Genomic DNA, 71,895 nt, shown 5'->3' with positions numbered 1-71,895 from the left:
TCAAACAGAGAGTCCTGTAGGGTCACATCTGGCCTCTAAGCCTGAGGTTCCCTGCCCATGATTTAGGAATAACAGCTTTTTAAAAAATCACTGACTAAAAGTAGGAGGGAATATCCCTATGAGCCAAACAGCAAAGTGTAGTCAGCAAGTAGACACAAGCACTCTAGGGCGAAAGGCTTTTCAGGGATGAAGATTGGGAATGTATATCTGTTCTTGAGCTAAACGATTCCCATGCAGAAGTGTGAAGCTACTTCGCTTGTGCTGCAAGCTCCCCCAAGTAAATGTTTTTGGTCCTCTAACATCCTTTAGCTCTGAAATTTAAAGCCTTAAAACTCGCATGCAAAGCGGATGAGGATTTAGGTAAGAGTGCGGAAACGTACTTACCTAAGTGCCTGCCGTTAACAGAAGGATTCTTCGTGTTACAAAATAGGCTTTGTACATGTGAAATTCCCTCTAGACATCCTTTGAAACTAACTCTTTTGTGTCGCAGAATGAATGAGCATGTGAGAGAGAAAGAGACAGAGACAGAGAGACAATCCCAGATGAATTTTGGGCATATTGCCATTAGATTCCACTGTTTACAACTTTTCTTTTCTTTTCCCAGTTTTAAGGGCTTTCCATGTTCCCTGAAGCTCCAAAATGCTGGGAAATTCCAGCTGTTATTGGCACCACAATTAACAGCCATGTTATTTAGGGAATATTGATATGGTGTGGCTTCCTAAACTTTTATTACCTTGCAGCTGGATGGCTGACAGTGGCAGAACAATAGATCTAGGTCCCAGCTTTCTCTCTTCACTGGAATAGATACACGAAGCTGTATCCAACAAAGAGGAGCAAGAATTCACATGCAACTTATGCCTATTAAGCAGCTAAATTCATCAAGTGAAATAAGATTAGAAGATAAGGTTGCCAACTTTTTTCCTAACCAGGCTCCTATGCCTTTAATGGAGTTGCCAGTTGTTGTTCCTCCTCTGCTTGTAGCCACTGGTTCACTGGATGACATTAACAGGGTGCCTAACAATTAGCCCAACTGATTTCTGCACATTTTTTTTATTTTGATGGCAGAGGAGCAAGCCCAGATGGGCTTTTTCAGGGCATTTGGCAAGCCTATCCTGTAAAGCTTGTAATTGAAAGAGGAAATTATGAACAGATAAAACAGCCACAGTTGTCCCCTAAATCTTTCTCCTCCCTCTTTCTTTGAAGGCTCTCTAGTGCCATCAAAAGCTGCCCATCTTGCAAATGTACTACAGAGATATCTTTTGTTAATGTCTGATAACATCCTGTAAAACTGGACTGCTACCCAAAAATGACTGTCAGCATTCATTTGTATATGTCCAAAGAAATGGGGAAAGGTGCAAAGTCACAGCTTCATCTGGAATTGTCAATGTAAGTGCAATATTAAAATATAATCTGTCTATCTCCCACTTACACACACACTCATACTTGTAAAGAATAGTAAGGAAAACTGTGCACTTTTTGGAAGATTTAAATTAAGTACAAAAAGCTCAGTGGATTATTCAGCCTCTCAAAAGGCTTTTGATTTAAAAAAAAAATCCTTGCAAGAAGCTCTCGGGAAACTTAGATACCAGAATGCAAGAGCAAAAAGCCCTGTCATGGATTTAAAAAGAGGTTAAGAGGCACGAAACCAACTGGAAACAAATGGGCAATTTTCAGTATGGAAAAAGGTTAATAGTGAAGTGCCCCAGAGACCAGGACCAGGTCTGGCATTTTTCAATGTATTCATTAACCATCTGAAAGGGATGGTGAAAAGGAAGAAGACAAAATTATTTAGGTCAGCCAAGGCTAAGGAAGAATACGGACCCCAGGTATGGATCTAATGCTATTCGGTGCTTTCGTATTTATCAGAGTTAAATCTAAGATAACACACTTGAGAAATCACTATTTAATTACAAACTTGAATTATCTGTAACCTTACGATGCAACTGCAGGAAGAAGCATATTGCTCTGCAGACGCTCTCCCTCACTCTCCCCCTGCTGTAGTCCTTCTAATTCAGCGCTGGGGAAGCTCTGTCCCTCTAGATGCTGTTGGACTACAACTCCCATCAATCCTGACCATGGCTATGCTGGTGGAAGAGATCCAGCAACATCTAGGGGGCCACAGGTTCCCCATTCTACTCTAGCTGCTTTTCAAGTTCTGACTACTTGAAGCTACCTGGGCTTTCAGGGAAACATGCGGTTGAGGTGGCTGGCTGGATCCAGGATGTGGTGATGAGATATTTTCCATCTCTTTCTCTCCCTCCCTCTTCATTCAGCCTGTGAGAGGTGCTTTGGAAGATCTAGATTTTTGATACCTTGTGCCTTCATTTGGCTAAATGGCACCTAATCTTTTTTTCCTCTAGGTGACTCAGGTCCTCCTGTGTCTTGCCATGACTGGGAAATGGAAGAGGATAAACTGGGTGAAATGAAATCCTGACAAGACTAAAATGATGGTGACTGGCAGACCTAATATCCCTGTGCACATATGAGCCCCTTTCCATTAAAGCGCTCAACAACTAGCCTTAAAGACTGTTCCTGGATGTGTTTGCTGCAGTGGTGGCTAGGAATCCTTTGAAAGATCTCTGCTTCTTGATGCAGTTGTGGCAATTTCATTCTTATTTGGACCTAGCTTCCTTGGCCCACACTGTTTTAACCTCCAGCTACAACTTCCCTCAGTCAGCCATATCACTCCCTTCCTGCTGGCCTAGTTGAGTTAAATGTCATGGAACAACTGTAGTCGGAGAGTTTTGGAAATGTATTGTTACAAGATTCTGTCTTGCCCCAGCCCATTCAATGATATCACTTAGATTTCAAGTGTTCAGCCACATTTACCTTTTGCCCCATACTTTCTAGGCACAGGTCCTCACTTTAACACTCTGAGCGTTGTTGGTTTTTTGAGCTTTCCTGGCAAAAACCTGCTCTTTAATGCTGAATCAGAGCAAATGGCAATTCAGGTTTTCTGTGGATTGCCATTTCCTCCAATTAAGTGGTAAAGAGTGGGTTTTCACAGGGGAAACTCTTGGTAAAAAAAAAAAAAGGCAGCAGCCTAGAAACATGGCACAAAAGTCTGGATGAGCCCCCTGCCTTCTTAGCATAACAAAGAAATAGCAGAAGTGGTCTGTCTGCAAAGAAGTAATAATAATAATAATAATTATTATTATTATTTATATCCCGCCCTCCCCAGCCGAAGCTGGGCTCAGGGCGGCTAACAACAATCAAAATAATCCAGCATTCTAAAAACATTCATTATAAAATTAATTAAAATCAAATTGATGGCAACCATTAAGCAAAATTCTGTGCAGATTGCCAGAGGAGGGGGTCAAAGGCCTGGTGGAACAGCTCTGTCTTGCAGGCCCTGCGGAAAGATGTCAGGTCCCGCAGGGCCCTAGTCTCTTGTCACAGAGCATTCCACCAGATTGGAGCCGTGGCCGAGAAAGCCCTGGCTCTAATTGAGGCCAGCCTAACCTCTCTGTGGCCTGGGATCTTCAGGATGTTTTCATTTGCAGACCATAAATTTCTCTGTGGGACATACCAGGAGAGGTGGTCCCGTAGGTATGAGGGTCCTAGGCCGTATAGGGCTTTAAAGGTTAAAACCAGCACCTTAAACCTGATCCTGTACTCCACCAGGAGCCAGTGCAGCTGGTATAGTACCAGATGAATAGGATATCGTAGCGAAGACCCCATAAGGAGTCTTGCCGCGGCATTCTGCACCCGCTGAAGTTTCTGGGTCAGTCTCAAGGGCAGCCCCACATAGAGCGAGTTACAATAATCCAATCTGGAGGTGACTGTCGCGTGGATCACAGTGGCTAGGTCAGGGTGAGAGAGATAAGGAGCCAACTGCTTAGCTTGGCGGAGATGAAAAAATGCCGCCTTTGTTATAGCTGTAATCTGCGCCTCCATAGAGAGGGAGGTATCAAAGATTACACCCAAACTCTTAACGGACAATGCTGGCACTAATTGCACCCCCGCAAGAGATGGGAGTTGACCCCTCAATCCCATATCGCCTCATCCCAGCCAGAGGACCTCTGTCTTCGAAGGATTTAACTTCAACCTGCTCTCACGTAACCATCCAGCCACAGCTTCCAGACATCTGGTCAGTGTGTCTGGGGCCGAGTCAGGATGGCCATCCATCAACAGATAGAGTTGGGTGTCATCGGCATACTGATGGCAACCCAGCCCAAAACTCCGGACAAGCTAGGCGAGGGGGCGCATAAAGATGTTAAAAAGCATCGGGGAAAGAATCACACCCTGAGGCACTCCACACACCAAGGAGTGGCGCCATGACAATTCCCCCCCAAGCGCCACCCTCTGTCCCCGACCAGAGAGAAACGAGCGCAGCCATTGAAGGACTGTGCCCTGGATCCCAACGTCGGCAAGGCGGTGGTCCAGGAGTTCGTGATCGACCATGTCGGAGGCTGCTGACAGGTCTAGCTGCCTCGATCCAGCTGCCTGCGGAGATCATCTGTTAGGGCGACCAGAGCCGTCTCGGTCTCATGACCAGCGCGGAAGCCGGACTGGAATGGATCGAGAGCCGATGTTTCATCCAGAAACCTACCAAGCTGTCCAGCAACCGCTCTCTCAATCACCTTACCCAGGAATGGAAGATTTGAAACCAGGCGATAATTGGATAGATCTAAGGGATCTAATGATGTTTTCTTTAAGAGCGGACTCACCACTGCCTCCTTCAGTTCCCCTGGGAATATCCCGGTGCCAAGGGACAAATTGATGATATCACACAGGGGGGTCTGCACCTCATCTGGACACGCTCTAATCAGCCAAGACGGGCACGGGTCAAGAGGACAGGTGGTGGGCTTTCCAGCTCAGAGGAGTCTGTCCACATCGGCTGGGGGTATCCGGTCAAAGTGGTCCAATACTGGACCCGAGGGCAGTCGAGGGGCCTCCAGTTCCTTTATTGTATCCAAATTGGCAGGGAGGTCATGGCGGAGCAACAGGACCTTCTCCGCAAAAAAGCTCGCAAATGCCTCACAGCTGTGTGTCAAATTGTTATTTAAATTTGGCTGTCCTTCAAGGGACGTTAAAGACCTAATTATACTAAATAATTGCGCCGGGCGAGAGCAATGAAGGCCGAGAAGTAGGACTTCTTAACGGCCTTCACTGCCATCTCGTAGGTTTTCATAAAAACCCTATAAGATGTTCTTGAGGCTCCATCACGGGCACCCCGCCATACTCGCTCTAGCCGTCTGAGGTCCCGCTTCATTTTCCGAAGCTCCTCGGTAAACCAGGGATGTCTGGGTCAGCTGAGACTTTGAAAAGAAGACCTTTTTGCTTTCCAGCTCCCTTGTGCAACATTCAGAGGGCTTTGTCTTGGGCAGCTCTCGCCTAGGTAACTAGCACTTGGCAGCATTCAAGGATTGTCTTGTATCACTCACTTCCATTAAGCTGTATCACTACAGCAAAATAAAGCCATAAAGCTCCTGCAGAGGCGAAGGAAGTTCAAGGAGAGTCAGATGATAAAAGATAGACTGTGGTTCAGGAAAAGATCTCTTGCTTTTCCTATGGAGTTCACAACAATTCGGCTCACCGGTAAAAATGCAATGTTAAAAGATAACAGCTCCATAGCAATAGGGGCTCCCATCATATACATGCAAACAATACACACATACACTGTTGAGTAGCTGGCACTAAGGGAATGCCTGTAAATTGAAATTTTCCAAACATAAATAATGCAGCTGAGGAACAAATTGACAAATACACTGAGGCTTGTATCCAGTGCAGTGCTAAGTAAGCATCCCATCAGTGCCAGGATAAAAACAGCCCTGCTGGATTTAGACTAATGGCCCATCTTGTCCAGTAATCTATTCACACAGTGTTCAACCAGATGCCTGTAGGAAGTCTGAAAGCTGGAAATGAACAAAACATCACCCTGCCCACCTGTTATTCCCAGCGACTACTTTTCAGAGGCATTCTGCCTCTGACATATTAAGCAATGGGACTCTTCCCCCCTCTCCTTCTCAAACCTCCCCCAAATCTGCTCAGGTGTAGACTAGAGTGAGCTAGATAGACCAGTGGTTTGAATCTGTTTAAGGAGCTGTTGCTATCTGTCATTGCTGCAGGCAGAAGCACTCCAAAAGCAGGTATCCAGTAAACAGAGTTTCTGTGTCAAAGGTGGAGAATCTCTGGTTCATGGGCCCACCTTAGCCCTCCATACCTAAACATGTGACATTTCTAGAAGGCAGCATTAAACACTTAGATATGTATTCCTGTCATTTTTCAGTTTTTCTGAAGGAAAGAGAAGACTCTAAGGGAGTCTCGGAATGATAGGAATTTTATGAAATGTGACAGGACGCAAGACTTGCTGCACTCTAGCATTGGATTTTTAGGGTACAGGAGAAATGATAGGGTTCCACCCCACTTTGCTTTAGCAACCACTCTCTCCCGTTAAGTTTCACACAGCCTAGTTGAATGCCCACTTCAGCACCACAAAGCAGTATTCAAAACTGGAAGACGATTACGCATCATTCCCCCATCACCCACCCACGCTTGCTGGCATTGCTAACATTAGGATGGCCCATTTCCTACAACAAAGGATGAATCATTGTTGTTGAAATTACAGTGAACAGTTGCCTCAGTGTGAATACTGAAGGACATTTTGGAACAGCAAACGCTCTCTGATCCTCCTCCCAAAACAAAAAAAAAATGAGAATGCAAGCATGCAAGAAAATCAATGTTTTGGAACTGTGTATCAGTCAGTATTCCAAATGCTTAAATAGCCCGGGAGATTAACCCTCTGGCCTTGTTAACAGTCCTTGACTGATTGCTGCATCAGCCGGTTAGAATATTATTACATTTCTTGACAGTTTCTGATCAGCATATTGAGGTAATGTCAGCCTAAACACATTCTGAAGGCTGCTTAGTAGTATTTCCCTGTGTGTACCTACATGCTATATTGGGAGAACCAGGTATGATAAGGAACTGAGCAAGCAGAGTAGAAAATTATTTACGATCTGTTAGTGGCAGCAGAAAGGCATTTTTTAAGCTCTGTATTTCAATGCCATCACATGTTTATCTCCCCCCCCCCCCATTTGACCTAGTACCCAAAGGGATGCCTTACTAAGAAACAGACATCAGGTTTCAGTAGGAGGATATGGGAAGACTGTAGGTCAAGATTCACAATACAGTTAGAAGCACATTCTTTGATATATTTAATATTAAGTTGCAGAAACCCTATCATACACCGTAAATAGCAACATCTATGCAAAACAGCAGGTTAGCTAATTTGGATTATTACCTTTGTAAAAAGGGAGAGGAATACAGGGAAAGTGACAATGTGTTTGCTTTTCTAATGCCCCTGTATTTCATCATGGCATCATTGGGAACTAGGCCTGCCTGCCTGCCTTTAGCAAGCGCAGCTGAAACTCCCATTCTGGCAGCTTGATCTTGGACAACTGCTGCTAGACTGGATTGCTTAGGTGTTAGATACAGTTAAAAGTGTGCCGCTGGGGTCTGCTTCAGCTGTTAACACTGACCGGCTTTTTGATGACTTTGAGGCCCCTGCCCTCACCCCTGCCCCACAGCTGTTCAGAATGGGCTCTGTATTTATGAGCCAAGCTGGCCTTTTTCTGAAAGTTTGGTGTATGCCTGTTAATTGAGCCACACCCATCCCCCTTTTTCATACAGATCCCTGCAAACTGCACTGTTCAGATTCCTCCCTGAGCCACTATACCTGGGGGAAAGTCAGGGTTTAAAATCCAGATGGGAGACAGCGATCCTTGGATGGTTCTACTACTGGATATGAGCTGGATAGTTAAACAGAGCCTCCAAGCCTGGAGACAATCTACCACTGATTAGCTGGTGCTGCAGGCAGACTTCCTCCAATGTGAGCTGCTGACCAATTTCCTGGCACCCATTGTTGGAGGCAGACCTCCAGCCCAAGGAAATTTACAAAAATGCATAAATCTGAGGGAAAGTGTGCATAAAAATGAATATCTTAGTGAAAATAACATCCAAAACTGCATTATATTAGAAGACATTACTTGCAAATCTGCATACAAGCATGTCCTGGGGGGGGGGAGAATTGCATCAAAATTCTAAAGAAATTTCATCAGGATTTTAAAAAAGAAATTTCCCAAATTGCTGCAGAAATGTGAAGAACCGAATTTAAGATTGGAAAAATGGGAAACTGAGAGAACCAAAACTGACACCGAAGACAGTGGGTGAGAATGTGAAATTCTGTCCATATTGAAAGATGGGAAAGGGCATCTTATCCTTGCTGTAGATGAGGAGGGATATTTCGCTAGCTATATTAGATATGCAAATGCACTTCTGCATGTAATTTGTGCAGGCAGTTGTAGCTACAATTCCCTGTGTACATCAGAGCTCCCACACGCATCAGGTGCAAAACATTTTCTCCAGGACTGAATGTCTGGGCTTGTAGCTGCTTCCTTAAACCTGCTCAGAACCCAACCTAGTCACAAACAAACCTCACAGTTCCACATCTACAGGTATAAACTGGAAACTATAATGATTATCTCACAAATTTGTTTTTTAAATAAAGGCAGTATGGGCTACAAAGAAGGTTGTGTGCTGGGGACATGGCTGCTATTTATTTTGAGCATTTTTAAGCTCCTTGTCCAGACCAAGTCCTCTCAAGGTAGCATACAGTATGAACCACAAAACTGAAACAGAAGATTAACTTCTAAAGTGACAAAGGGAAAGATAAACAACATGCTAAAATATATATTAAAAACCCAGCATAATATAATTTTAGCAAACCATAGCAATAAAGCAGTTAAGTCAGCAGCATATCCAATAAAACTGTATTAGAAAAAAAGCCAGTTGGAACAGACAGGCCTTCAAAGCCTTTTTGAACATCAGGACTGAGGGGCTAAATGAGTACCTCAGAGAAGGCTTTCCACAAAGTAATTTCAAATTCATGGAAGCGTTCGGTTATATAATTCTTTTGTTACTTATTTATTTATGAAGGGTGTGGTTACGGCATTATCTCCCCTCTGAGAACCACCATTCCTTATGTCAAGAACCACGATACACTGGATGTTGTTTCCTTTCCCTGCAGTTTTCCTTCCCAAAATGAAAAAATATATTCCCTCTGACAGCTCAAATTAGAGCGTAGGAAGCCCCATCTAGTGTTGTTCATATTTATTCTGAATTCAACATCAGCAGGGTGAGCAAGTTTAGAATAATTGCTTTAAAATGTCATCCATTTTTAATGTCAGGCATAGTAATCAGATTTTTCACCTGACTGTGTCATATGACAGCTGAGACACACTATCCTCTTGTGAATGAACATCCTTAAATCAAAAGCGAATTGAACTGTGAAAATGTATCAGGGCAAACCACCCACCCCACATACATGATCACATTTTATTACTACTTCTTAATGTTGATTTAGTACCAACAGGCTAGTTGTCACTGTATTATAGGCATTGCCAGATTTTTGTCTATTCATTTAGGTAAATGGGTTAGCTTTTTTTTTAACACAAAACTAGAAAACCACAGTGTGCTGATTCGAGGTGAGTTGATGCAATGCTAGATAGTGCATGAAGCCTATATCTAAGAGCACTCTACAATCTAAATAGCAAAGCTACCAATTGCACAGAAAATAAGTCCTCAAAAGGGAAGGTTCAAGGAGAGTTCACAACTTTGTAAAAATAAGAAACAATTCTTGACCAGGTCACCGTAGCCTCACAGATGAAATCTAAAAGGTATCAATTCATCATGTTCAGTGACAGGCTAGAATAAAACCTCTGTTCCTTGGGAAAATGAAAGTTTAAGTGTTTAGGGTACTCTCTGTTTGGGCAGCCGGTTCTTGATGCCTTGGGCCAAATTCTAGTTAATCCAATATTGTTGTCTATTTTTAAAATTATTTATAATGGAACAGTACCAGTACTATGCACTGAACAAGCTTTGCATCCAGAAAGCTTATCATTCTTCATTTAAATAATTTACAGGCTGATCCTTTGGTCCTCCTGTGCCATTGGCAAGCCAGAACACAAGGGCTAAAGCAGCTTAGTTGTGGCCCTAGGCTTAACTAGCAGCATAATCAAAATGGCACAAGAGCTAACAATATCTAACATAGCAACATTGAGGAGCTTTCACATCATCTGTGGGAACTCTACTACCAGCAACCAAGAGCCATGTTTTCATGGGAAATTGTAGTGAAGTGTCATCAATATGCCGGTGGCAACCTGTTCAGTTTCTCTTGTACATCTGATTCAGGCAAGGTGGCAGAAGCATTGCACCAGTACTTGGATCTATGCACGGTCAAGCTGAGGACCAATAAACTGAAGCTCAATCCAGACAAGACAGGGATGCTGCTGGTGGGTGATTCATATGCCTAGACTGGTGTTCCTCAACCTGTTCTGGACAGGATTGAAATCCCCTTTAAAAGGATCAGATCCACAGTCTGGTGATGTTCTAGATGCAGCTTTTATCATGGGAAGTACAAGTGGCAACATGTGCCTATTCCAGATCTTATACTTGCGTGCCAGCTTCAGTTATGTACATCATCTGTGACCGGCAGTTATGCCACTATCTGGAGTAGATCAAGTCCAGAGTGAATATAGCCGTGTTAGGGAGCATGTGTTATTGCAGTCCATATGTTATTGGACTACAACTCACGTTAACCCAAGCCAGCATGGCCAATAGGAATGATAGGATCTATAGGTTTGGATGTAAGAAGGCAGCAATTTCTGGCCCAACCTGCATTTTTCATAAGCAGTGCTGTTTCCATTTCACTGCGATTCAGTTTCCACCCAGTTCTTCATTGTCTGCTATGGATGAATGTTACTGTTGTTGCTATTATGTGATTCCACACCATGTATGCAATCCTGCTTGGTTCAGGAACATGAGGTCAGGCGCTTGTATCTAAAACCTGCAGAAATCAAAATTGAACTCCCTGCACATCGACTGATTTTGAAGTTAGGGAGTTCAGTGCTGCTCAGTCACTGTGATTTCCCCAGAAAACCCAGTTCAGCATCTCTGTATTCCAGGACAGAGAACTGTTGGATCTCATCTCTCTCATTTCTTATGACCTTTTATACTTCACAGATCTGCTCACCTACAGCTCTTGCAAGATCTAGACTATTTCTATTTGCATATATGAACTTTTCACTGTCATGGTTATCTCCATACAGTTCTGCAGGGTTTCTAAACATCCACCTCCAACTGCCACACAAGGGAATTCCCTGCTATCTCCATAATTATGCTTTTGGTCCAGGCAAAGTGAATTGGAGGTGACCTATGTTTTGCCTTGTACTGAACTAACCACCTTTTCCATTCTGTAGCACTTCATTATGGGTGCTTCCAAGCCACAAAAGCTATTTTACTCACTATCAGGTATTCTGTGTAAGTAAGTATTCTAACCATAACAACTAGTTTGACTCTTGCTTGTTCCTCTGCACAAGCAAGATACCGTATTGGCCTGAACATAAGTCAAACCTTTAAAATTGGAGGGGGGGGGGGAACCTGAATATAAGCCGCTCCCTTCCTCGCTGCTGCTGGCTGCATATTGGGGGGGTGCTGTTTTGCCAACGGTCAGAATTTGGGGGGAAAGTGAGGCTTATATTCAGGCCAATACGGTAACAGTGGCACCTATTAATTTTCCCTAATTTCCCTAAAATTAATCAAGGCAAATATTAGCATTTATGGAACAATCACATTGCAATAACTTGCATTTCAGTCCAAACACAAACTGAGAATCAGGTAGAGGAGGAAGAAGACAGTTGCCAGCTGCTAAAAAGGAACAGGAGAAGGAATACCGGTACTTAACAGATGTAATGGCAGAGGTACAAACCACCAATGCAGGTTAAAATCCCACTCAGCAGCTGTTTATATTCAGTATTGCTCCCAAAGAGAATTTTAACCTTTCTGAAAGGGGCCAGGTTATCTATGGTAGTGTGACTCGGCTATGCAAGACTGACAACTGCCTCACTGATCTGTGTTTTTTAATTTAAAAATACAAAGCGGCAAATGTTTGAGCATTTTATCCTTTTATAAAATTTATAAAATATCAAGCACACATAAAAGAAAAGCCAGTCAAAAAAAAAAATTCAGCACAAACGCAGTCTTAAACAAAGCTGGGAGGATGACAAGGGAAACCTTGAGATGCAGTGGAATGGCAGCGACATCTTATGGCTCTCCTGGAAAATATGAGCAAATGCATGATACATGCTGGAGGAAATAGCTAATGTGAAAGAGATCTCTCCTCTAAGCATGCATTTTCTCAATTAGCATCTCCTTCCTTTTTTTTTGCATTAGCTTTTCTCCTAGTCAAATGCTGTTATGGTCATAGCAAATGAAGACCTCACACTTTAATTCAGAAATACTTGATCTTACCTATAGCACACACAGAAGGACCGCATTTGGGGCACAAACAGTCCTATGCTGACATCGTGTGGCAAAACACATCTTTGCATGCATGTGGTTTGTGATGCTCTCTCTAGAATGCTGGTATGCAGCACCCTCTTGTGGAAGCACAGCAGACATGCTGGCCAGCAAATACTTTCAAAGTAAAGGAGTGCTTATAAAAATTATTACCAATCCAAAAAAAGGATATAAGAAAAATTAGGCTAGAGAGAACTGAGTTTGTTAACAAATAAGACTTACAGGTGTAGTACTGATTCAATGAAGTCAGTGCTAGTGCCAGGTTATTTTGCACCCTAGACAAGGCTAACGACTTGTACCTGCCCCCAAAAATTGCTAACTTCAATTTTCAAAAGCAGATGTCTTGTAGAAATGATATAGTTCTTCCAAGTATAAAATAAAAGTAAAATGTTATCAGAAATTTATAAGAAATAGCAAAGACTAATCTGTATAAAACTGTTTCTCTCAAAAGTCAGCACTGCACCCCTTGAGGTCTGCAGTATATATCTGTAGGGGGGACAAATACCAGAAAATAATCACATAACATCTGATGAGTGCACTGAAATTCCAGAATTCATCTATTTTTGTATCATAGAATAATAATAAAAATGTGCATCAAGTGCTTTCTCAGTATGACACTTTATAGGTAAAGGTAAAGGGACCCCTGACCATTAGGTCCAGTCGTGGCTGACTCTGGGGTTGCAGCGCTCATCTCCCTTTATTGGCCAAGGGAGCTGGTGTACAGCTTCTGGGTCATGTGGCCAGCATGACTAAGCCGCTTCTGGTGAACCAGAGCAGCGCACAGAAACACCGTTTACCTTCCCGCCAGAGCGGTACCTATTTATCTACTTGCACTTTGACGTGCTTTCGAACTGCTAGGTTGGCAGGAGCAGAGACCGAGCAACGGGAGCTCACCCCGTCACAGTGATTCGAACTGCCGACCTTCTGATCTGCAAGTCCTAGGCTCTGTAGTTTAACCCACAGCGCCAGTTAGCTCCTATTATTTCTATATGGGAGGCTCATTTGGTTTTAAACATTCAATATTTTAGGCACACATACACACAAACTTTTCCCAGCTCTGCAATATTTATAGGTAAATTTCACCCTGCTTCTTGGTTTTGCTTATGTCTATGTTGTGCCTGAGCTTTGAAACCTGTCCAGGCACCACAGAGACTTTCCCCCCATCTGTATAGTGTCTGTGTTGTGCTTTACTTATTATGCCAGAAAGACAGGCACCTATATCTTGTCCAGCATTTTACAAATAAATCAGTATAAAATTTAAGACCATCTGGTAAACAAGAAAGCTTAAAAGAAGATGGCTCACACTTGCATTCAAGAATATGTAATGCAATGAATATCCTGTAAGGTTTCTGTGTGCTTGTAGGAAAAGACAGCTTTTATGGGGAAACTGCTAGAGTAGATGAATGAGGTCTCAGACTGAAGCACGGAATAAATTTTGGGAGGAAAGATTTGTCAGTATGAACCCCCCCCCCCACAAAAAAACCCTGAGTTTGGTGGGGACAGGGGTAAAGACTTGAGTCCTTGCTGTTCTTGGATGCGACTTTTACCCCTCACTTTTTTTAAAAAAAAAAGTCTCTTCAACCATTAGCTGGAGGTCACACATATCTCTTTAAGGCAGGTTTCCCCGACAGTTTGCCATCTAGATGTTTTGGAATTTGACTCCAATTATCACTGACTTGCTGAGGTAGCTGATGGGAGATGGAATCCAAATTACCCAGATTGGGGAAGGCTGAATTAGCAGCATAGTCATTGCCACAGTGTGCTTCCCTGTACTTAGCATGATAAATCTGATACCTACACTTCTAACAATGCTTGGACCACCTTTGCTTTTAGAGGGGTTTGCCCAGATTTGGTGATGATCATTAATTGACCATCAGTAAGTATTCAAGCAGCTAGAGAGGTGGTTACAGAGTTTGGAATTGCACCAGCACTCACACTGTCAGCATTAACTGTTTTGTGGCAATTTAGCTGATCTTAATAAAAGATTATTACTCAACTGTGGCTTTTGGATTTATTTATGTTTTAATTGACTACCATGACAACAGTAGTTTCCAGGTTATTATGACTGAAGACAGATGTCTTATCCAACAGTCAGATTATTGACTGGGATTCCATTCAAAACTCACATAACCCATTTTAAAACACCTGCCCTAGTTGCCAGTTCATTTCCAGGCCTAATTAAAGGTGCCCATGCTAATGTTTAAAGCATTAAATGACTTTGGCTGCAAATACCCCAGACCACCTTCTTGCCTAAAGACCCTCAAGGGTGTTAACATCAGCAGAGAGGGGACCTCTTTGTAGTTGCACCATGTAGTTGCTACATGCCCTGGGGAGGGCATTCTCTGTGGGTGTAGCAGAATGAGAGACTGCATTTGAGGAACTCCATGGAGGTAAGAGGAGAAGGGAGATAGATTATAGTGTCAGGGACTGGCAGGACGCTGACAAGTGTGCACTGGGGAAGAAGGGCTGGAGTCTTGACTCTGGAGAGCGAGTCAGTGATTTGTGGGGAACTGTACTAGCCAGGAGGCATGAACCAAAGGCAGGGGACGCTTCAAAGGTGGAGGGTGGAGCACAGAATGGGTCAGAAGAAAAGGAAGAGCCAAATTACGGTAGCGAAGGGCCATGTGCTTCCCCAGCCTCTCTTGCACCACTGTCTCCCAGAACCAGGAGGGGACTGAAAAGGGATGAGCAGTGGAAGTTGCCACATGGGCGTAATCTCCGGCTGCATGTGTGCAGCGCTTCAATGAGAGGTAACTAAACTGGTGGAGGAGTGGCAATTGCTGCATACAATACCAACCTGGGAATAGCTGCCTAGACACAAGATTGGTATCCAGAGCTGTAGAAACACTGTTATCTTTGAGAATAAAGACTTAACCATCAGTCGTGTACATTCCTTGGCTAGTAAGAGGCCCTAGGCAATATGGCCAATGCTAAGGGAGGATGTGTGTTGCAGCCCAGCATTATCTGAAGGGCACTAGATTAGCTAGTCCTGCCTTAGTCCATTGCTTCAGGAAGAATCCATCAACTGCTGTAGTGGGCAATACAATCTACTTCATCTCATAATCTTCCCAGGTTAACCTCCTTGAACTGGTTTCTATGCCAATGCTCTATCTCGAGTGGGGAATGTGCAACCTGCCAGCTGTTGCCAGACTACAACTCCCATCATCCATGGCCTCTGGTCATGTTGAATGGGGCTGATGAAAGTTGCTAGTTCGGCAACATCTGTAGGGCCATAGGTGCTCCCCACTCCTGCTCTATTTGCTGCCACTTATTTGAAGAAGGTCCAAAGAGATGCAGCTCAAACAACAGCATGCTGGATAGCAGCTTCTTCTGAGGCTGGTTTCTGAATCCAAGTGTGGGTTCAAAAATCCCAGGATACTCTGAGCCCAACAGAAAGGATCAATGAGCCACAGGAGACGTGAGTGAGGTCCACAAGTATTTTACAAATGCTGAACAATTTTGTGTGCAGGAGAAAAAATGAAAAGTATACAAGAACACCACAGGCATTGTTGGCTTTCAACTTTAATTCAATTTGAAGATGCTTACGGCTTTACATTTAGGGTGAAAACCTACAATGACATACACCTGTAGTATGGCCTTGCGAAGCATGAGCAGGAAATCAGAAACCGGCCTTCTATTCCTTCCGGCAAATCGTGAATTGTTCCAGTGCAACAAACAATCATACATTTTATATTTCATTGGTCTTCATTAACGTGTCCTTGGGATGCATTAATTTTCTCCTTTCAGGGTAGACGTCAATTCACCAGTTTCTTTTAGTTCCTGGAAACAGAAAAAAGGGGAGGAAGCATTCAGAGGCTGGTGTCACCAAAAGAACTCTAGTTAGCCTGTAATTCAGCTTTCCTCAACCTGGTGCCCTCAAGACTCCAACTCCCATTACCCCTAATCAAGCAATTTTGTTGTTTTGCATGCAGCTACATTACTGCACATCTAACAAGAGGACAGTGAGATACCCAAAAACTTCTGTTGCTTTAGAAGTTGGTCGTCTATGGACCTACCAGTCCCACAACTGGTAACCATCTCTCTGGTAGAAGCCAGGAGACCAGAGAAGAGACTGCAGAAGATAATTACAGTTGCCCCAGCTGCAGCAGTGAGCAGTCACCCCTGCAGACTCCTTAGAATGGGGCAGCTGTAGCAGATGAGGCAGGTGTCAGCTGTCTGATAGACGGACCACAGGGCAAGCGCATGGCAGAAGGGCATCTCTGTCACCTTTAGCTAGCTCTAGAATGAGGCTTTGCTCAGTATACATCCTCTCTCTTAACATGCTCTCTAGAATCTGGGCAAGTGTGATAAGCAGGGAGAGATTTGTTATCTTTCTCAACATGGAAAGCACACCATGTTAATCCAAGGTTGCACCGTGCCAAGGAATGGCTGCCACCAAAAGTATTGGCCCAATGCCTCTTCCTCGTGGCATTTAGCAAAGTAGAACAAGCAGGATGCCATCATTGTTTTAGGTATTTCTACTGCTGGGAATTGGGGAGGGAAGAGTGAAGCGAACAGTTTTGGTCTTAGCTATGCTTTGAAAAAGCAAAGTGTCGCCATTCCTTTGGACCAGGTTACCTGAGAGATCATCTTCTCTTTAAGAGCCCCTTCTCAAAATGCACCACCAAGTGAAGTGAAGCAGAGCCCACCCCCACTAAGAAATAGCCTCCCAAGAAAAGCTCACCTGCTGCCTTCTTTATGGTCTTTTTGGTTCCAGGTAAATGACTTTTTCTTTATTTTTCTTTAGGATTTTTTTAGACCAGTTGCTCAAAGAAAATTCTCCATGTGGTGTGCAAGTCCACTTATATGTAAAATATGACTAAAACACACCAGCTAATTAAAAATAAATCTATATAAAACCATCATTACGGTTGGTTTGTCATGGTGGTTGTTCTGTGTTTATGGTATATAAATTTAGTATAAATATATTATACCATAAATTTATTTATTTATTAATGTTTTCAAATATGTTGTTACTTGGAGGCCTCTGGGTAACAATGGACTAACAAGTCCAATAGATGATTATTATTAACATATAACACCAATAAAATGTTTAAAATGAACAATTTATTCTCCCAGGCTTTTAGAAGCTGTCATCTTAAAATCTCAACTTTTATTCCACTGCCCATATAGTGTATCTTAAATTATACTGAGAATTTGGTTTTAGGCCTTTCTCTACCAGAACTTTTATGTTTCAAATGTTTTTATGATTTTTTTGGTATTCTTCTTACTAAGAAGTTTTGGGGGGGACTTAGATCTATTATTCGGCAGGCAAATACCAGAAATAAAAAATAAAAAACATAATCTTAGTAAGATCAACAGAAAAAGCTTGGCCAGGTTAATAGATTAAAAATAGGTTCTTTAACTGGGCATAATAAGATAGATTTCTTCATGTACTTTTTATTAACAGTTATATTTTTTTTGGGGGGGGGGGAAATGAGAGAATGATGCTGACCTAGAAAAACATCTAAAATAACTAAACTTAACTTTAAACAACATTTTATCAACTTCAATTTATTCAATGCCCTCTAAAAAGGCAGATTAACATGACTAATTTCCCCATCTCTTTAAAAACTATATAAAAAGAACCCTTTAATGCACTACTCCGAGAAATAAATGTGTGGGGGTTTTTTATAAAAAAATGGATACATGAGCAACGTAATACCAACTTCTTTTTTAAAACCTAATGAGATTTATTGATTCTGTCTTCCCGGGAGATACAGTGCCTATGGTATTGGCTATAAAACATTCAAGACAAGAATAGGCTCAAGAGTATTTGGGTTTAGAAGCCTGCGCTTGTTCTGTTGCGCGCACACACAAAAATATATATCAGAAGATGCAGTTAACAAATGCAGATCTATTTTTGTTGCTTAGGGCCTTTTCAAGAAAGCACACAATAAAGCCTTACCTTTTCTCAGGAATGAGAGACAGTTTGCTATGCAAAATGTCATCACCTTACTCAAGAAAACACAACGTCAAAAAACTAAAACTGAGAACCAAATGAAAAGCTGTAAATGCACCCACAGGGGTGAAATGGTTCTTACAGGAAGGTAAGTGACTGCTGTCAAGAAAATACATTTCAGTGCTACACTAGCAGGCAACTTAGTTGCACACTGGAGATTTAGGGCTCCTTTCACCAATATATTAAGCTAATGATGAGAGTCACAGGAAAAACCAACTAAGTCACTCAGTCTCAAAACAAAAAAAAGGATCAGAAAAAGGGGTGTGTGTGGATGTGTGTGTGTCATCTCACCACGGCTGAACAAAGGGGAGAGATGCTCAAACAAGGAATAAGAAAACTCAAAATGCAGAGAAAACGCAGAGATAGATCAGTCTAGAGGTAGCTGGGCAGGGAGGAATGCATAATAATAGAGAGATTTACTTTGGTAATTTAAACGCTGCCCTTCCGATGGGTTTGCATTGTGTAGGGCACCTTACAACAATAATAAAAAAATCACATGGCATTTATGGCTGCTGTTAAAACCTCTGAACAACTAGGATTGTTTCTAAAGGATGTAAAAAAGGCACCAACCAAGGCAGGTTAAATGTTTGCCAGAATAAAAATGCTTTTTTGACCTGCAAAAAAAATAGGGGGACGGTGGGGTTCAACCGATCTCACAGATCAAGATAATGAATGGCTGCTAGCCACAGTGGACTGTGTCTTTACATCCACTGTCAGAGACAGCATGCATCTGAATATTAGTTGATGGGAATCACAGGTGGGGCAAGTGCTGCTGCAGTGAGGTTCTGATGAGGGCTTCTCACTGGCATCTGGTTAGCCACAGTCAGAACAGGATGATGGGATAGATGGGCCCTTGGCTTGACCCATCAGGCCTCTCCTTATGTTCTTGTGCAACTAGTTATGGCTGTGATCTCAACCCAACTGACCAGGGCTCAGCCACAGCTACGACACAGGAGAAAGGAGCAGGTAAGCTGATATGGAAATTGATGGTTCTTTGGGTATCCTGGACCAAGAGATGTTTTTATTGGCTAATGACTCTTCAAAGTGATGGTGTTTGCTGTTTAGGGATGTAAGAAGGAAACACCACCAGTTCGAAGAGCGACTAACAATAAAAACATGTCCAATATAAATGAGAACAAAATTTAGGAAGACCTTTTTTTAAGAATGAAGATTACACACACCTGCCAACTATTAGGTCTTTGCTTACCTTCACAATATCCAGGCCTCCGACGAGTTCCCCTTTCACATACAACTGGGGGTAGGTTGGCCAGTTTGAATACTTTTTTAATCCTTGCCGCACCTAAAGAGAATAAATGCTTGGTCAGCCTTCCATGGTGCAGTTTTTAAAGATGATGACAGGAAAAGCGCAAGCAAACAACGTACCTCTTCATCCTCCAATATATCAAACGTTTCATAATCAACACTAAAAAAAAAGAATAATATAAAAAAGGGTTTTATTATACAGGCTAGGAATATTCACTCAGCTACTCTAATTTCTATCACTTATTTATCAGTGTAAACGTGATCCCAGCGACTGTATTTCAAGAGTAAAATGCAAGACGTTGCAATACTGTAGTGATATATTTGTTTATTTAGAGAATTTGTAGCCCACCCTTCAGCCAAAAAAGGCTCCCGGAGTGGCTTACATTACAATCAATTAAAACAAGACAGTCCCTGCCCACAATACTCACAATTTTAAAGAAAAACGACACACAAGGGAAAGGGGACAGGGAGGGAAGAGGAAAAATATACTATATATTTGGTGAAATATCCTAATAAAAGAGAGAAATATTTACTGAAGACTAGCAGATAATCTACACAGGCCAATCCATTTATGCAAATGGAAGTTAACTGGGCAAGGAATAGCTCAGTTGGTAGAGCACAAGACTCTTAATCTCAAGGTCGTGGTTTCGAGCCCCACGTTGGGCAAAAGATTCCTGCATTGCAGGAGGTTGGACTAGATGACCCTCGTGGTCCCTTCCAACTCAACAATTCTATTATTTTATGGTTCTATGACATAGGTCAGCTCCACCATTTGCAGATGTTGTGGGGGAGGGGCTGAGGGGAAGGCTAGAGGTGAACCAAAGGGAGACCCTGATCACCTAACACTAACATGCAACATGTTCCTAAGATCAGCTTCTGTAGAGGCACACTGCAAAGCAGCCAAGGTAGCACCTCTCAGGCAAAAGGAAGCATTTCCTCACACAGTTCAGAGGTGCTACGACATTTGCTATTACAATATTGTAGTAATAGCCACCAACTTGGACGGTTTAAAAAGGGGTTATTGTCTTGGTGGCTGGGGCAGTACCTCCAGTATCAGAAACACTGTGCCACTGAATACAGACTGTTGCGAATGGAGACTGCTGCTGTGCTGAGGTGCTGCTTGTGGACTTTTCAAAGGTTTCTAGTTGACCACTGAGAGAACAGAATGCTGGAAGAGACTGTCCTTTCGTCTGATCTAGCAGCACTGTTCCTATATATCTGTGCTCTTACTTTAAGAACACATTCAAGGCAGAAAAATATTTACATACCCGGTACCGTTTAGAATTTCTAGAATTTGCTTGCTGAATCCACACTTCGCCATCTGCAATAAGAAAAAACAACTCTGACGTGCATTATGTTCCAGTGCATGTATGTGGCATGTAGCAATCCCAAGTAAGTGCACTGAAGCACATTTATACACAACATTTTTATTTTCCACCTTCGCTACACCAAGGATGAGGAACCTGTGGCTCTCAAGATGTTGCACTGGGCCGATTGCTGGCCACGCTAGATGGAGGTAATGGAAACTGAGGTCAGTGTGGCGGAGTGTAGTGGTTAGAGTGTTGGACTAGGACCTGGGAGAGCAGGGTTCACATCCCCACTTGGCCATGACTTTGGGCCAGTCACCGCCTCTCAGCCTACCCTGCTTCACCGGGTTGTTGTGGGGATTAAATGGATAATCATGTACACCACCTTGAAAGCCTTGAAGAAAAAGGTGGGATATAAATAAGGGGTTCCATACCCCTGCACTTCATCATCAGAAACCGAAACATGTGGCTACTTTACCAGCTCCTTAGGAATTCTCAGGGAATGAATTATATTTGCCATCAACATCTGCTCGAGCAAAAATTTCCCATAGCAACCCATTCCTCATATTGCATAATTAGGGCTGCGCTTTTTGCAGCTGTCACAATGACGACGCAGTTGCCAGTGCCCCTCATGGTTCACACGGACTGTGGTTGTATACCCATGTACACATCTATATATGACCACGAAGGGAAGTTAGAAGTCAACTGTCCCATTCTACCCTCTGAGCTAAGGCGTCAGGAGAAGAGGAAAAAGAGATTGTTCTGTTGTGGCACCCCATTGGTAGAACCTGGTGCCAACACTGTTGTCATTTCAGCCCCAGGCAAAGGTATCTTTATGGCTCCTAAGCCTTTAATGTATTATTTTAACATGCTGTTAAAACATATCCTTTTTTAAAACCTTCTGTTTTCGTGCTCTAGAAATTGCTCTAGAAAGCCGTGCTGAAGGAGTGAAATTAAGTATTTTCTTCATTCCCTACTTGCAGCAGCTGTCGGCTTGCTGTGTAGAGATGAAAAACCCACGGCACCCCCATATGATCACTACATTACCTCCATTATCAGAAGGAGTATGGTTCTGGTTGGCCGCCTTGAGAACAGAATGCTGGACTAGATGAAACGTCTTCCAATCCAGCAGGGCTCAACTTGTGTTCTTACGTTTATGATCTTTCACAGCCAAGTGCACTCCAGATGTTTTAAAATGACAGCTCCCATCATCCCCAACTACTGGCTACACTGGCTGGGGTTTATAGGAGCTATACTCCAAAACATCTGGATGCTACTAGGCTGGGGACAGCTGGCCTAAAGGATTTTAAGCGCTAAAAGCATTTCCAAGAGCCTTACCTGCTTACTTCCTTTCATAAAGAGCATCACAGAAGCTTTGTTTATCAGGTCTTTAAGCCTAAAACAAGAGGCAGGGGGAAATATAGATAAAGTAGAACAGTCTTAAAGGATTTTTTACCTGGGTAAAAAAAAGGTGAAAGAGGAATTTAGCCTAAAAAATTGTCTGGTTTAAGAGCCACAGTGCTCCGGTTAATAATAATCGTAATAATTGTAACAGTCGTTGTTATGATTATCACTATCATTATCATTATTGGCTGCCCCTCTGTGTTGCGCCACAATAAAACATCAAACATTAAAAACTTCCCTTCCCAGGGCTGCCTTCAGATGTCTTCTAAAGGTTGTATAGTTACTTATATCCTTGACATCTGATGGAAGGGTTGTTCCACAGGGCGGGTGCCACTACCGAGAAGGCCCTCTGCCTGGTTTCCTGTAACTTCAAGTTTCACAGTGAGGGAACCACCAGAAGGCCTTCAGAGCTGGACCTAAGTGTCTGGGCAGAATGATGGGGGTGGAGATGCTCCTTCAGGTACACAGGGCCGAGGCCGTTTAGGGCTTTAAAGGTCAGCACCAACACTTTGAATTGTGCTTAGAAACGTACTGGGAGCCAATGTAGTGGGAATCAATGTTAAACAATCCCGGAGGCCACTCCCAGTCACCAGTCTAGCAGACATAGGCTGGATTAGTTGTAGTTTCCGAGTCCCCAACAAGGTTATTGTGTATTCTGCTTGACCTGTTGCCTGCTTTCCTCCCAACGTTTTATTTCTAACCAAGTTTCACACCTAGACTAGTGGAAGCAGCGTGCAATTGCCACCGTTGGTATTCAGGAATTCCCACACACCTGGATCACTTTGGGTAGCATATTATTGGAAGTCTAAGACCAGTTTGGACAAAGTCAGGAATTTGCCCTATTCTTGGGGAGAAGCAGAGGGCTGGATTGCACTCTGTGTGAATTGCAAGGGATTGGCTGGAGGTGAGAGGCATGCTGGTACAGGATGAGACAATTTAACAAAAAATAAAATATCCCCAGTTTTACCCCTTTGCTTTTGGGGCTGAAGGTGACCCAAAAAAAGGTGAGGTGGCAGCAAATATCAGGTAGCAAGATCTGGCTGGCAGCTCTACAGGGCTGTTGTGCAGCAGATGGGCAAGGAAAATGAAGGTGAATGAAAACCATAAGGCACAGAATTCTGTGTACTACACACAGTAATCCTACACAGCAATAATTTTAACGGGGAGATCATTAATGGAATATGTGATTTTCCTTCGCAATATTTTTTTTAGAAAAACGTAAAATGTATCATACCTGTCTTCTATTTTATGTGCCTTTGGACAGGTTGTCTCCAGCTCTCCAGAAGCCTCAAGCTCCTGAAAAGAAAATTATTTCAAATTCATAAACCAAACACTATTTTAAAATTACGTTACTGAAAATGCAGATCTTTTGTTTTCTTACCTTAACAATGTCCAGCCCACCTATAAGTTCCCCAGCTACATATAACTGTGGGTAAGTAGGCCAGCTGGAGTAGGTTTTCAGGCCCTGACGTACTTCTTCATCAGAAAATATATCGAAGCTGCTATACGCAATGTTATGTTTGTTAAGAATCTCCACTATTTGTCTGCTGAAGCCTGGAGGTTACAGGGAAAAGAAAAAGAAAAGCACAGACCTTAACAAGGCTTTAACTTTAACCAAAACTGTGGTTTAGTGTCCACATTACAGCTTATATTAACATGTGTTGCAAGAAAACTGCCCCCACAAAAAAGTTAAATCTCAAAGGACGACAATATTTATCCAAATTGCATACGCTAGCAAAAACTACAGAGCTGAGTTTACAGAGCTTGTGAATGCTGCTTGCTCTGTTTTGAAGTGTGATGTCCAGTTTAGGCAAAATCAAACCCAAATGCACATGCAGATAAATGTAATGCTTTGATCCAACCAAGGCTCTTATTTTAATATTTAGGTAGATATATTTACAACATAATGAAGATTGCTTCAATCCCCTTTAAAAAAAAAAAAACCCCCACTTTCAAGAATGCAGATTCAACTTATAGTGAGTTGGCATTAGTACTATCAGTGTAAACAGAATTAATTTCCAAATAAATCATACAGTTCAATTTCTGAACAAAATCTACCCTTTTTAACTATAATACGGAATTCTGATATTCGAACTGTTTAAAGCACTGCATGTCCCAAATCTGTAAGTCTGCACAATTTTTCTCCACATAAAAATATCTCAACCACACAAATTTCAGAAAAACAACAACGTTAACCTAACTCCTTAATTAGCAACTTGCATAAATATCAGTGTAATAAACCTGCATAAATATCAGTTTTGAAACCACAACCCATATCAAGTTTGGCATATTTTTCTGCTGTTTTAAAATCCTTTCCTAAAGAAAAATTATCTTACTCAGACAACTAAATATCCAGTATATAAATTAAAGGAGCTCTACCTGGTGAGACCTGAAACACCTCACACCAATTTTCAAAAGGTTCTAATAAATGGGATTTAAAGCAACAAATTTTAAAAAGTTTCAGGCACATACAGACAAAAGGAACCTTTACATGATTTTCCATCTCACAAGTTCATCCATTACTTTTGATTTGTGCTGTAGCTCCAGGTCCTCCATGATCTGCATTTTGAGCCATGAGCAAGTAGCATTTATTTATATGGCATCTAAGTTGCTTTTCTTCCACAACTGAAGCATTAAGTTCTTGTACAGCCTGGAGTGAAACAAGAATCCCGAATTCCACTTCCCCCCACTACCACCAACCCGCCATTCATCTGGGAGTTCATTAGTAAACAGCTACAGGCTGATTGCTGATGGTTATTCTGCTGCCAATATATTAACTCGTTTCTACTGTAAGAGGCTGAGAGAAGGAGAGAGAAAGAGAGCGCTTCATTTTAGCTGTAGGCAACTCCATGCAGACGAGAAAGATTGATTGGTGGCGGTTCATTTTTAAGGGTTAAAGTAGCAGACTGGAAATGTTATGCTTAGGGATAAAGTGCCAACACTGCTTTATTCCCATAACAAAAGGTTTAGGCAGACTTTCTGAGCAAACACCATCTGAGCAACGCAAGAGCTAATGAAAGCGCCGCTGAAGTGCGCGTACGCGAACACACAGGCCGCTTGAAGAGTGGTGCGGACGCTGCGCTGCCGGTGATAGGAAGCTAAGTACAATTATAATACTAATGATGTAAGCAAGCAACAAGCCTGTGAGCACAGAGCCAAGGGGATAGACCTCATTTAACATTATTATGAATTGGCTTTCCGTAGGAAGTGGCGAAATGCGGGACATAACAAGGATTTCTGATTCCACACCAAGATCCAATTACGCTCCGTTGCAATCGACAACCTGCTATTAGTATGAAAATTAGCCTGGACACCATCCATCAGGAACCTCTTCTGCACAAGATGCATTGGGCAGAAGCTCCCGGCCGACCCGCTCCTGGGCTTGAAGCTGCATTGCAAGCCGAGGGGGCTGAACTCCAGTAAAAGGCCAAGGGGCTGCTTTCTTACCCTAAGCCTGGGGCCATTCAGCTGTGGCACTCTGTACATTACCGGACTACAACACCCAGAGCCTCGGACAGTGCTGGCTACGGCTGACAGGGCCCCAGCAACATGGGGGCCACCACAGGCTAGCCCCTTCCTACCATCCCTACAGCTAACCCCCTCCAGTTGTCAACACAGCTGTCCTTGCGGCCCACTTGAGGAAATAAGGACCAGCTCATTATTGTGTTAGTTCTGTGAGATGCGGCACATATTATGAACGGCATTGGCTAGTGAGGTGTGAATGGACATATAGCCCAGTCATGACAAATGTCTCTCTAAGCCCAAGGGTGGGGGGGAACTATTCATATTCAATTTATTATAGAACAGCAAAGGAGAGCAGCAATGTTATCTTCAGCCTTAGTACTTTGCACTAATTCTGATCCTCCCAGATTACATGCAAATCACACCAGCTTTTGGAACTTGCTGCCCACCTGCAACCAGCAATTGCCCTCAAAAGACCACTGAGATAGTGAATTATATCTACCTTGCTAGAGAGACACTCTCCTCCCACCCCCCTGGACTGGTGGACTTGCAGGCTGCACTGCGTTAACACGCCTTTGTCAAGGCATCGCAAATAGCTCAGCTTTTCCCTCTTGTAGAAGGAATATGCATACGGTGCATGTGCAGCCGGTACCAAACCGCATAAGCACAATATCGTACTGTGGTGCTTACGTATGCACCATGTCACATGAAGGCATCTGTACATGAGAAATATTAAAGCTCTCCATAGAGCCATATTAAGATGCAAGCTGCAAACCTGAAGCCACTGCTCAATCTGCAACCCCATACAGTAGGGTGAATTTTTATGTCTCAGAGCGAAGAAGGGGAACCTAACTAGGGCATTGTTTGCATTCTGAGAATTCAATGGCAACTTCAGCAAGATGATGCCCTTGCATTGCTGGGACTCTGTTTGCTTATAAGCTTGTGAGGAGAGAACCAAAAAATGTATAATGAGTTAACAGGTCCTAGGAATCCATTTCTCATACCTTGATCTCCATTATTTCAGTTTAGTTCATTCTTCTTTTTTAAAGTGGTATATGAACATTATTGGTAATGAAAAGACAGTACATTCCACAATTAGAGCCATTTCCAGAAAAAAAAGAAAAAGAAGATTCAGTAAGGGTACCAAATTGGCTCAAGGAATCAAAAATTTTATTCTTGGGTTATACCACCTAAATGTCAATGTGTCCTTTAACAAAATCACTAACCCGACAGGTTCAGTGATGGAATGTCAATTAATTTCCACCAATGGATGTTAACAAGAAGCGATTCCGAAATGGTTTCTTATAGGCTGCTAACTGCCATCCCTAAACAAATGCTTATGCTATGTCTCTTATGGTATGTATTGCTCAGACTGATGCTCGTGCAATGGACCTCAGTGATCCACCTTGAGTTTCTGAGGGCAAATACTCTGTCACTTGACCCTGAAAATCTGCTGCTTGCTTAAAACATCTCCCTCTGCACGGTTTTAAGACACGTCCTGTTTTACTCCCCCTTTAATTTCATTGTTCAATCAGCACACAGCTATTCTTACAGAGCAACATGCTGCATGCGAGGACCTCTGCACACTGACAAACAGATTGCTGAAGGGGAGGAGGCAGAAAACAGAAAAAGTTAGAACTGGACCCAAGCACAAAATAAGTTTGAGAACAGTGCTCTGGCTTGATGACTGTGGCTTTAAGCCTCAACTCATTCAGGCAATATAGCTGCATGGACATGGCTGGACTTGGGCTGCTAGGTGCCCTGGACACAGTGGAAACCTATATTTGCATCACCGTTATTCTCCATCCATCTCCATTCCAACTCCACTCTAAGGCCCTAAACCTCTGACCTAACCAACTGTTGATCTAGCAACCATATTCCACCTTTTGGAATCTAACAAGATGGTGGGCCAATACAAAGGCTATAGCATGGCTGCAGCTAACAGGGTGCAAGGCAGCCTTGAAGGGGAACAGCACTATGCCAATCGACTTATCCCCTCTGGAGCCTAGGATAACAGTTCCATTTGTCGCAAAGGATGGACCAACAATGGTGACAAGAATAGCAGCCACTCAGATAGAAAGAGGAAGATATAATATCGTTAGGTACTCCTTAGGTATCAAGCCCTGCTGAATAAAATATAAATTTAAGACAATTCCTACCACAACGAGGCTCCTGAGGTGTTCCCTTCATAAACAGCATGCAAGGTGCAGCATTTGTCAGTTTCTGGAGTCGCACATTCAGGTCTTCTTTCACGTTGTCATTAGAGCCAGGTGGAATGGTTGAGCTGGAGGCGTGGCGCTGGACTTTCTTGGTCAGTTCTGGTGCATGAGCACCGTCTAATCGGTCAATTTTTTGGGAATTCTACCAACAGAGAACAGCAGTTTGGGCAAACATTATGAACTTCACAAGCACAGTCTTTAAAAAGCTACTGGAATTTGAACACACATACTCTCTCTCTCTCGCTAGACCATATACAAGCGTTATTTTGTAGGATTCAAGTCAAAGCAGGTTAAAAGCCCCCAGAGAAATCCACTGAGTGCTACTGGTGTACAATCTCATTTCTATAGGGCTAACACAACTGAAGGGAGCACACACATGGCCAGAATATGTAGTAGGTTAACTAACCCAAGCGCTGCGCTTGGTGAATCGAATTTTGTTAGAACTCGCTTTAACAACAATATTATTACCTGCCAAAAGGATTTTGGACGAATCACCACAACGAGCTTAGGAACCAATCAATAGTCATCTCCACATCACTATCCAACAGTGTTAAAAGGTTTCAAATTCAGGAACTGCCTGGTGATGCAGAATGTATTTCTCAAAAAAATGTTTCTGCAAGTTACAGCGTAGGGTAGCTTCAAATTTTTTGAAATGGGCCTTCACCACATGGCTAAGACGAATGCAATTCCCAGCATTCCTAAATTAATCAAATGTTACCTCTGAACAAAGTATCACACCAGCACTGAGAACAGAGAACATCATAAGCATCCATGGACGTAAGCGAGCTAAAAAAAGGCTTACCTTAAAAAACAAGAATGTTGGGACTGAAGTAATTTCATATTTTTCAGACACTTCGGGAACCGCTTCAGCTTCCAGCTTAAAAACAAACAAACATAAAACATCTTTTGTTTCCAAGCTCTTATTTATAGTTTAGATTGTGCTGGCTGATCTTGTCTACACTGTTCTTTTAGTCATGTTAAATGTTTAAAAAGGATTTCAGTGCAAAAGTTTGTGACACATTTGCATTTAAATGAAACTCACAGGGAAGGCTTGTCATCCACTGAGCCTGCAGTGTCAAAACAGGTTCAGAGGTTTTTATTTTGTTGCACATTTCAAAAGATGCCTGGAGGCTGTGAATAAAAATTTTGGTGCACTAGTGACCTAGTAAATTTTCAATCATATGCAGCTACTACTATATTGAAATCCATAAATCACTGACCCCAGTTATGTCATGATTACAGTGCTTATTTTCTGCCCACAGCAATTCTTGCTGTTTGCTCTATTGACTAATTTCAAGAGGCAGTACATCATGACTGACATTTGCAGCCTTCTGCAAATTATGAAGCAAAAAAGGAGTATTTCTTCAATAAACTATTGATGCCTGCTAAATTTTTGTTTTTAACTCCTGCAAGACTGCTAGATATTAGTATACTACTGACCTGAAACCTAAATAGATCATCAAATACAAAATTGTAGAAAATGCAAATATCAAATACATTTCCATTTACAAACACAGGAGACACATATGATCCAACTATAAAGGACTATATGACTGTTTGGAAACGGGAGGCAAACAGGGTAGTTTCCTTAAGAGCACATTAATTCTGGCATGTGATATACATGTGTGAATGCCTGAAATATTGGTGAATGTGGACGTTAGCATGTGAATGCCGATATCCCCAATGAGTTTTGTGGATATCCTAAAACAGATATATTTTAAACACAGTATTCATTGGGGTTTCTAAGCTGGGGAAGGGCCATGCTCATCTGATTTCCATGCAGCAAGCCCCAGGGTTCAATCCTCAGCATCTCCAGGTAGGACAAGGAGAGAACCCAGCCTAAAATCCTGTAGAGCCATTGCCAGAAAACGTGGATAATACTGAGTTAGCTAGATCAAGGGTCTGACTCAGTGTAAGGCAACTTCCTATGTTTCTATGCCCTGAGGTTCTCTTTTGGAGGACGTATGCTTCTGCATACACATTGCTGGAAAATGCAGGAGGCGAGAGTGCTATTGCGGTCAGCTCTTGGCTCCTAGGCTCCCCATAGGCATCTAGCTGACCACTGTGAGAACAGGAAGCTGGTCTAGATGTCTGACTGGCTGTTCTCATATTCTTGATTGTTGGAGATTCACAGCATTTGGGAGGCCTGTCAACATTTACACGTGAGAGCTGTCTTAAACCGAGTGAATTTCATGTCACGCATACATGGAGATTTGTAAGTGGAAACAGCAAGACAGAATGAGCTACCTGAACTTTAAAGCACACCCAGTGACTATCTGTTGTGAAGATTAAGGGTAATGAGACATTAGGGGTGAAGAGAGATAAATTAGGAGACCAAAGTCACATTGACATCTTTATCCTGAAACTACAAAAAATCAGTACATGTCGATGCAAATTTTCAATACAGTGGTACCTCAGGTTAAGTACTTAATTCGTTCCAGAGGTCCGTACTTAACCTGAAACTGTTCTTAACCGGAAGCACCACTTTAGCTAATGGGGCCTCCTGCTGCTGCAGTGCCGCCGGAGCACGATTTCTGTTCTCATCCTGAAGCAAAGTTCTTAACCTGAGGTAATATTTCTGGGTTAGCGGGGTCTGTAACCTGAAGCGTATGTAACCTGAAGCGTATGTAACCCGAGGTACCACTGTAAAGCGTATAACTTAAGGTGCAATTAAAACAAAGAAAACAACCTTGACTGTGGAAAGATAGCAATTCCAGCTAAGTTTAATTTTTTATGTTCGTATGATCAGGACATGGAGCAGGATCAATTTCCCACCCTTCTGTTGTTAGGTCATAAAGCTTTAATATTTCCAACTATTAGGGAAATGGAACATTATTGTGCAGGTTTTCCTGTGCCTAGCCATTTGACTCTTACAGTAAGCATCTCTGCTTATTTCAGTGGCGCCTAGAGGTGACTCAAGTGTCCAGGTGCTCATGACAAGCTCCATCCCAACATAACTGAATCATCTCAGTATATATGTGGGATCAATGTTTGAAAGCTCCTCAACACCAACATCTTAGGTACGGTTCTCTGTGGTGGCAGCCTTTAAGTGGTGGAACTCCTTCGCTCCAGAAGTTCATTAGCATTATACAGTTTTCAGCAAATGCTGAAGACGCACCTCTTCACCCTGGCTTTGAAACTTGGTGTGCATTTTCAGGATGCGGGTGGCGCTGTCATCTAAACCACTGAGCCTAGGACTTGCCAATCGGAAGGTCGGCAGTTCGAATCCCCGTGACGGGGTGAGCGCCCATTCCTCGGTCCCTGCTCCTGCCCCTTAGCAGTTCAAAAGCACATCAAAGTGCAAGTAGATAAATAGGTACCGCTTCAGCGGGAAGGTAAACAGCGTTTCCGTGCACTGCTCTGGTTTCGCCAGAAGCGGCTTAGTCATGCTGGCCACATGACCCGGAAAAACTGTCTGCGGACAAATGTCGGCTCCCTCGGCCAGTAAAGCAAGATGAGCACCACAACCCCAGAGTTGTTCACGACTGGACTTAACTGTCAGGGGTCCTTTACCTTTACTATTCCTGTGATTGAAATTTGTTTTGATCGTTTTCAATACTGAATTTTAAATTGTTGTAACTCAACCTGCTGGTGGAGGGCAGGCAGTAAATTTAACAACAGCAGCAAGAAGGCAGACTTTTATTTATTTTTTTTGCCCTCACTTTGTTTAGGACTACTTGTGGTGTGGTTTCTATAGTATTTTAATGCATTAAAAAAAAAAAACCTCTTGCTACAATAAAAGATTACATGCCACAGATGTAGCTAGCCATTCTGAGGTGGCAGAGCTACAGAAGGCAAATCAGCTACATCTCTGGCAAACAAGGACAATAAGCTTTCTTTTCTCTTTTCTGTTTCTGTTTAGCATAATTGATGTTGTACTTTCATGTTTCATCTTTCCTCATTGTAACTCACTGAAAGCCCCATCTATTTTCAGTTAATCGCTACCACACAAACATATTAATTTTATAATTAATTTGACTTCAGGCAATACAATTATAGACTTGCACAATGATGGGACTTTACTTACTGTAGCTAACTGTTACCAATAGTGACTTAACGACACATTACTCAACTACAAGAACTACTAGTACAATAATGCAGAGTTCTGTTTCCATACCATACATCAAGACCAAAGCTGTTTGGCTGAAACGCTGCAGTCACAAATATTTATGTTCTAAGTGTCATGGTGGGGCATCTTAATGGCCCAGTTCACCCAACACATTACACCACAGTTAAAAACGAACTGTAGTTTAATATAAACACACCTTGTGCTAGTGTGCACTGCTGGAAATGTTTCATTCCACTACTTTCCTGTTCCTGCTGATGCCACACCGCCAGGAGACAAATCACAAGAAGCAGGCCAAGAGCAAATCTTGGGTACCGCTTGTGGTTTTGCTTGGAAAGAAATAAGCCACGAGTCTTGAGTTCAGATTGCAAAACAATCTGGACCTTTGCTTGTTTCCCTGAGAACTTCTCAGCAACATAAACATTTCCACAGTTTGTTTTTAACTACAGTTTCAATGTAACATGCAAACTGGGCCAATTTATTGCATTTGTATCCCAACTTTTTCTCCAATGAGATTGGAGTGGTATACATGGCTCTCCCCCTTATTTAAAGCCCACAACAATCCTGTGAGGTACATTAGGCTGAGAGGTAATGACTGGCCCAAGGGCACCCAGTGAAGTTCATAGCTGACTAGGGATTTGAACCCGGGGTCTTCCCTTTGAACGGCACTAACAGTTCAACCACTGTAACATTTTCATATGGCACAAAGCACTGTGAGGAGTTGGTGGACAAGCAAATCAAATGGTCATACACAGGGGCAAGCTTGTGTCTCACATTAGGTGAAGTCAACGGTCAACTATGAGGAAGCAGGCCAGTGACACAGTGGCTCAGGACAATCCTTAACAAGGTATCTTGCAAAGACATTTCCATGAGCAGAGGGGTTAGGCGTTAATTAAGAGGGTAGGCTACATGGCAATTGACACCTCATCATGGTTTGAGGAATTCCTAAAGCATGGAGCTGAGGAATACTGACACAAAAGTTTAATGTTTGTTTTTCAACACCACAGTGTTTTAATCCAAACTACTGATGAAGGGTTGATGAACAGCACTTGTAACTAGTGCATTTTTCTTTTCCTACCTACCAGAGTGCTGTTATTGGGACATACAAGTATTATTACCCAAATCCAGATTTCAATCTACTACAGGAAGACAGCCACCATACATAATTATGCAAATCCAAAAACTTACGTATCTTTGTTAGGTGAAATCAGTAGCTAAAACACAAATTAAGAGAATATCTATTTGCCCAACCAGCAGCAGCATTACATCAAATCACACAAGTGGTGGGGGGTGCTTTTTTAAAGAGTAGTATTACTCTCTTAAATCCCTCAGATAAGAAGATCAGGATTTAGTCAATTGCATTACAGGAAGAAAAGCTACTGGGAGTTGTATTAAAAGTGCTAGCTCAAGTAACTAAATGAGAAAAAAAGAGTATTAGCATTATAGCTGGATACTTGGCAATCAAAGATTTGGATGGCTATTTCATGTCAACATTTTGAATACCAAGCTTCTTAGACCTGCTTGTACAGAACACTACCTCCTGTTTTTATACTGATGCTTGCAAACAACCACTGAGTCCATGCTTTCACCAGAAAGTAAGCGCCATCTCAGTGTTTTCTAAGGCAACCAAAGACCACAGCATTGAAGTAAGGTGAGGTTCTCTACCTCCTCACATACTGTGAAGATTTCTCCTCTCCCCATCATCCATACCACCATCAGCATCAAGGCACAGGCCCCGCTCTCCAGGTCCAGATTTGCTTTCCACACCTAGTAGGAGATTCGATCACAGGGCATAAGTGTGTGTGTGTGTGTGTGTGTGCAGCTCAGAGTATGGTGTTGATAACACCAAAGGTGCAGGTTCGACCCCCGTGTGGGGCAGCTGCATATTCCTGCATTGCAGGGGGTTGGACTAGTTAATCCTCAAGGTCCCTTCCATCTCTACAAGTCTATGATTCTATGCATGCACCTCCCCATCGCAAAAGACATTTCTTTCTATCACCTCCCACTGACTTTCATGAGATAATTTTACAGACTGTGGCATTTCCTAGGCTGCTAAGCATTGCCCCTACTCTCGACGCTGTCACCAATTAGCTTTAATAAGTTATTGTAGTTTTAAAGTAAGGGAATAGGAGAGTCTATGACACTTACAGTGGTACCTCGGTTTAAGAACTTAATTCGTTCTGGAGGTCCGTTCTTAACCTGAAACTGTTCTTAACGTGAGGAACCACTTTAGCTAATAGGGCCTCCTGCTACTGCCGCACCATGATTTCTGTTCTCATCCTGAAGCAAAGTTCTTAACCCGAGGTACTATTTCTGGGTTAGCAGAGTCTGTAACCTGAAGCGTCTGTAACCCGAGGTACCACTGTACTACCAAGGAAAGAGAACAACAAGGCAATTGCAAAGCCACAATAGACCCAAGTTGCCCAGTTCCAAGGTTTTAAGCAATGTAGGAGCAGCTAGAGTAGTTACGCTTCCACCTTTTCCCAGTATGCATACAGCAAGCGTTCATGTTAGATCAAAAGCAGATAACACAATGTCAGTTCAACTTACTTTCACAAATGCAACCTGGAGATGCTCCTTTGCTAGCTCAGCCATGACACTGTTCATTTGAACACACTGAGGAGCCCATGGGGCCCAAAAATGAACCACCACTAAAGACCTGTGATGAAATAAACAGGGAAAACAGAGAGGTCAGATGCCAGCAAAACAATGCAAAATAAAAGCAATCAGAGTCACAGCGAAAGGTTCTAGCTTTAATCACTAGTTATCTCACATGAAAAGATCTCGGGAAGAGGACAGAAAAGGTTTCTCTCTGCCTGAGACCCTGGAGAACCACTTCCAGTCAAAACTGAGATTAGTTGGCCAAACAGACCAACAATCTGACTCCATGGCTGCATTTAGATTGTTCTCTGTCAGCTTAAAAAGCCAAGATACAAACAAGCTGTGTGCACATATTCCTTTACACAAGCAAGCAGAAACAGGGAGGAAGTTTTCTGTTAATCAGACGCTGGAAACTATAGTTAACTGCCTCTGGTTGCATTAGAATATTTTGAGACAATTTCAAACCATGGCTTAATATCCTGGCTTTGGAACAAAGCCGTTAACCATAGCTTCCTGGTTCAGACAAAATGGGAAACTAGGGTGAACTGAAAAGTTACTCGTTTGCTCACCTCTGCTACAAAGGGAGAAGAAAAGACAGTGAATACACAGCCACAAGTATTGCTCATATCACAGGACAGTGTATGGCAAGCCAATGCTCCCCATGAGCTGCCTTCTGGTTCTACACAAGGCAGTGATCCAAATTCAATTATCGCTCACTGCCACACATCCCATTTTCATATTCTAGGTACAGTGGTACTTCGGGTTAAGTACTTAATTCTTTCTGGAGGTCCGTTCTTAACCTGAAACTGTTCTTAACCTGAAGCACCACTTTAGCTAATGGGGCCTCCCGGGGCCGCAGCGCCGCCAGAGCACGATTTCTGTTCTCATCCTGGAGCAAAGTTCTTAACCTGAAGTGTATGTAACCTGAGGTACCACTGTAATTTACAACCATGATGTGTTGCCCCTCAGTGGGAGATTGCATAGCCAAGACTTCCAACCTAGCAATTCCCCAGCAATTCTAGCCACACTAGAAGGTACAAAATGAACCTGTTAATTCACCTCATGTTACTCCATTATACCCCATAATCATTCCATGGGATGGATAAATAAGGGTCCTGGCAGTCATAGAGGTTCTGCAGAGAAAAGTTGCTAACAACTAGGGCTGGGGCTTTCCTTTCCAACACTCTTGGTCTTTTTCACAGGTCATGCTAGCAGAAATCCATAGTGTTTTTAAATCCCCTTTATGATTTGGCAACAGAATATTCCTACATCATCAACGGTTCTTTGAGAAAGAGAAATCCCAATCACAGGCCAGGGGCATCTTTCCCTCCTGGCTGGGTGTGTAAATCTCTCCCATACATGTGTATCAACCTTGTGTTTAAACACTAGTCTCATAGCCACAGGCAAACCAGAAATACATGATGGCAAGTGGATGAGCTGGCAGAGGAGCAACATAGCAATCTAGCCCTCTACTGCACTCAGCACATAAAGGAAGGCATCTGCAGAACTTTTGTCTCACCTTTATCAACACTGGGCAGGATAGTAAAAAAAAAGGGGGGGGACATTCTAATACTATAAAGTTATAGCCTGCAAAGACACACATACATCAGGAAAAGTGTGCAGATCCCTTTTTTAAAAAGTACCAGCACTTAAGTCTGATGCAGTGTCATTTATGTGATCTGACCTGCTCCCTTAACCTCTGTCCTGTGGGGGAGCCAAGACCATGCTCCCGCCCCCGCCCCCGCCCCCATACACACGTGTCCTCAAGAGGCGCTTTTACATTTCACACGATTATGGCCTGGACCCTAAAAGCGCACACTTCTGGGAAGTAAAACTGCGCACAAATTAAGCCTACTTTAGGCGTCTTACTCAGAAGGGCGGCGGCGGCGTTGTTGAGCACGACCCCCGAAGCCCGTCTACTCAGAAGTAGGACTTTCAAGCCTTACTTATCCCCGCACAGGAGAAGAACTCTTGCCACCCTTCAACCCTCTCGATCGTGAGAAGGGTAAGGGGAGCGAACAAGGCGGGATAACGACGGCTAAACTCCTAGCCACGCTGGCTGGAGAGAAAGCCCCCATTCGGCTCAGCGGCCCCAAACGTCGGAATGGACACCCGCATCAAGTGAACGTGTGAATGCGGAGCGCCGGCCTGGCAGCAGGCGCTGCTGCTGCACCACCCGCTTTCGGCTGCGGCTCCTTTTCCTGGCTGTTTGCCAGCCTCGGAGCCGAGCTTGGAAGGCGGCGGCGGCGGCAGCAACAACATACCTTCCCGGCTGCTGCAGCAGATCGCGGAACTGGTCGGCGGACGCCGCTTCTGCCAGAGCTGCCGCTCCTCCTTCCGCCGCCATGGCTGGTGCTGATCTCGGCGCCGCCGCCAAGCGAGGGAGGGAGGGATGGGGACTGGGAGGTGCTAAACGCACATGTCGCCTACCAGCCTATCGCCTCCGCTAAGGCGGCCTCACTGCGCAGGCTCTAGGGTTGTTGTTGTTTTGTTTTTTTCCCCTCACTCGCCGATTCATCCTCGGGAACGCTTGCTGAAATCTCGCGCATGCGGCTTAGCGAGAAAAGAAGCCCTGCGGTTCCAAAGCGGCCTGCCCACAACTCCTATGCAGGTGTAGGCAACGCGTCTGGTTCTTAAGGCAGTGCATAGCTTAGAGGCAAATGCCACTAAAACTTTACTGGGGCTTTTAATGTTGGTGCACGGGATCTACCCATGTTTGCAGTTGTGTGCACACACCCACAGCCAGCCAGTCTGCAGAACGTAGGAAACTGCCCAACACCGACTCAGATCTTGGTTCACCTAGATCAGATGCAATGGAGATCACGCTGAGCAGGCAGCTCCCTTGATGGGTACATCCATTCCACTGTTAAGGATTTTATAATAACTTTGCTTGTGACAGAGAGTGAATGATGTTTCCACTTTCTGTGTCATGAAAGTACCTGGACCATAATTTCACTCCCCGAAGCCTATTCCCGCCCCCACCACACCACCCTGCCCTCCTACAAACTAATGGGTCCACTACTTACTATGAAGGTGTCGGGCAGGTAAGAAACTTTAAGGTTAAATTAGAAAATGAGAGATGGGGCATCTCCTGGTCTCAGTACACAGAGACATACAATTGCCTTCTTTTTCGCATTTTCTGGTCATTCTGATATTTAGTCCTGTTTGCAATACAGTACCAAATTTCATTTTTCTAGCTAATGCAGAAGTAGCTTGACTACAGTATTTGGGATGCACCAATAGCCCCTCACCCCCCATTTTGAAAGGATTGTTGTGCAAGAGTCCATTATTATTATTATTATTATTAATTGGACACCTTCATAACATTTACCCCAAATTTCAGCACCCCAGCTCATTGGGACATACTTCACAATTTGATACTCCTTTCAGTGAGGCTTTAAACTGTTGTAAATATTACAAACAAAAATGCATACAGTCATACCTTCTTTTCAAACTTACTCATAAGTATGCCTGCTATATCCAGTATAAAATGCACCTCAGTACTATGCATATCAACACAGAAATAGGTGACACTGATTTCAGTCACTTCCAAGGTAAGCATGTACAAGTCTGCCGTCCCATACACATTTACATGAAAGTGGAACTTTCTGCCTTTCAAGAAAACCACCATAGGGTTGTGCTGAAAGAATACAGCTGTGTAGTTTGAGTCTATGTTCAGCATACCATGGCTGCATTGTTTAGGGGAATGAAGATACAATCCTGTTCTTCCTGCCATTTGTGATGAGTACAGGGTTCAACGCTTTGTAAAACAAGAGCAAAGACTTAATATTAGCTCCTGCTCAAGCACAGGCAAGTTGATTGTCTTGAACATAAAGAAAAGCAACAGAGAAGCTTTCCCAACATGGAAGTGCAGTTTTGAGATAAGTTTCACTTGTTGAATTTGCTTGGCATGCTTCTGTTAAAATTATAAGAGCCTTGGGGGAAAGGGGAGGGGTAATGTTGTTTAGAAATACAGCTCACCTAAACTCATCCCTCAGAAGCACAACCACTCCCATTTGATTGAAATAAGCTTAAATCTACTCAAGTGTAAGCAATCCTGTTTTAGTGGCTGAAAGCAATTTGTAGCAATAAATTTCAGTTAAATCCAAGGATTCCGAAGAGAAGCCAGCGCATGTACCAGTTTCTCTTTAAACTGCTCCCACCATAATTCATCAAATTAGGAACAGAGGAAGCTGCCTTATACTGTATCAAAAGGTCATCCAATGAGCTTTGTTGCTGTGCAAGTCCCAGGCTGTGTACAAACTATAGATTTAAAGCACATTCTTTCCTCAAACCGATTGATGTAGAACACCCGATTGGCATTTGTTCCAATTCAGCAGTAAACAGATTTTCCTGGGGAGAAGTGGCAGGACAGACATAAGTGTGGACAAGCCCTGAATCAGACCATTGGTCCATGTAGCTCTGTCCTGTCTACCTTTCAAGCAGTGGCTTTCCAGTGTTTCAGACAGGAGACATCCCTATCCCTAGCTGGAGGTGCCAAGGACTGAACCATGCAAGCAAGCAATGCTCTACCACGGAGCTATGACCTTTCCCTCCAAAATACGTCCTGAACTTGCTTGTCTAGAAACCATTGTCGTTTATTACAGGCCTAAATTTTAGAAGAAGGCCACAGCTATTCTTCTTGTCCCTTTCCTTGTGCATGCAAAGCAATCTCTGAGGATGTCAACCGAGAATAGAGGAACAGAGCAGGGGTACGAGACTGGGAGGCAGCAGAAGAAAAGGGAAGCAGCTGCAAAGTATATGGAGTTTGCATATTTTGCTGGCTATGGACTTGGAAAGCTCTGTGGCCATAGGGAAGCTTTTGCTTTGCATAATCAATCAGAGGGAAGCCCCAGTTACATGGATGGTTCCTTTTGCTGGGTTGTTACATGCAAATAACTTGCACCAACATCAGCACCGTGTGCATCAAGACTGCAGGGTCTAGCAAATAGCAAAAAACAAACACCCTCTTCTTTGCTCTGCTCCTGCAGTTTCTTTTAGCACACCACATCTATGACTAAGAAACCTGCTTAAGCCCTTAACACTACATGTCCTTATTCTAGTTTTAAGATGCTAATGAAGCCATTCAACAACCAAGTACAAACCTGATGCCAGTGAATGTTAAGGATCATCTGCATAGGTGGATGAATCTCCCTGCACCAATTATGGAAAGAATACCGCTTCCTAAAATAAATACCCTCCCTAGTCTCTTATATCAACTACAACTGTTTCAGAGAATTTAAAACCTCACACTTTAATAAGCTCCACAAGACCTTTTCAAGGTTCATTTGGTAGGCAAAAAACAAGAATTGTCATTAAAAATGTATAGGCCCATCGAGACATGGGAGAACTAAATCTCCCTAATGTTAGGCTATATTTCTGGGCATCCCATATGGAATATCTGGCAGCAGGGTCCCAGAGAAACCGAGGGCTTCAGTAGCTCCAGATTGAACAACAGGCAGCGGGCCAAATTAATCTGGCAAACCTCCCAGACAAGTATAATCCTCCAACCGCTCAGCCAATACGAGCCCCACTGAAGTGAACAGGGCAGCAGCGAGCACAGCTTTTTGAGTACGGAAACTAAAGTTTCCAGATGTGCAGGTACTCACCTTAAGTCAAAAGGAAGGCGATTGCAAAATGCATATCTAACTCTAGGGCAAAAGATATTAAGAGGTAAAAAAGATACTGAGGACCACATGGCCCATCTCCTATTCGGTACTGACTTGCTCATGAGTATTCCAATTGGAGTTCCTAGGGACTGGTCACTTGTAACTGGTTTTTAGGTTTACGGTCCTTATCAGAATGTATCTCATCAGCCATAGCTCAAAAAGCATCACAAATTATTTATGGAGACTTCATATTATACATATGTTAGGGAGGGAGAATTACTGAACCTGTCAAAAAACACATTCCTGGCCATTTCAGTTTTTATTTCATTGTATTTACAGGAGAAATTCCCCCATTAAAAATTAGCACCGTTAAACAGAATTCTGTACTCCCGTTGGAACCACTATTTTTATCTGAAGGAGGAAAATAGGATTTACTTCTTTAAGCTCTTTGGCCTTAAAACTGCCTGCCTCACACACAGAGCCAGTCAAAGTCATCGCAGTGGACGAGGGACACATCTTTCCAGGTCACAAGGGGAAGGAAAGACTGAAGTCAAGGGAAAACACATTAAAATGAATTCAAGGCAAACACAAGGTTAAATTTCATACATAAATTTTATTTCTCCATTGCTCTATAATAAAATACATAAAAATGTAGCCAAATGTCTTAAAGGAATACCTTAAAACCTCTCCATCACCACCACCAATTTTCTGGTAACCCACCCTCTTCCAGTTCTGGGAAATTATAGTACTGTGGGGAGCCTCAGCACTGCTTATTATGTATTAATTGGGTTTGGGAGCTCATATATTAATTGGGTTGGGGAGTTCTTTTATGAACAAAGTATTTTCATAATATTTTGCCAGAAACATATTGTGCATTTTCCAGTTGCTGATAATATGCTAGTATACAAACCACTTCGAAAATAACTTACTGTTTGAGTATATGCATTTGAAGGCAGCAAATGCTGGAATTTAATTAATGTTTTCAAAATGCCATGTTTTATTTGCCAAAGATTACTTTTGCAATTAACATACTTATCCAATATCTAGTGTTTATAAGCATGTATAGCTTCTTATAATTGAAGCATGCTGCAAGTGTTTATCTTGATTTTCAGCCACATCCCACATTCAGTAAATCCATAACCAAGTTACAATCCCCCTCATACACCTACTTGGAACTAAATTCAAATGAAGTCAGTTATCACATATGTGTTTACAACTGGAATGTCACTCTCCCCTTTTTTACTTTATATTTACACACACAAAGGATGACTCTACAAAGCCAGTAAAGCAGTGTTTCTCAAACTTGGGTCTCCAGCTGTTTTTGGACTACAACGCTCGCTAGCAAACCAGTGGTCAGGGATGATGGGAACGGTAGTCCAGAAACAGCTGGAGACCCAAGCTTGGGAAACACTGCAGTAAAAGAAGGGAAAGCTATTCTAATTAAACCAGCCACATACTTACAAGAAGAGGATATAAAATCTATCAGGGCCAGTTCACCCATGAGGCAAGGTGAGGAAACTGCCTCAAGCAGTAGGATCCTCCAGGGCAGCAGATTCCAATATCAATCTTTTCCCCCTTGATCCTGATGAGGATTTTCCCTCACCCATTCTTCCCTAGCAGGGAGGAGGCCTCAGGTGCCAAAATGTCTAAATTTTTGAATGTTAACAAGCTTCCCTTTACTTATGCGAGATCCATGTTTGACCAAGGCAGAATGCACAGTGAGAAGTTTAATGATCTCTTTGACAACCCCAATTGGGGGGATAAAGACAAAAGCAAGTAAAGATTGCTTACAGAAAAGAACATGGTCACCTGAATAAAATAAACCTCTAAGTAAGATAAGGGGGCTAAAACTTTTTTGTGTGGCGAGCCTCCAGGGCCCAAAGTTCCCCTTAGATGCAAATATTTTGAGTTAATGGGATAAATAAGGCCACAACTTTATTGGTTACAGATGTGAGCGGTTTGGCTTAGGCATTGGGTGAAACCAGACTATATCCTGACTCCTGCATACCCACAGGAAGTCTCTTAAGGGTCAACCACCGATAGGGGGTGCCCTATGATATACATCAATTAAGAGCACCCCCAGAGTCCCCGATGGGGTTGTGGTCCTAGCCCATGCCCAGGCTTTGGACAGGATCCACACCCCTGGATCCCTTTAACAAGATACCCTTAACGAGGAGGGGCAGGTGGAGGCAACAACCTCCCTTCCCATGAACCAGGCTTACCCAATGCCTAACTGCCTAACCTTACAAAGTTGTGACGATTGCTACAAGGTAGGTGAAAACCAAATGGCTGGTGCCAGTTTGCCAAGTGGAAAAATTCCTAACTGGCCTCAACAATAAGGTAACTGGCATTAGTCCATAGCAAGGCCAAAGTCAAGCAATGCATAAAAAGAGGGCAGGTGGGCTGGGTGCTCTGAAGGAGGTGAAAGGAGGCCGCCCCCCAGCCGTCCCATGATTTAAATGGCAGCAGCCACGCCCCTGGCTAACCCAATTGGCCAGCCGGGGGGGCATGATGTGGCTGGGAGTCCCAATGATGCGGGTGGCATCACTCTGCCCCCTGCCAGGTCACAGTGAGGTCCCAGATGCCCACCCACAACTCCACTCTCGGGGAAGGGGAGTGGTCTTAGCAGGAAAGTACAAGGCTGCATTCAGAAGAGGGCAAAGAAAGAGTGTAACTGCAAAAAAAGCCAACTGCCTTGATAATTCTCTGCTGTAGCTGCTGCTGAATGCCAACAAGCCCCGGAAAAGCAAGGAGAAAGCAAATAATATGGAGTTAACATAAGAAAAGAATATAAGGCAAAAATTCAGATGAAAGTCTACAAGATTTCATATTAGAATAACAGGCAAGCTTAACCAGATGTCCAAAAGTGAGAAAAATGCTGATTCCATTTGCTATGCAACATTTTCATCAAATATTTGAGTTATAATATCTTAGATTCCTTGACCTCCTAATGTTTCTAAAGATAATGCATCTTAACCGTTCTTTATTTTTCCAATAAATAAATCCATGGTCTAATTAAGCCATTACAATATTTCTTAGAAATGAGTCTTTTTACAAGTCTGAGTTGTAAAGATAGCTGCTTGTCTGTAGATGGCATCAACACCCTCTGAAGATGAGTGGCTATACATTGTTGTTAAAACTTTTTGTTTTTATTATTAGCTGGTCAGGAAATTGGGTGTGGGGTATAAAGTTAGCACTATTCTCTAAGTATAGCGAAACTTTTTACACTGTGTTTTTAATAGTGCATTTGCATTTCTTTTGTAAAATGAGAAGACAAATGCAGGTTACCAATACAAAGAATGGGGAAAAATCAGTAATAGCACAGAAAAAATAATAACCTGTAATTTTATACCCATAAAAATATTCTGAACAGTGTTACACTGAGACTTATCATACTAAATTTGTGTTTTGTTTGATGCGACTTTCTTCAGCAAAAGTATACCTTCTGTTTGTAACGGTCAGGTATATCCCATTATATCTGTTGGCATACATTGGTATAGCCAAGTTGTGGGGAATCTTTGGCCTACCAGATGTTGCTGAACTACAATTCCCATTATCCCGGCTATTGACCAGGCCTTCTAGGGCTGATGAGAGTTGTAGTTCAACAACATCTGGAGGGCCAAAGGTTCTTCACACTTGTTATAGTTTAATGAGACTAGGGCCACAGTTCTAACCAAACCTATGGGCAGAAGTCCCATTAAATTAAATAGGGTTTACTGCCCGGTAAGTGGCATAAGATTGCAGCATAGGTAGGATCATGTAAACTAGAATAATAAGACTCATTGAATCATATAGAGTTGGAAAAGACCCTGAGGATCACCAAGTCCAACCCTCCACAATGCAGGAATATGCAGCTGTCCCATACAGGAATCAAACCTGCAACCTTGGCAATATCAGCACCATGCCCTATCCAACTGAGCTATCCAGGCTGTTATTCAAGCCACTATGAAAGATAAGTGAGACTCCACCTTACAATGAAATCTTAGCTATGTCTGCTCAGAATTAAGCCCTGTTGAGTTCAATGGCACTTACTTCCAGACAACTATGTATAAGAGTGCAGTCTTAGAGATGGTCTTTTATCTTCAGAACTACTTGTGAGCCTATTATACATCTAACATCAATAGCATTAGAATTCAAATCACAGTCAACCATTGCCAAAGGCTGATAGAACTTCATGTGACTTGGAGGCCTCCCTGGACTGACACTCAGTTTGGGTAGGAAGATTGCTATTTACTCTAACTTGCTTCTGCCAATGTTCCAACAAGCCCTCTCAGGGCAAATCCTGCAAAAACTATTTCTAATCCAGATTAGAATCCAGACTAGTGGAAGATGGATTTTGTTTCACCATTAATACAGAAATTTCCCACCCCACCACTGCCCCCATTGCCTTTGGTCAACCACCAGACAAAGTAAATGCATGTTTAAATGAGCTACTTCGTTTCCATGACAACCTGTTCTGCAGATGTCACTTATATCATTGTATTATACAGAAAAGCCCCGACAAAATTGGAAAGGACTGCTACAGACACTGAGCATTATTAAAACAATATTGTGGCCTTATTTAGCCATATTCGTTAATAATAACATTTCTCATAATACATAAGCATACAATCCAACACCAACTTTCCTGGGAATAAGTCCCAGTGAACTCAGTAGTGGTTGCTTCTGAGTAGACCTCTGAAAGGAAGGTTACACCTCTATGAACACAAATCACCTCAAGAGAATAAGTCCCAGCGAACCCTGGGACCTACTTCTGACTAAACATACATAGAACTACACCTCTGCCATGAATTCGCTATGTGTCCTTAGGCAAGCCCATCTCTCTCAGCTTCAACTCTCCATTTGCAATATGGGTGATGATAATAACACTGACCTACTTTTCACGGTAAGGATTACCGCTAGGCAATTAAGTGAAGAACTTCGAACACACGAAAGCACTTTGTAAATGCTAAGTATTATTAATGATGGGAGGCAACCGTTCAGACACTAGAACGCTGTTTCAATATTCCTTGCCCCCAAGTTGCCATAGAGTAATTGTATCATATTCTGGAACTAAGCAATTCTGTTACACAGAGTACTTTCAACAGGAGGGGACTGACTTTTGACATAAAATAACAAAAAAAATATGACAGTGATAAAATATCTGCATTTCCCAATCCTCTAGGGCAGCCATGGCCAAACCTGGCCCTCCAGCTTTTTTGGGACTACAATTCCCATCATCCCTGACCACTGGTCCTGTTAGCTAGGGATGATGGGAATCGTAGTCCCAAAACAGCTGGAGGGCCAAGTTTGGCCATGCCTGCTCTAGGGCCTTCTCAAAATATTTACCAGTTTGGGTTGCCTTGGGCAAGACTCTGCACCAGGGTTTGCCAAACTTGGGTCTCCAGCTGTTTTTGGACTACAACTCCCATCTTCCCTAGCTAGCAGGACCAGTGGTCAGGGATGATGGGAACGGTAGTCCAGAAACAGCTGGAGACCCAAGTTTGGGAAACCCTGCTCTACACTGACCAGCAGCACTCCAGGGTTCCATGCAGGAGTCTTTCCCACCCCTACCTGGAGACACCTGGCATTAAACCCGAGGCTATTTGCATGCAAAGCCGTGTGCCCTACCACCGAGGCAATGGGAGAACTGCAATTGTTTTCGCTCTCAAAATGCTGACTCTGGTACAGTGCCATAAACTTTTACTTAACCCTTCAGTAATATTTCCTGTCATGAAACTGCCCTGTCATGAGTACCGTGAGCCTTCCGTTCAATTGTGTAGAGTAACATGCCTGACTTGGGGAAATGATCTGATCAAGAAAACACCTTTAGTGGAGTCCATTACAACACATAGACTGTTTAGACTATGTGTCAGCAAGATTATTTTTGCCTGGTAAAATCTGTTGGGTGGGGTCTTAATTTATAAATCTTGAGTGTCCCTGTGACTTGTAAATATTCTCTTGTGGTCCTTTTTTTAAAGTATGGGAGACTACAATCCACAGATCTTTAAAAATAAAAAACTGTCCCTAGAAACAACAACCATAGCTTGTGTTCTCGTTGGAGAAATGCTTAAAACCTCAAGGGATGTTATCTAAACATCATTATTGATCAGAGCTGAAACCTACAGATACTGCTGCTGAGCTGCATATTAGTAACACACTATTATGAAACAGGAATAGCAACAGGGGTGTGGGTGTGGGTGTGTGTTCCAGGGTGCTCCAGGGAACTGCAGATATTTAGTACCTGTGAAAAGAAGACTATTTATTTATTCCCAAACAGGTGTTATTTTAAATTTCATCTAGTAGTGAACCACAGTCTGCAATGGATTAACTGCTGGACTCCAGAAACACCGAAATGTATGAGGATTTGGACAGCCATACAGCTGAGGTTGTGTCTGGCTACATGGTCTCTGCTGGACACTTGGGCCGTAGAGGATGTCACAGAGTCAGTAACACCACCCATGCTAGAGGACAACAAAGACTAGATAACCATTCTACATTTGAAGGTTCTTAACAGGTTCCTGAATAAATATATAAAACAAATGAATTCCAAAAGCCACATAGGGCAATATTTCAGACCAACACCTGTGTCACAAAATACTGTGCAATTTTTCCAAGTTTTTTGGAATACTTCATCAGGCTTTGGTAAACAAGGCAAGAGGGGGAGGAACTGGCTAATGCTGAAGCTATGGAGTCTTCATTTAGACAGTCTTAAGATGGGAAATGCTACAAGGTAGCAGACATTCAAATGAGACTCTCCTACCTGTTATGCTGGTTTGGGGTTGCATCTGGGTCTATGGCAAAGAAGAAGCAATGATTGAACCACCTTTTTGAAAATGTAAAATTTAGTTACCCATACCTGTCTCCATACTTAGGCAAAACACACAGGTTCCTTGGTAGTTATAAAACAAGAATAAAGAAAATCTAGACTATTTTTATGGTATATTAACAAGCTGAAGATTAATTTTGGTTGGGGCACCAAGGAGAAAAGTCAATGGAAACCAACTACAGTGGTACCTCAGGTTAAGAACTTAATTCGTTCTGGAGGTCCGTTCTTAACCTGAAACTGTTCTTAACCTGAGGTACCACTTTAGCTAATGGGGCCTCCTGCTGCTGTCGCACCACCACCGCGCGATTTCTGTTCTCATCCTGAAGCAAAGTTCTTAACTGGTACTATTTCTGGATTAGCAGAGTCTGTAACCTGAAGCGTCTGTAACCCAAGGTACCAGTGTACTACTAGTTGTTGGGCAGAATGTTCTCTAAGAGAATGCAGACATCAAAGATGGTATGAAGACCTACCTCTCCATCATAGGCCTATATGTCTTGCCTAGAACTCCTGGTATTTTCAGTTCTAAGCCGGCATTTTCAGTAAGTCCACAAAAGTTCCTAAAAACTACAAGAGGCTTATTTCCAGGACCTCCAAGTTCACAAGTTCCTATGAGGAGGTGGATCAAAACCTACTTGGAATCTGCATGGACCTTGTGTTTTTATCTTGTATTGTTGTGCTGTGGAGCCACCCAGAGATCTACAGATGAATGGCGGTATACAATCTTAACAAATTATCATCACCACCATCTAGATAAGAGAGTATTATTTTAATAATTATTATCCGTCTGGGTTACTATGACAGGGCAGGTAATTTAAGACTGATATTAGCACATATAACACTCTTTTCCACATGACCCAAGAGCTGATGCTCCTCATCATTCCATCTCAGAGGTTGATGCATTAGAAGGAAAACACAAACTGGATGTTCATTGAATGCACTCCATGCTTACAATGGTAAGAAATAAACAGCTTTGGACCACACATGACAAAGCTCATCTCCTTCAGGGAATCTTCTTGTGCCAAGAAGTCCCAATCTACCTTTGTAAAACGGATATGGGTTGTGCTGAAATAGTTTATAAAATTAATGAAACTTTCCAAGAGAGGTGGTTATTTCAGTGCAGAAACAAACCATTTCTGCTGCTATAGACTCAAAATCTTTGACAGCAGGTTAATTTGCGAGTGATTACCAGAACGACTAGGAAGTTTCTGCCAAAGCATCCTTTCAAAGAACGGTGTGCTCCGACTACCTCGCCTCACTGAATTTGAAAGGAGGGGTTAGATGTTTTTTCCAGTAACTAAAAAAAAGGTCGTTTAAAAAATCTGGGGGCGGGGGGGGGAATAATAATAACCGGATTCGCTGCAAAATCCCTGAGCCCTGCTTGTATTTTTCTCACGGATCGAGCACTGCATTACTTCCTGGTATCGTTACATCTGGGCATCGTAAACTTGCACCAAACAGCTCTGGGCTCTATCAGCCGGGCCTTGCAAGGAGAAAGACACGCGCGGAGGCCGCTCTATCCTTCGCCGGCCAGATTAGGAGGATTGGCTACGAAAAGGAAAGGGGTGGAGCGCCAGGCGCGCAGCCCCACGAGAAGCGGCGCGGAGGGACCGAGCGCGCAGTGAGAGAAACGGACTGTCACCATGAACCTGGTGGCGGATCGGCGGAGATCGAGGCCCGCGGAGCTGAGCATGCACGAGCCGGAGCGCGTAAGTCCCCCGCTCAGCGCTAGCAGGCTGCGCGCAACAAGAGCCGCTGCTGCTGCCCGGCCTGATACGTGTAGGCTTGAGCATGCGCTGTAACATCCGCTAAAGCAACGAGGCCCCCCCCCCCCCACTACCCCTGTGCTGCTCTCCGGTTCTCCTCCGCCTCCGCAGCCCCTCTCCTGAATGCAGGTTTTGCGGCCGGCTTTCCAAGACAACTTGGAAAGCGAAAGTGATACAGGCAGAGAGCGCGCGTATTATTTTCATTGCGAGCCTCTCAAAGCAAGAGCTAAAGAGGGTAGGAAAACCGGGCAGGGCGGAGGGGAGAGAAAGCAAACTTCATGGAAAGAGCAAGGCTGCTTGTTGCAATTCTAAGCAAGCAAAAGGAGCCGCTTAAGCCCTTACAGGACTTCGCAAGTTAATGTGCCAGCCTTGCATTTCAAGGCGCGCGCACACACGCTCGCTCGCTACAAGGTCCAGGCGAGTTAGTATTGTCTGAAAGAACGGGCGGAGCTCTAATGAGTAGGAATACTTTGCAACTTTTTCACAACCTCCAAATCTGTAGCATTTGTGTACAGTATTTTCCGAACGTAAATGTCTTGGCGCGCGCGCGCGCGCACGCTCGTTCTCTCGCTCTCCTTTTAAGTTTCCCATTTCCAAAAGTGGGTTAGATAACAGTAGAAAAATTATTTCAGTACTTGCCAGCTAATTACGCCGAACTCCGGCTCCATCTGCAACTGTTTTGTGACTGGTGGGCCTCAGTAATTTTCAGGTGTCTCAAGAGAGTCCTCAGAGCAGAAGATCTGAGAATTCCTGCCTTGGCCCATTTCCCATATTGTATTTGAAGCTGAAGTTAGTGGGGCTCTTGCGTTCTGTACCTTTCAGCCCCAAAGGCCAAAGCTGTGAGTGGACACCACTGGGCACCTGCAGAGGCCAGTATTCATGCAGGTGACCAACTGTTAACCCCCACCGCCTCCTGCCTGTTCACCTGCCTCCTCTGAACATCCAAGCAGTGACAAGAGTGAAGAGATGGAGAAGCAGCTTCTTGTGTCCTCATCCTGGGCAGCTGGGCAGATTTAGGCTCAGTGGGAGAGGGAAAGGAAGGAAGGAGACCCTGGCACTCTGGAAAGGAGTTAAAGGGCAGCTAAAGGCACCTTAGTCTATGACCCCAAAAGCCTGGAGCTGGCTTAGGTAGCAGGTGAGCATGCTAAGCCAACTTTTTGCCCTGAGCTAGGGATGCTGATGGCGCTGTGGGTTAAACCACAGAGCCTAGGAGTTGCTGATCAGAAGATCAGCGGTCTGAATCCCCGCGATGGGGTGAGCGCCATTACTCGGTCCCTGCTCCTGCCAACCTGGCAGTTTGAAAGCACGTCAAAGTGCAAGTAGATAAATAGGTACCGCTCCGGTGGGAAGGTAAACGGTGTTTCCATGTGCTGCTCTGGTTCGCCAGAAGTGGCTTAGTCATGCTGGCCACATGACCCAGAAGCTGTACGCCGGCTCCCTCGGCCAATAAAGCGAGATGAGCACCGCAACCCCAGAGTCGGTCACGACTGGACCTAATGGTCAGGGGTCCCTTTACCTTTAGGCTCAGAGCTGAAAGATGGACTTGTTTCTTAAGTTGGACTTGGGACTGACAGGTGTTTTTGCTGGGCTGGAAGGCACCAAGCAGATTTGAACTACCCAAATCTCCCGCCATAGCTTGCCCATGTTTGCACCTGTGCTTTGCTCTCCACTGCCAAGGATATTGCCTGGCAGCATGGGGTAAGTGCACATCGGCAACCCTGAGCCCTTTCTGTTCTGAAAGGTGTTGTGGACAAGCAAGGTACAGTGGTACCTTGGGTTACATATGCTTCAGGTTACAGACGCTTCAGGTTACAGACTCCACTAACCCAGAAATAGTGCTTCAGGTTAAGAACTTTGCTTCAGGATGAGAACAGAAATCGTGCTACGGCGGCAGCAGGAGGCCCCATTAGCTAAGGTGGTGCTTCAGGTTAAGAACGGACCTCCGGAACAAATTAAGTACTTAACCAGAGGTACCACTGTATTAAAATGTTCCCATGCACTAAAGTGCTATAAGCCTGTTTGAGTTGGTTTGGGTTCTTTTCTGAAACAGACTAACATGGCTATCCCTCTGGAAACCATCTAGCTCTCTCATTCTCTGCCTTCCATATCTGCACTTGGTAATAGGGTGGTTAAAAAACTGGTAGGTGACTGCTAGCAGTTACAACCAACTTCCTGGGGTTTCTTCTTCTTTTGGCTTACATGAACTCAGTGTTATCCTTTTAAAAGACCAAACCATAAAACCAAAGACCTGAACAAAGATACTCTGGATCATAAGCCTTTTGCTTCATGCACCACTTCTGGTGTTCTTAGGCCTATACTTTTACTGCCTCTTCAAACCTTCAAGTGATTCTCCTACGTCACCTTCCTAGAGGGTCTCCTCATTCATCACACCTTTCCACCCTTGCAAGGAAGTAGCAGATTCTGACAAGGAAATTTCATGAGCTGTCAGGGACGTGAGAATGGAGAAATATGTAGCCACTTCGCGATACATAAATGTCAGAAACCATTACCCAGTTATAAGTTGTAGATGCAGCTGACATAACACATTGTCACTTCCAAAGGAGGAAAAGGTGGATGTCGTGTGCACTGAAGAGAAAGCGTTGCTTGGAGCTTGAAAAAAATAATAACAACCAGTTGCCTGGGCACCTTACCTACTGGTACCTGGGAATTTGAAATACTCAACTATGACAGGAGTAGGCAATGTGGTTCCCTTAAGTGATTTGCATCCCATGGATGGGGAACCTGTGGCCCTTCAGATGCTCTTGGACTAAACCTGCCATTAGCCCCAACCAGGATGGCTGAGAGTCCAAGGTGCATTTCAGCAACATCAGCCCAGCAACAAGTTCCCCTCCCCTGCTCTATACCAACCTACTTCTTCACAAACCTAAAAAATATAAATAAATACATTGGGACTAAACTAAATAACATCCCCAGAAACCATACTGCAGGTGACTTCAGTGTGCTTTGTAAGCAAAGAAATTTCTAACACCTGCACTTTGTATTTTAAAATATTAATTTGTTTCCCGCTTCTGAGGGTTACTTTACCAAATACTAAGATTTTGTTTTGCCCTCTAGTGTTAATAGTTAAACATGACTGAGCCTGGTCCTTCAAATATTTTACAGACAAGGATTTTTTTATTTTTTTATTTTTGCCTGTGTGGAAATAGTTCAAGGGAAAGTTCTTAACACAAAGAGCTTTTAAAATTTCTTAGTGAGCAAAAATCCAGTTTCTTAAAGAGACTCGGAATTTAAATGCAGCAGCATACTCATGACAGGAAACTGAAATCACCAGTGATTTGTTATACACTAATTTTGCAAAGCTTGATGCCCCTATATCTTTTTCCTGAAGTGTTTTCCGGTGAGCTTTATAGTGTAATTAAACCTATCAGTGCAATGGCATGTGCTTGTTAAAAGAGCCACCTTTGGTACTTAATTGTAGTTAGCCATCATTTGCTTTATTAAAAGGACATTTGCAAATATACAACAAGGCAGGCAAATCCCCAAGGATTTCAACCCACTATCTTCAAAACCCACACACAGCTCTAACCTTCCCTTTGGCTGAAAAGGGCTGGACGTGTTTCCCCTCTAGAGCCTATTAAAACCACTCTGTTAAGTGACCAGAGGCTGTTAACGCATTAATGACATTAGTTGCTTCTTTTCCTTCAGGGACTTTGCACAAAGCCCCCCCCCCCCTCCCCTTTTTCTTTTTTGGTGACACTAATAGCATTTCTTCGGAGGATTGGATTTGTTGGCTATGCTGATCGGAATAATGCAGGCTAATGCCACCCTCATTTTCAGTGTCTGTCTAAAGGCCATCTTCTTTAATGCTTTATATTCAGTAGAGTGAGTTTTAATATCACCCTTAAGGGGTGATTGGTCTTATCTGCAGCTTTTGAGATCAGAGTTGGTAATTGGTGTCTCCTTTAATTTTTATCCCACTGATATACTTAGCAAAGAAAGTGCTTCCAGCCATATGGTAATGCAGCCGTTCCAGAGTGCGAGTGCAGGCTACCTAGCCTAGCCTATCCCTTGAGTCAAGCTGTATATTCCATGCAGAAGTAGCCAAACCAAAAAAAATCAGGCTGGGGACAAAGATGATGGGGTTCGTGGAAGCATCCACAATAGGACGGACAGCTGAATGAATGAATGAATTACAAACCACCATTAGATGAGTGTTTGGTCTTAGTATGCACCCTTAGTGTGCAGCAATATAAAGCACTGTCTGGCATTTAAAACAAGGGGGCATTACTATGATGCTGTCAGCAATCTGTTACTGAATCTAGATCCCTAGGTCAAGAGAAACAAGAGATGATTGAGAAACAATACCAAATAAACAATACCTTGTTAAAACTATCAAATTTGTAGACACACAGACAAGCTCCAGTAACATACCCAGGTCACGTAATCCCCCCCCCCTTGGAAACTGCCTAGAGCTAAAAGGCAACCATCAGTTTTGTAATAATAATAATTTATACCCCACCCATCTGAGTGGATTGCCCCCAATAATGGTAATAAAGGTTAATGAGCAAATAACCAACATCTCTACAACCAATTTCTATGATGCACATCAGATATATTCAGTGCAAATTATACCCTAAAGTATATTCTACATGTGTTGTACAGGGGTGGTCAGTCAGACAATTTCCTGGCCTGTAAGATAAATGTCTGAATCATCTGGCTGTGTGTTCATTCAGGTTTGCCAGTATGCTAATGAGTGCAATAAATGCTTGATACTTTTATCTACAGTACTACATGTAAACACAAAGGTCATGCAAGAAACTTCTATGTTAATGCTAGTTTAGACTTTCACATTTGTTCTGTAGAGTGTTTGCCACTTCTAACTTACACAGGCTGGTTAAGATTCACTTAGGTTGTGTGCTGTCATGTAAAGCCAGTTTGCTTGATTCACCCGGAGTGTGTCGCCGATTGCCCTCTAAATGTGCTTTCTGAGGACGTTCCTAGAATCTTACTGTTTTCAGTGATGGGAGCTGTAACTGCTTTGCTTGACTGCATCTGTGCCTTTTCAAAGAGGGTGTTGGAACAGATTGTCTTTTTCTCATTCTTTATACTTCTGCCAAGGTACTAGCTGTAGGGAACCTAAACAGGGCCTACTTGTAGAGGTTCTGTGGGTTGCTCATGTTTGTGCAAGTGAAAGCAAAACCCCAACTAGTTACCTACAGACCTTGTGCATCAGAGAAACACCATATATGAGGAGGAGGAGGAGAAAATACATTCCGTGAACTCCTGTTTTCAAGCTATGTCTCATCACAATCTGTACATGGAAAAGTAATGTAATGTAATCTCATTTCTATTTGTCGCTGTGCACAAATAGTAACCAGCTCTTGTCAGGCTTTACAATAAATATAGTTCAAAAACAAGAAACACATGAAACCACTTTTCTTGAAGGCAAACAGTTGAAGGCTGGATTCTGACTGTTCTATACCTCTCTTTTTGTTACACACACACACACACACACACACACACACACACACACATATAAACACACTACTGTACTTCTAAGCTATTTTGTATACGTCAGAATTCACAATGCAATTAAAGAAAAGGGCATATTCCTACCTAAAAGTATAAAGCTATGTTTAATAGGTCACAATTTCAACCATTGTTGAAACAATGGTTACTGCTTCCAGACAAGTGCCACTAAACACTTGATAGACCCTTGAGAAAACACTAAGCTGCTGCATATCCCAGTGGGTGAGCCCAAAGTACTGGGGAGCAGCGTTCAGAATTCGCCAGGGGCTTTTTGTACTTGCCTATCGGACATTTGTGACCAAATGAAGATATGGATTAATCCGTATAGAACTTTTCAGACATTGTATACCTGCCTCTGTTTGTTTGCATATGATAAAATAAAAATGCTCTGCCTACTCGGGTTTCCAAAGAAGAAAGTGTGTGTATATCCTTGGATTTACACTTTACAGTACTTTTTAAAAAGTGGGACACTGTTGTAATTATCTTGTTCCAAGCCCTTATCAGGTATATTCTTGGCTTATTTAGACTTTTTAGCCCTGTTAGAACAGGTCTGGTGCACTTATGCACCATTCTGATGAAATTCAATAACCTGAGGTGGTCTCCAAAGCTATATGACCCTGTAGGGCTTTGCCATGGACGTGCTAGGTACTGTGTTATTAATGCAGCATCCGCCATCAGAATTCTATGCTGGTCTGTTGTTGCAATTCCACGAGATGTTTTCCAATGGCATTGAATTTCAGAATAATTTGGAATTCTCTGTAGAAACCTCTGTAGGTTCTGCTTGCATTGGTATAAGATTCTTAGACAACTACTCTGTATGCTAAATTTCTGTCCCTGATACTAAGTACCTCCCAATCCAAAGCAATAGTCTGGTTTCATTTTTTATAAGCAAAATTTCATCTAATGCACAGCACCAATTCACTTTTTCCTTTTATCCTTTGTCCCCTGCATATCTCTAGTTAATGCCACTTGTACTTGCACGCCATAGATTTTAATAAAGGACAAATTCTGCAGTAACAAAAGAGGTGGATGTTTTCCCGGTGGAAGGCATTTTGCACATTCATAACATAATGCATATTTTGTTTCTGATTCACTTCCTTTAGCTATATCTTGTTTCTTTTTCAGCAGTGCTCTTGTTTCAGCCTTTCTCCTTGGAAATTCTTCTTGCATTGATCCACTTTAAATTTGCTTTCTGCAAGTGAGCATATTGTAGTGGATTTTCACTGCCTAATACAAGTGCTGAGGGCTCTACTCATCTGAAGATTCAGAGGTTCAAAGGAAAGGACAGCTGTTAAAAACTCTCCCACCCTCCAGAAACCTTTGCACTAAAAACATTAAAAGGGGTCAGGTCTGGGGGTGGTTGAAAATCATAGCCACCTGCTAAGGATAGTACATATAGGATGTTTGAATTGCATGCAGGTCTTCTTCCCCCTTTCTATTTCTCGGACCACAACCACTGACACATTCAACATCCTGTGGCTCCACTGCCCTATACACCCCACGGGTCCTGAAACACACTGAGCACAGGTCTTTCACTATAGAATCATAGGATTGTAGAGTTGGACCCTAAGAATCATCTACTCCAACCACCTGCAATACAGGAATATGCAGCCATCCCATACAGGGATAGAACCTGCAACCCTGGTGCTATAAGCAACATGCTCTTACCCAGGCATAGGCAAACTCAGCCCTCCAGCTGTTTTGGGACTACAACTCCCATCCTCCCTAGCTAACAGGACCAGTGGTCAGGGATGATGGGAATTGTAGTCTCAAAATATCTGGAGGGCCAAGTTTGCCTATGCCTGCTCTAACCAACTGAGATGGATGGATGGATGGATGGATGGATGGATAGAGATAGATAGATAGATAGATAGATAGATAGATAGGTCTTTAAAAAAAATGTTATAAACTGATATTCTTCAGCATACCTAGGAAATCCCTCTAGTATAGGGTTTCCACCAGTAATGCATGAGCTTTGTCCGGGTGGTCCACACTGTGACTGTCGATTAAATACTCACCTTGATTTCTATTTTATTCTATTTTATCATATTGCTGTTTGAATTCTATGGCACATGTGTGTGTTTGTAATAGGAATGAAGAAAGCTGCTTTATACCATGTCAGACTATTGGTATAATGTCTAACTCTGTACTGTCTGCACTGACTGACAGCAGTACTCTCCAGAGTTTGAAGCAAGGGTCTCTCCCAGCCCTATGCAGAGGTGCCAGGGACCTTCTGTGTGCAAAGCAGAGGAGTGGGATGTGGTGGAAACTTTGCACTTAATTTCTTTTTCTTTTCCTCCCCCTTCTAGAAACGAGCATGTAGAAGTTCAGAGACTATTCCACAAGTGATCAGTGCTTGCCACCCACAAAGCAAGTGTGCTATGGATTACTGGGATATGGAGCAGGATTTGAAGCAGAAAGATCCCGCTGATTTTTTTAGTCCTCAGATTATGAAAGAAAAGCCAAATTCCGTGGTATGTTTTATGTAGCCCAAATCCATGCTTTTAGCAGAAGATGTTAATATATTTCATAATAAAAATGTCAACCAGTGGCTGCTTTTTTCAGAATTTTGTGTATGTGTGCTTGTTAATCAGATATTTCCGGATAATGAAACCAGAACTACAGCCCAGCCTTGCCCAAGATGTATTGCTGGAGAACCTGTAAGTATATTAACCTTCTTACTATGACATAAAAGATAGGCTTGTTCTTAAATATTAGAGCCATAAAACAAAGTTAATAAAAAAAAAAACCCTGCAATTACATTTCTCCGGGATAAAGCATGTAAATAAAAGAGGCAGATTGATTTAGCTTTTTCTCCATATGCCAGCAGAGTGCAAAACTAATACGTTTCCTGCATCAGATTGGAAAATATAGGGACTTCAGGCTCATTTTTCAAATGCATTCTAGAAAGCAGAGTTTAGTCACGTAAATGAATCTCAATTCAAGTTAAAAAGGTGTAGATTATTGTATTCCAGGAGTATGTCCAATTAAGAGACATTTTAATATTTATGGACAGAGTTTTAGAAGTACAATTCCACAAAATTGCGGGGGGGGGGGAGAAGCTATAGATAGACATTTGGCACACTTCTTTTAAACATTTCCAAGCAGTTTAGTTCAGTCTCAGAAGGTTGTTGGGTCTTTTTTTAATTATGCAAAGTTATTTCTGCCCCAACAATGACAATACAACTCCATTCCAGACCCCCAAGTGCTTTGTAATGGGCTTGCAGACTTCCTCACTCAGTTCAGTTTAGGCAGCAGCTCTGTGCATGCAATTCTTTGCCAGTGAAGCCTTATCCTATTTACGGAAGGGAATGGAAGGCTTTTGCAGATGGGAGTCCTTTGTTGGTGGAATTTAACGAAATCAGTTGGCTTTAGGGGTGCAGTAGCATCCATGTCCACAGCTCAAAAAAAGGGTTGACCTTTTTGAAGGCATTCCACAAAAGCCCTCTGGGTGGGTCTTCTCCCCCATGGAAACTGATGTGATTAGTTGTTGTTTTTTTTTCCTGGTGGGAAGTCCCCTCTCCTGAAGGAAAGGACACAGGGAGGTGGATCATTCACAATGACACTGGCCAACACCAAACTAATTGGTTTTCTCCTGCTTTGTGGAGGGTCAGGATATAGGCACTTGTTTTGGATTACAAACCATTTTAATAGCCATGTTTTGATTTAAAGCTAATCCAAGGAATTTGTTTACCTGGTTTTTTCCATTCTAACCGATAGATAGATAGATAGATAGATCTTCTCATGGCATTTCCTGTAATGTATGAAACATGCTTTTTCATGATATGGAATCCTAGGTCGAACTATGCTGACCTGCAGCATGCATACACACAAAAGACACCAAAGCCTGCCATTTTCCCTAATCATGCATAACTTGGCCTTAGCTTACACTTTTGCTTAGTATAACCTCATTGGGTAGCTCAGGGTTCTTGGAGGTCCTACCGTAACAGCTAAATGACCCTGTTTCAGTACAAACGCTAAGATTTCTTCCCACCCTTTTTGCAACTAGCTTCTTGTATGACATGTGGCTAGGCCACTGGAGTCAAAGGGCCTCCCTTCATGCTTGAGTATTGCAAGATCCAGGGAAAGTGCCCTGAATGTTGTCTGTAGGCAATTTTAGATATTTGACAAGCAGAGGAAAAATGGCGCACGAGTAAGCTCTTGTTTCCTGTTTCTGTGGTTCTGTGCAATGTCTGAAACAGGTATTCATGCATCTACCCCATGGGAAAAGTTCCCTGAAAAGTAGGAGCCACTTAAGAATCCTGTGCTGACATCTCTCATCTTAGGATGTATGGACACCCCCCCCCCTTTTGTTTTGCCATTCATGAACTTATAAAATTGCCACATGATAAAGTGATGTCTATTAGCTTAGATGGTCTGAAGGAAGGATTAGACAAATTATGGCGCGTAATCAATGGCTATTAGTCACAATAGCTAAAACATTGCCTTTGGTGATTCGATTTATTTCTGATTGTCCCCATCAGCAGCTGAACTGTATGGGTTGGCTATTGCTGCCGCGCCTGGTTTATGAGCTTTTTGGAGACATCTGGCCAACCCCTCTGGAGACAGAATGCTGGACTCTCTGGGACTTGGTCTAAGCGAGCAAGGCAATTATTTTGTTCTTATGCAAACAGGAAGAAAGTAGTATAGGCTCAGTTTAGAAAGCATTTGGCTTATGGAGGCCAGCTGTATTGGATGAGCATATCCAGCCACACTCAGAAGCTTCCTACAGATCCAGCCATAGAATACAAAGTCAACGTCTTACTTGGACATCAAAGCTAACACTTCCCATGCTTGTCAAGGCTGCTAATACTTTTGCAGGGGTTTTGCTTACTCCTTATTCTCTACATCAGGGATAGCTTCCAGATGTTGTGGACTACAAATCTCATCATCTCTGACCATTGGCTATGCAGCTGAGGCTAATGGGAGTTGTAGTCCTCAGCTTCTGTAAGGCACAATGTTGGCTTCTCTTTTTCTATATCGTGCAAATGCTGATCTGTATAGTAACCCCTGATTTGCTTTTTTTTTTCAATTTCAGGGACACTTTGGCCATATTATAGGATTTATAGAAGATCAAAGGACATTGATGCAGTGATACTCCGTAACAAAATACATAGGGACTGGTTTGAGATTCCAGACTTTTTCTACACTCCACTACATTCATAATTATTATTATTACATCCATACAGTTTATCTTAGATCTGGGGAAGATCTTGCCTGAAAAGGCTTAAAATCAATCTTGTGATTCCTTAGGTTATAGTTGACCTACTTGGTAGCAACCAATTGAACCTAGTCAATGATACTTCTTGAAAATTGAGTCCATACATCCTCACTTTTCAACAGCCTTAGATTGCTACCGTCTTAGTATTTCTTGCAATGAAATTACGATGTTCATTCATGTAAAGCACATAGGAAATACAATAGGCCAGTGGGTGGTTACTCATAGAAGCAATACTAGACATATTCTGTCCTATGAATTCCAGAAGTGTGATACTCTATTTACTCAGACTAGTCCCAACACAGTCAGTAAGACAGCTTCAAAATATGTGGCTCGAGTATTCTTTAAGACTGCCTTAGTTGAACACAGTAAGGGTTACTTATGAAACGACATGCATGGGTTTTAGCTCTTGCAAAGCAACCACTCCTATGAGCAATAGCACAAGCCTCCTAGTATATAGAACCAGGTGTGTCTGGCCTCCTTTAGTTGAATGGCCAGTCAAAGCCATTCTGGTGTGTGGCTGCTATCACATTCTGACTGTTTCTAGGAGCCACAGATGAGAGCTGAGTGCAGGGTGAGGACCAAATGTGAACAGTCTACCACCCTAGAAGGAACACGAAGTGTCCCCCACCGAAAGTACTACCCCTCCCATAACGTCCCATACACCCCTTTCCTAATAGATTATAGAATATTTACACAGGCCACTGTGCACTGAAAATGTAACCTTAGATCAAAGGTTTCTACAAACGAGTAAATAGTTATACAGAGAGACACACACAAACACACACATATATGTAAACACATATACACATACCTATATATCCCAAAATTAAATAGGGAGGAAGTGTTATAACCATAAAAGCGTTGCTTTGAGAAATTTCAACATTATCACTTTTTTATAATCAGTTTTGTACATGTGTATATGTTATTCATCCTTTTGTATAGAAAGCCTCGTTCTCCTACTTTCATATATGTAAAATAATATATAGGTTCTTACCACTTTTAGTGCAGATTTTTATTTTTTATTTCACCTTTGAAATCTTTGTATTTTGTAAATCAGTGTTTATGGAAAACTTTTTTAAAAAATAAATTGCATGTTGGTTTTAAAAGATAGCATTGGTTTTTTTATTCCATTTGCCTTTTTTAAAAAAGATCATTATTTAAGAAAATTAAGATTAACCCTCTCCCACAATCTGGTTTGTACTTTTCTCTTTCCTGTCTTACCGCAGGCAATTTCACTTGTCTGTTTGACTGCATATTACTGAAGGCTTTACTTATGCACTGTTTCATGGAGGTATGTTCCACTGAAATAAATAGGGATTTGGGAGACCACTATGCCCTCTTGTTTATTGACTTTTTCAGACATAGTGAAATTCTAGTGGAAAGAGAATCTACACAATCCCTGTTTAGGGAAGTTTTTAATGTTTGAAGTTTTATTGTTTTTAGTCCTCTGTTGGGAGCTGCCCAGAGTAGCTGGGGAAACCCAGCCAGATGGGCAGGGTATAAATAACAAAATTATTATTATTATTATTATTTAGCAAGAAAATGAAGCCTATTCTCCCATTGTTCTTTAATGAACCGGTTTTGTAAATTGACCATTCTTGAACAACAAAACAGTGAAAAGTGCAACTACTGAATTACAACCTGTCATGAAATTCAGTTCTGTTGCCTCTGGCTTGAATCATGTTCCTGTTCCACTACAGGGATCAATTAAATAACCAAAGACATTTTTGTTATCATTAATGACTGCTGTTTTGCATGCTCACTATGCTTATTCTACATACATTTAATGCCCTTTAATGTGATTTGCATTTCCACCTGACTTCCCTGTTTACTTCCCTCCCCTTCATCCACATCTGCCAACTGAGGAAAAAATGCCTCATGGGTCCAATGAAGTGGACTCTAGTCCACAAAAGTTCATGCCATTCTCAGGTACCATAAGATGCTTCATTGTCAGTAACTTGAGAAGGTATTTGTATGTTCTGAAATCTACCTTTCTGAAACCCTGGTTCAGTATAAACCACAAGAGGTGCATTCACAATTTTAAAAATTATGGGATAGCTCAGTCGGTAGAGCATGAGACTTTTAATCTCAGGGTAATGGGTTTGAGTCTCATGTTGGGCAGAAGATTTCCTACATTGCAAGCGACCCTTGTGGTCCTTTCCAACTCTACAATTCTACGATTCTATTAAATTACCATGGGTGGAATTCAACAAACATTCCATCTGTGCAGGCATATCAGACAGAATGATTCCCCCTCCCTGTGTAGTGCTGTTGGGGTTCTCCCAATAGAAACACCTGAGTCCAATTTCAGGAGGCATGAGGAGAAGTGGGGGAAGTCCCACTGCGCAAGCAGAAGCTTCTGGTGATGGGGTTCATTAGGTGAATGCTGCCTTATATGCTGATATTTCCCTGACAAAGATGGTATATCGCCCACAGTGTGATATTGTTGTCATCACTTCCATAAACCTGGATGCCTTCATCAAAAGACAGTAGTTGCAAAGGCCCATAGTCTCTGTAGTAGAAAAAAAATACAGGTATCTGAATATACTTGCAAGCAAATCTATTCAAGACTTGAGGTTTTGGTTTCATGACAAGGCCACTTCATTCCCAGACTTCTCCTTAAGTTTGTTTTTCATTTTTTTAGTTCTTTCCTGGCTAGAATTTCTTGGTCTGCATTCCTCAATCCACTTTCTCCAGGAATTGACCTGAACAGGATTCCCTGGGGTAAGTGGTTTGACCTCAAAGGTCTTTCTTCAGGATTTAAGGCCTCAGCTTTTTCTTTTGAGGCTTGTTTTGTCAGCATATTCCAAGGTCTCTTGACAGATCTACAATAAGCCAGCCTTTCCCCCCTTTTTGTGGGGGAGCATTCTGTTGAAGTGTTATACCTACACCTCCTCTGTGACCAGGTGTCCCAGTAAGAGTATCATAGCCTCAAATATCATACCCAGATATTGAACAGTTGCACTTTGTACGTGACACACAATATACTCAGATGTGTAAAGAAAACAAAGCTGTCAGTGCATTTTAACTGGGGTTTAAGGGTTACCCGGCTCGTTTTAAATGGATCCTGGTCACCTTTTGTAGCTCAGTCTCAATTATGAATGACAAATAGCATTTGGAGGGAGCATGAGGATGGGACAGAAGTGTTAACAGTCAGCAATTATTTGTTGTAGGTAAAGGTAAAGGGACCCCTGACCATTAGGTCCAGTCGTGACCGACTCTGGGGTTGCGGCGCTCATCTCGCTTTATTGGCCGAGGGAGCCGGTGTACAGCTTCCGGATCATGTGGCCAGCATGACTAAGCCGCTTCTGGCGAACCAGAACAGCGCACAGAAACGCCGTTTACCTTCCTGCCGGAGCGGTACCTATTTATCTACTTGCACTTTGACATGCTTTCGAACTGCTAGGTTGGCAGGAGCAGGGACCGAGCAACGGGAGCTCACCCCATCAAGGAGATTCAAACCACCAACCTTCTGATCGGCAAGTCCTAGGCTCTGTGGTTTAACCCACAGTGCCACCCGCGTCCCATTATTTGTTGTACAGCACCCTAAATAAATTCATTGGCCCATCAGTTAAGTAACCAGAGTATGATGATAGTTCCAGTCTTGAGCAGGTCAAGAAAAGATCCCAGAATATGGAACTAAAATAAATTCAATCTCAACCACATTAGTTTGACAATTCTGAATATATTGGATTGGATCCAGACTTAGTCATGCTTAAAGCAGACGCCATTGAAATCAATAAGACTATAGTTAGTCACTAATGTAGGTTCAATTTATTTCAATAGGTCTACTCCAAGCAGAGAAAGCCTGGCTCCAACTTATGAATAGTTTGCCCTTCCACAGTGCGCAAGATTGGAAGGGGAACTATGGTTCTGCACACACGCACCTATGTGATAAAGCAGTGCTGGTCTCATAGTGTCAATCACCAAAGTAAAGAACAGAATGAGGAAACAGGTATCAGATGTGGTCCAAGTACCATTCCTCCTCCGACCCCCATGAACTGATAAAATGCTTAGGGGGAAGAGTTCTGAGAATAGAACAGTAGGCCTATACTTTCCTGCTACACTCCTAGTTTCCTAGATTGAGATCTTTATAGAGTACCATATAACCCAGCGATGCTATCTAAATAATAAGGTGCATTAAACACTTGTTTAGGGTTTTGCTCTTATACTATATCTGGCCTTTTGAGCCTACATTACAGCACTCTAGTCCTAACAGCACATTTATTTAATTAAACGATTTGTATACTGCTTAATATAGAATCTCAAAGTAGTCTACAGCACTTCTGAAATGAATTATTTCTAAAACATGCCACGGGTGCTATTCAGTCTTGTGCAATGTTGAGCATTCCAACTGTGCAAGCCTATCAACTTGTCCGTAGAACAATCTTCCTGCCCCCACCACTGTTCTGCGGGTGTTTATTTTCTCCCCAGAGCCAGTGTTGGGGGGGGTGAAGGGGGGGAGAAGAGGAGGAAAAGCCCCATTGTGCAAGTGGAAGACTTTCAGCAGGGCTTCCACTGACGGGTCCCACCCCATGTGTCCTTCTGAAACTGTCAAATGTAACTTGAAACATCCCAATAAAGAATGAGGCCTGTATTGTGTTTTGTTGTTGTTTAAAAGGATGTGTTTGTCAAGTCTCAAAAGTGCCTGGAAACCATTATTTCCAGGGCACTATATGAGCCATATAGTGTGCCCCATTATGTGGAGGCACACTATAGATGTTCATTAGTATGATACTCTGCACATGCTCAGCGACAGTCGATGCACGACTTCTGGATTGTATGGTGTGAGTCTCCATCTTTCAGCGTTCTCTGAAACTGGCCTTAATTAGGACCAGCTTCATGTTGAATTTAATCTGGTCTTGACATGTCTGAGTGGCACGTCTTTTCCTTGTTGAATCAGGCTATACTTGCATGTGATTCTATTATTGTTACTGGAGCAGTATAGAAAACGCCGCATGATATTTGCTTGCAACACAGGGTGTCATTCATGAGTTATACATAAATGGCAGCTTTACATATTTAAAGGAAACACGAACTGCTTCATATCTGAAGTATGTTTCCCAGGGGGTACCACCACCATTTGATCTATTTTTGATTAAAATGTAAAAATTAAAAATTAAATCAAATGGTAGTATAACTCCTTAGGGAAAACATACTTCAGTTATGAAGTATTCCCCGTAGCAACCTTGAAAATCTTACAACTGTATTGTCTCATCTGTAGGTGGTCCTTTTATGTCACACATAATTAAAATGAATTGCTGTTAGAGAACCCATACTACTGCATACAGATTTATGAACCTGGAGGCACCTCCATTCACATGTAAACAGTGATATCACAAAGTAACTGTGAGGGATAAACAGCATGAGGATAGGTATCAGTGAGTAAGACATTTCCCTGTGCCATAAGAGGAAAGACCAGCTGCATGTCATAAAACATTATGTATATGTCTTGTAAAAAGTATTTCCTGCAGAAGGATAATAATGCAATGTGATTAGCTTACCCTGCCTTTGCTATGCAGCTCAGTTCTGTCTCCTTCAGCTGGAGTAGCGTAAGACCTTTTAATGTATAAAGAAATGGCTAATATGTCAGCAGGAAAAAAATACATTGTGAAATTGGATTTTCTAAGAAAATGTGCTTTGCAAACCCTAATACTATTTGTGTGTATTACGATATGTGGATGTATATTTGATAAGATTAGAGAGTAAGCAGGGATTAAAAAAAAAGGGACTATAGCATTTGCATTCCACATTTCACAGATCTGAAAAACCAAATCTGATATCTGGGTTTCTTTGGGATGATTCGATTCTTTTAGTCATGTCACCTCTCTGTCTGTAACAATGATTTGCAGCTAGGTGGTTGAAGTGAGGTAAAACTCTTTGGACATATATTGAAAATCACAGGAACTACAGATAGACTTGGCAACCCCCGTCTGTGTTCTGTTCAACATTGAGGACCCTAGTCTGCTCTAGCCAACTCACGTCTGACAGGTGTACTCAGAGCAGGGCCTTTTCAGTTGTGGTGCCAACTTTCTGGAATGCCAGGTGCCATAACTTTGTTCCTTTTTCAGAAAGGCTTTGGGACCAAACTGATTGATTTCTGCATTGTTTGTTTCTGTTTCCAGCTTTAGAAACTTCTGCTCAGTTATTTCATTTGTAATTTGTTACTATGTAACAGCAGTGTTTAATTTTTGTTTTGCATCTTTGTGTTTTACAGCTTTGTGTTACTGACGTAGACACCTTTTTTGCAGATCTGTACAAATCTGTACAAAGTACTATAGGAGATATAGTGCCATGTTGTTCAAGTATGGCTCCTCATGCCTTTAATCCCTAGCCAAGCCTTCCCCAACATGGTGCCCTCTGGGATGTTTTAGACTACAACTCCCATCAGCGTGGCCAACCTTCAGGAATGCTGGGAGTTGTAGTCCAAAATATCTGGATGATGCCTGGTCGGAGCAGGTTGCCCTGGCCAAAGAGAGAGTATTCAGACAGGATAGATTTGCTATTCAAAATCCACTTTTCAAACAGCCACTCTTCAAAAATCACACATCTCCAAATTTTGCAACCCAGTTCTCTATATATTAGTGGGAAAAGTACAAAAAGGCATTTTATTAGGGGAAGTTCCTTTTTTGAAAATGTGGATGCTAGGCAAAATTGCATACAAAATGTGTACATTAGGAGAAATTCTAAAATGCCGATCAGTTTTCATGAAGACTTTTTAAACACTGACATGGAAATGTAGAGAACAGAAGGATGAAAAAATGAGAAATTGAGAGAAACCAAGACTAAAAGATTCAGCCATCCCTAGCTTCACCCCGGAACTTAGAGAAACGAGATCGTAAACAACTTTACAAAAAACATCACTCTATAAAAAGGATCTTCTGGCTGTGGCTACATGCTCTAGTCTGAAGGAGAAGGCTATAGCATCATTTGGTCATTCCCACTGAAGCATTTTGTCTTCTGAAGGGATCAGAAAACAGAAGGGGGTTCAAAATCCTCACAGACTGCACAAGTCACTTCTTTGCATGGTTTCATAAATCCTACAAGACAATCATGGCAACCCCTTTACAAATGCACACAAAACATATGGGACCTGTACATACTGTAGTTCAGGGGTCAGCAAACGTTTTGAGCAGGGGGCTGGTCCACTGTCCCTCAGACTTGTGGGGGGCTGGACTATATGGGGGGGGGGAATGAATGAATTCCTTTGCCCCGCAAATAACCAAGATGCATTTTAAGTAAAAGCACACATTCTACTCATGTAAAAACACCAGGCAAGCCCCACAAATAACCCAGAGATGCATTTTAAATATAATAACACATTCTACTCATGTAAAAACATGCTGATTCCTGGACCATCCGCGAGCCGGATTTAGAAGGCGATTGGGCCGGATCCGGCCTCCGGGCCTTAGTTTGCCTACCCATGCTGTACAAGCAGAACCATTTCTTGTTGCAGACCCTCAAACGCGAGTCATGCAAAATTGCCATATTGTATAAAAGTGATTTCAGTGTAGGATTTATGATCTAGCAAGCAAAGCTGGCAATGCTTTCCTCTCGTTAGATTAAGAGGAACATTTGTGAACTGGGAGGAAGGCATGCAGTATATATGCTCCCTGCCTGCCAGCACCTCCCACATTTGCCATCAGGCCCAGGGCTGTGAGAGGCAGCAGCAGCCAACCTGCGAGGACATCCTGCCCTGTGTGGCCTAACAACTAGCTGCTTCCAACAGCCAGAGATTCAGCTGCAGAATGGCATTTGTTGGAAAATCAAAGAACAAGGAGAGAGGGACTTGCATATATCTTTGCCTGGCTGTAGTGACTATTGTGTTGTGCTTTTAATATAATTCAAGCTGTCTCAATAACTTTTGTTAGTAGGTGGAGTATAAATAAATAAATGGGGTTTGTCCACATCTGCCTAGTCTTAAGGAGGTAAATGCCATCTTGACTACCTGAATAACTCTTATTAGTGGGTGTTTCCATTTAGCATCAAACATATGGCAACCACTGTGTATCTGTTCAGACCCTGAGATCAGCATCTGAAGGAGGTCCAGAGAGTGGTGACAACAGAACAGGTCTTTCCTGTAGTAGCCCCCTGCCTAAGGAACGCTGTCTCCAGGGAGGCCCACTGGGCACCAATTTAGTCGTCATTTCAGCACCAGGCAAAGAATTTTTATTTTGCCAGGCATTTGGGGCAGCTCCAGCTCTTGGAAACCTGACTGTGTTTTTAGAACTTTTGTTTTCACCTGCATCTTTTATTCTTCTTGTAAATCAGTTCCGGTCTTTATGTTGTGTGAAGCAGTTCATAAATCCTACAGACTTAAATGTTGTGCTCCACACAATTGTAATGACAGGAAAACAGTATATGGAAGGTATAGACGTTCAACAGTTCCATCGACTGTACAGTTGCTGCTCCTTCTGGCTGTGTTCCCTTTAGAGCTCATCAGCTGAGACAACAGATTTCAGGATGTTAGTTCTGGCAGTCCTCAAGCCCAGGGCTATTCATTATATTATACAGTCTCCTGCCTTGTTTTACAAAAGGTATTAGGAGACTTTGCAGGCTACCCTTTTCATTAATAATCTGATCCACAGCTTCAGATTATTTCTGTAATTATTCCACATAAAAAAGGCTACCAAGTATGATTGCAAATACGTCATCATTTTCGTGGTCTGCATTTGTGGGAGAACCGCAAATGTCTGAAGTTCTTAACAATGTGTAAATAAAGTTCATTTAGGTTTCTAAATGTCTTCTTCTGACCACAGGGACCTACAACTTAGCATTGTGGTGCTCTTAACAAAACTAATCACCAAACCGTTTGAAAGTTTAAAAATGAAGGGGGGGGGGAGAGATGTTATTTGCATAGTGAAAATGTTTCTTGAAATCTGCATGGGTTGTGTGGCAGTTTCTATATGGATCCAAAACAATGGACATTATAGCAGATTCTTCCACTGTCTTGTGTTCTGTTCTGGTTTGGGTATAAACAAATAGATTTATGCATTTGAGCTGTTATGCAGAGAAGTGGGGATACAGTTTCAGTAAAATAAAGGTGACCTAAAGTTTCTTGGCTTTCGGTTCATTTGTAACCTAGAGTTGGGCTGCCATACGTCTGGATTTTCCCAGACATTGCCGGGTTTTCAAAGGCGGAATTGATGTCCTGGATCTTAGGCAAGTCAATCTTAAAAAAAAGCCTCAACAATTTTGGTGGTTTCCTTAAAAAAAAGAAAAAGAAGCTCAAGCAAATTTTGGGGTATCCTGGTTCTAATATGGCAACCCTAGCCTAGAGTCAAGTTCATTTATGTCAGGCACCTGATGCAGGCATGTATATGAGCTTTTCTCGTGTGTTTTATTTATGCCACTCTCCCTTCAGAATGCTCAGAGCAGCTTTGATGGAACTAGGATGGCCTATTGAAAAAAGAGGACCGGGCTCTGGCACAGCCATTAGACAGAGTGAGGCAGCTGCCACAGGCAGCAGATGCTGGCTCAGTGCAAGACAGGTTTCTGTGTTCCTATGTACCATAACTGCCAGTCGGGCCAGGTTCTGTACATGGAATGAAGTGGGTGCCGTCTTAAGCCAGCATCTGCTGCCTGTTCTTTTTTTTACAACCCCATAATCTCCTTTTGAAATACACTTATAGTTGTCAGAAGAATCTTAGAAAAGGGGAGAAGGGTCCCATTGGTCAAAAAAGGTAAAAAGCCTAATGCCACGCCCAGAATTGAGATACACAGTATATATGCTAAGAAGAGTTTCTCTAAATTGAAGTCATGAACGATCCACCAACTAGATGCACTGTCTAGTATACTTTAGACTGCAATCCTTTACCCACTTGTCTAAGAATAAGCCTCAGTGAAGTGAGTGGGGCTTGCTTCTGAGGAGGTATGCGTAGGATTCTGTTGTTAATCACATTGATTTCAGTGGCAATGAAACCTACTTAGGATGCAGTCCTGGTCACTGGCAGGATGTTGGCTACTGGTAATGAACAATTGTTCTTATTTGTTTGTGGGAAGGTTAAATTATATTGGATCATCAAAGCAAGCGCTATCCCACGCTTTGCAGTGTATGTTTCTGACACTTTCCTTTCTTGTGAAAAGGCCTGTCTTTTGGGGGAGCGGGTATCTTGCACATATCTCCAAATCAACTTTAATTGTTGTATCTGAATTTGCCGGTATGTGATTGAATTGTGCCCCAAAATCATGAAAGCCAGGAAGTGGCCAATTTCTACTCAGAAGTAAGTCCTTTTGAATTCATTGGGGCTTACTCCCAGGTAAATGGGGCTAGGATAGAAACCCCAACTGAGATTTAGATGCTGATTAAGGAATGCATTTCTGATGGACTTCTCTAGGCCTAACACAGTAATCTGAATTAACTAATATTCTCTGCTTTTTGAATGAGACTAACAAAACAGCTAGAAAAGTGAAGAAGAGCTGGAGGTATTTGTCCTCAGCAAGATTTCCTGAGCAAAGATTGGAACAAGTAGCATAAGCTCTTACACAAGTCACACAGTATTATCACCACAAGAGGGTGCCTTATGAGTAGTATAGCTATTATAGCTAATATTCTTCTACATTAAAATTACAGATTAAAAACAGCTACCAAATTTATAATAGTAATAGTGGGTTTTTTAAAAAATAATAATCTTATTATAGGAAAGTGAAATAAACAGAGATCTCATCCCTGCTGGAGTCTCTTGTCCCTGCTTTCAACAGAAGTGCACTAGAAAAAGAGACGAAGCTTCAAAAGAAACCTGTGGACAGGTGAATAGCAAAAATTGCATTTCTATGTTTGTTTGTTTGTTTGTTTCATAAAATTCATATACCACTTGATTGTAGGAAAAACCTTAAAGCGGTTAACAAAAAGATAAAGAAATAAAATTATCACTAATAGATTTACAACCACAATTTAAAACATACAGAAAGTTAAAACCACAATAGAATAGCAAATTAAAACTCATACAAACTTTCTAAACCTCTGGGAAGGCTTGTCTACATAAGAACGTCTTCAACAGGTGCTGAATTCTGACTCAAGCGCAGAGGTGTAGGCCCATCACCAAAGAGGAAGCAATCACATTGTTGGTACATGAATTGATGTCCACTTGTCTTGATAAGCTGTACATTATTCTTATCACTATGCCAACATATTGTTATCCTTACGCACAACCTTTCACAATGTTGTATATATATATATATGAAGAAGAGTTTGGATTTGATATCCCGCTTTATCACTACCGTAAGGAGTCTCAAAGCGGCTAACAATCTCCTTTCCCTTCCTCCCCCACAACAAACACTCTGTGAGGTGAGTGAGGCTGAGAGACTTCAGAGAAGTGTGACTAGCCCAAGGTCACCCAGCAGCTGCATGTGGAGGAGCGGAGACACGAACCCTGTTCACCAAATTACGAGTCCACCCCTCTTAACCACTACACCACACTGGCTCTCTATAATGACAGTTTAAGTCCCATCAGTATTGTGGAAGATCCAGCTCTTTAGGACATATTAGTATTGATTACAACTGGTCCATGTCAGACCCCATTGCCTCTGAGTCCTACAGCTTGAGTGAAAGTTGTATGGAAGGCAGACGTTCTCCAAGCTGAGCTTTGGTTTCAGACTGAAAGTAAAATAGATCCCTAAGATTATGGGTGGCAAGCCACTGTATATTTGCACTAGCATAAGGTCTAGCATTGGCGCAAGGGGTTTTTATCTCTCCTCACTCCCCAAGCGCACCCTGTGCCATCCCCGAACCTGCCCTGAAGGGTTAGGGGGAAACCCCAGAACAGAGGGGGAACAAAGGAAGAGATTATTTTGTTGCCCAAGGAGAAATCATTGCACAGACTGATTTTCCTAACACTCTACTGAATACAAGCCTTAGGGGGGAGGAATCAAATATGCTACTTGGAAGATGAGCTAGTGTGTTGGCGCTGTTTGTATGGTAGCATGTTTTTCAAGTTTCAGTTCCACCAATCAGCATTTGCCCTGGCTGATTAATATGATATAAAGCAAGAGTCAGCCACCCCAAGAGTTACTTATATCTAGTCCAAGGGCTGGCAGCCTCCTTCTTCTTAGTCTCAGGGTTGCCATTGTAGATCTCAGTAGGGAGGAAGGCGGCAGCAAAACCAGAAGGAGTTGGCTCTGCTGTGACTCTGCCAGCTGTTAACCTCTGTGCTTCCTGCCCTATCAGTCCCCCCCCCTCCCTCCAGTGCTCTCAGCCTTGATTTTAAAACAAGAATAGAAAAAACCAGTCTGGTTATTGAAAGAGCCCAGTTTCTTACCTTTTGCATTTTAAGTTGGTAGCAGAAGACATTTTTTGGACAAGGCAAGAGAGTTCATCCATCACAAGCTGACTGGGATGCCAAACCCAAAAATAGTCAGGGT

At 42.5% G+C, this 71,895-nt stretch overlaps 2 protein-coding genes and 1 long non-coding RNA gene across 4 annotated transcripts in view; 2 read left to right on the top strand and 1 right to left on the bottom strand.

Annotated features, from left to right (window-relative positions):
- Positions 1-15,866: 15,866 nt before the first annotated feature.
- Positions 15,867-37,172, bottom strand: GLRX3 (glutaredoxin 3). The gene is made up of 11 exons (XM_083441012.1): positions 36,909-37,172; positions 34,594-34,702; positions 28,780-28,854; positions 27,918-28,119; positions 23,678-23,850; positions 23,531-23,592; positions 22,231-22,288; positions 20,854-20,906; positions 19,706-19,745; positions 19,530-19,622; positions 15,867-16,140 (listed from the first exon to the last, which is right to left on the bottom strand). The coding sequence occupies exons 1-11, from the start codon at positions 36,989-36,991 to the stop codon at positions 16,090-16,092; spliced, it is 999 nt and encodes a 332-aa protein (XP_083297138.1). The 5' UTR covers positions 36,992-37,172; the 3' UTR covers positions 15,867-16,089.
- An 11,208-nt stretch (positions 37,173-48,380) lies between these two features.
- On the top strand, positions 48,381-60,641 carry LOC310677991 (uncharacterized protein C10orf143 homolog). Of its 2 annotated transcripts, none has more exons than XM_083441262.1 (4): positions 48,381-48,767; positions 56,624-56,788; positions 56,909-56,974; positions 58,799-59,323. In XM_083441262.1, exons 1-4 carry the CDS (start codon positions 48,702-48,704, stop codon positions 58,910-58,912), a joined length of 411 nt encoding a protein of 136 aa, XP_083297388.1. In that variant the 5' UTR covers positions 48,381-48,701; the 3' UTR covers positions 58,913-59,323. The 2 variants fall into 2 exon arrangements, with proteins under 2 accessions (XP_083297388.1, XP_083297389.1); XM_083441263.1 differs by lacking the exon at positions 58,799-59,323 and adding an exon at positions 59,353-60,641 and having other exon boundaries at positions 48,606-48,767.
- A 10,662-nt stretch (positions 60,642-71,303) lies between these two features.
- The window catches only part of LOC310677992, an 11,387-nt gene continuing 10,795 nt past the window's right edge, over positions 71,304-71,895 (top strand). The window contains exon 1 of the long non-coding RNA XR_014511551.1: positions 71,304-71,895. This exon is cut by the window's right edge and continues 1,587 nt beyond it. This is a non-coding gene — a long non-coding RNA (uncharacterized lncRNA).

The sequence above is a fragment of the Podarcis tiliguerta genome (genome assembly GCF_965153285.1).
Source record: "Podarcis tiliguerta genome assembly, chromosome: 5".
In the NCBI taxonomy this organism is placed as follows: Eukaryota; Metazoa; Chordata; class Lepidosauria; order Squamata; family Lacertidae; genus Podarcis; species Podarcis tiliguerta.
The sequence above is the reverse complement of the archived record's forward strand: the minus strand, read 5'-3'. Positions and strand labels throughout refer to the sequence as shown.

What these genes read in the sequence shown, in the direction of transcription:
- LOC310677991 (XM_083441262.1), top strand. Translation starts at nt 48,702, where the DNA reads ATGAACCTGGTGGCGGATCGGCGGAGATCGAGGCCCGCGGAGCTGAGC. An exon ending in GCATGCACGAGCCGGAGCGC is followed by an intron (nt 48,768 to 56,623) that starts GTAAGTCCCCCG and finishes TCCCCCTTCTAG; the next exon opens with AAACGAGCATGTAGAAGTTC. An exon ending in AAGAAAAGCCAAATTCCGTG is followed by an intron (nt 56,789 to 56,908) that starts GTATGTTTTATG and finishes CTTGTTAATCAG; the next exon opens with ATATTTCCGGATAATGAAAC.
- GLRX3 (XM_083441012.1), bottom strand. Translation starts at nt 36,991, where the DNA reads ATGGCGGCGGAAGGAGGAGCGGCAGCTCTGGCAGAAGCGGCGTCCGCC. An exon ending in TCCAGGTTGCATTTGTGAAA is followed by an intron (nt 28,855 to 34,593) that starts GTAAGTTGAACT and finishes TTTGTTTTTAAG; the next exon opens with CTGGAAGCTGAAGCGGTTCC. An exon ending in GTGGGCTGGACATTGTTAAG is followed by an intron (nt 23,593 to 23,677) that starts GTAAGAAAACAA and finishes TTTTCTTTTCAG; the next exon opens with GAGCTTGAGGCTTCTGGAGA.